The sequence below is a fragment of the Mobula birostris genome, chromosome 3 (assembly GCF_030028105.1).
Source record: "Mobula birostris isolate sMobBir1 chromosome 3, sMobBir1.hap1, whole genome shotgun sequence".
Taxonomy (NCBI): Eukaryota; Metazoa; Chordata; class Chondrichthyes; order Myliobatiformes; family Myliobatidae; genus Mobula; species Mobula birostris.
The window spans coordinates 39,514,685-39,586,773 of record NC_092372.1 but is presented as its reverse complement, the minus strand read 5'-3'; positions in this window follow the sequence as shown (position 1 = coordinate 39,586,773).

The following is a 72,089-nucleotide window of genomic DNA, read 5'->3' as shown; positions in this document are numbered from 1 at the left end:
TCAACATACTAGGGGGCATAGTTCTAATGTAATTGGGAAAATATTTAAGGGAAGTATACAGTATTTTTACATAGGCGGTAGGTGCTTGGAATGTGCTGACAGGGTTAGTGGTGAATGCAGATAGTGAGATTAGAATTTTAATAGTTGGCCACTGGGAAATCCTGTGTTTTGCAGATGGAGTGAAAGTGCTTGACAAAGTGGTCCACCAATCTACGTCGCGCCTAACCAATGTAAAGGAGGCCACATCAGGAGCACCAGATACAGTAGATGACCCCAACAGATTTGCAGGTGAAGTTTTGCCTCATCTGTAAGGACTGTTTGGGGCCATGAACTGAGGTGAAGGAAAAGATAAATGGGCAGGGATAGCTCTTCTTCCGCTTGCAGGGGGCAATGGCTGTGGAAAGCAGAGAGTGGTGGGGCGGAGGTGTTAAAGGCGTGCTTGGTGGTAGTATGCTGTTGACTATGATGGAAGTTGCTTAGATGATGTGGTAGATGCAGAGGCTCAAAATGCTGCTCGATATTGCCATTATTTTTGTTTATAATTTATTAAATCATAAGATGTAGGCATCATGTACACTTAGCAGTTATTATCTAACATTTAAGGAGGCAGTTAAGAATTATCACTTGGACATGTCCAATGACATGAATAAGGCTGACAGATACAGATAGCAGATTCCCTGCTTTGAAGGATATTATTGAACCAAATCTATTTTACACAGCAAACCATTAATTTTCTACTTGTTTAAATTCCAGTTTTATTTAATTTCTTGAATTTATATACTCCAACTACCAGGGTGAAAATCAAGCTGATGTTTCTGGATCAATAGTTCAAAATTTTGGTTGTTAATCCAATAACTAATCACAGGAACATCTCATCTCACATAAGATGCTGGATGTTTCTAATGATAATAGGATGGCGAGAGAAGGAAACCGGTGCCCAAATAAATAAGGGCCTTTCTATAAATGAGATTTAATGTTTGAACAATAGCAGAAAACTGACAGAGAAAAGTCGGATCATTATCATTGTAGATAAAATAATAAAAAGGAGCATTAAATTAACCAGGAGAAAAGAAAACATAAAGGAAATGTCAGAGGGTAAGGGACAATCATTTTACTTTCTCACATTTTTTGAAAAAATCATTTTCTGAAGTATTGAAGTATTAAGGGTCTCGGCCTGAAATGTCGACTGCTCCTCTTCCTAGAGAGGCTGCCTGGCCTGCTGCGTTCACCAGCAACTTTTATATGTGTTGCTTGAAATTCCAGCATCTGCAGATTTCCTCGTGTTAGCAATTCCCATGTTAATGCCAGAGCATATATGCTTTAAATTGTGTAATTAACTTTATGTAGTAGGTTTTAGTATAACCTGATGTGCAAATCCTAAACCTTCTGAAAAATAAAATGGAAACCAAGAGTATAATGCTTCTTGAGCACATTAAATGGTAGAGAGCTGTAAACTAACCTGCAAGTCCTGTAGATACATAACTTATTGTGTATCTCAATCTCTTGCATTTTCTGGCACATTAATAGTGCCATGTATCATTAACATTATTAACATCCATTATTTTTCTATCAGGTTCCATTTTGTAAATTAAAATAAGTAAATTAAGGATAATTAAAATCTGATCTGTGGTCACTTTTTACTAAAAAGTGAATGCAAGCAACTAACAGTGGTGTAACAGTTAAATCAGTACAGGAATTTCTCTGAAAACATGAAAAGTAAATTACACTAAATTATTAAGGTTTGCAAATTAGCATCAAATGACACATCTTCTAGACTCATTGATAGAGTTGATTTTTGTCAAAGGAATAATAAATGTTTTCATATTTAGGAAGTACTTTCTTCATGAGTTGTAAATTATTAATCTGGTCACAGCTAAACCATCAAGTTTGTGCCTAGCTTGCTTTCACAACTTTACACTTCACTCTCTCTGACAAAGACAGTCCATCATCAAATGTATCAATATTAATTCCATCAGGGAGTGGAAATGTGTGAAGGTGCAAAAGGATCAACCTATTAGAACAATACATGGATGTAGTGATTCGCCCGAGGAGTAAAAATCTATTCCTTCAGCTGTCAGTTCATTTTTGATGACCAGACTTTTGTAGATGGGGTCAGGTGACTCATGAGGGCAGTGTGCCTAATGGGCTGGAAGTGGAAACACTTCCTGAACTACTATTATCAGGAGAATTACTAATGGTAATTATCAAAGGCAGATAACGATTCATTTTAATTCTGTTGAAGAAAATCACAAATTAGCCTGCTCAAATGGAATCTTTAAGTGAGAATGTTAGGTGTATCTAACTGGTTACATATTTTACGTAGAGTGGAACTAAGCTCAATATATGACATTTAAGCATGACTGAAGTCATACTTAAAACAAAATATGTCGACATTTGTTCACTCAGACAATTTGTAGCAATTAGGAATTTAATCAACTCACATCTAAGCTAACAATTTTCTGTAGAGAATTACAGATGAAATTGTATTTGAATAGGTTCACTTAGTGGATTTACAGTCTTTTGTGAATATGATTAAACTTTATTATTGAAAGTTTTCAAAGGCATGATCCAATGTTACTTTCTAGTTACCTTATTACCCTTATTATCCAATTAATATCATAAAAGCTAAATGTATTGAAATAAGGTTTGGACTTTTATCCCTTTTCCCAATTCCTTGCTTTTCCATCTCTCCTGCAGATGCAATGTTTGTTGAGTAAAGTGTTGTCAGTCATTCTTCTTGCCATAAAGGACCATTCCTCATATGCGAACCTAAGAATTGAGGTTCTCTCATTTGCCCGCAGTAGATACGGTGGAAAACAACTTGTGTAATAGCATTGATGTGAGACAATATTTCAAAGCCAGATTACCAATAGGGAGAAATCAATGAAACCTTACCCACTTCATGCATGCTGTCTATCCATTTGACTGAAGAGCATTGCAGTTGTGCCCAACCTAAACCAATACTTCTCCAATGAATTTGAAGATTGTGATGTGAACCTATCTACATTGGTGAGAAAAGACATAGACAGATAGAATTATGTACACAATGGCCATCCTGAGCTCCCAGTGGTGTGTCACTCCTATTTGCCTTTCCATTCCCACACTGAACTGTGGGTCCTTGGCTTTCCCTACTGCTACAGTGAGACAAAATGCAAACTACAAAAGCATCACTTCATATTCCAAGTAGGTAGCATATAATTTCAGGTGACACCTCCAACTTCCCCACCTGGTTCCATCTGCCCATCCCCCTTCACCTGTGTGGTTTCACCAATCATCAATCAGCCTCTCTCTCATGCCTCCCTCCCTCTTCTATACTCCAGCTGTCTTCCCTCTGCATTCTCAGTCCTAATGCGGGGTTTCAGCCTGAAATATTCAGCAGCCATTTGCTGGTTGACCCACCGAGTTCTTCCAGCAATATTGTTTTGCCCATTTATGTGATCTTCTTTTATTTTGAGCTTTAATGATTCCATCCTACAGTTGCCTTGCCAAGTATAGTATGTTTAGATCACTAGCAATCACAAACAGGAAGTGGTTTCTCCTTTCACTCCTGCACCTTCAGTTCTGGCATCTCCCTGTCATTTCATTTGTCATCCACATACATTACTTGTTTATTTATTATCATGTTTTGTTTTATTTATTTTTTTTCTCTCTGCTATATTATGTATTGCATTGAACTGCTGCTGCTAAGTTAACAAATTTCACATCACCTGCTGGTGATAATAAACCTGATCCTGATTCTGATTCTGATTTCTGATATTTGCTGAGAACTGAACTGAGGTCAGTGTGTGTTAACATTTAGTTAACTTGACCATTCAATGATTCTGGGCTGACATGAGTGTAGCCCCCCCCCCCCCCAGTAGCCTCAGGCTCGCTCAGCTCACTTTCGTCTAGGGGGAGCAGCCTTTGGCCCCGCCAAACTGGGTAATCAAGTTTGGGTGGATGATGTGTGATGTACCCCACCCCACTAAATAACAGACAATACACAATATGCAATTAAATGATTACACTTTATAGATCTTACTGGAACTATGTAATTAATAGAGATAAAAAAATAATAGAGATAAGGTGCCAAACTTATCAAAGTTCAACCATTTTGTGCACAGTAGTTGGAGCTCGATTAACGGAGGCTTCTTTCCACTATTCGATGCCCTCCAACCCCTTCGACCCGCCGCCTGGGACCAACCACGGTGGTCGACCAGATGCTCCACATGAGTCTGTCTTCGTCTCCTCTCCTTGCCAAAGCCCCTGGGCCTTGGACTCCCGCTCGGGGTCCGTCCCGTTGCGTAGCTTACAGCTTCGCGTCTCCTCACTCTGTCCCCATCCGCCTTCAGCGCCAAAACCCCGCGAAACAATAGCTTACAGACACACAAGAAAGAATAATATCTATTCCAATTGCTTCGTTCCCCCTCTTATCAATAATATAACCCAAACAAGCAGAGAGAGAGAGAGAACTCCTTACATCGCAGTTATTATTACAGAAAAGCCATTTTAGTTATAACATAACAAAGAAGCCATTTCGTTAGCCTTCGTAGTAACATAAAAGAACAAACCCCTTACACTCTCCCCCCACCAAATTGAGTCATGTCCTCATGACTTCTAAATAACTCATGAACCATTCCTGCAGACACAAAAGCCCAATCCAGGTACAGTCACATGGCTCCCCAAACAGTAGACCTTACGCCCTGTTTCATGGGTGCTACAAAGGCCAACCTATCTGGGAGTTTCCTAATTCTCCGAGACCTCCGTACCCCCTCACCTAAACCCTTAAGGCTCGGACACTATTGGGGATACCTCAGGTCTGCTTGCCAACTCCTCTCTCAATCTCTCACTCAAGCCCCCAGTGCAGTTCGAAGCCCCTGTCCTGTGTCCGGAGCCCCGCTTCTTTTCCTTCAGGGTCCTGCAGTAACCCAGGCTGCCCACAGCTAGTCCTCCCCACTGCACCTGACTCAGTGGGAGAAGGGCCAAAAGTCTCTTCCTCAATCAAAGGGAAGTTAGCGAAAGGCAGCATGTACCACACATCCCGCACATCATCCTTCGAAGCCGTATTCTTCCTCATTCCCTCGATCGGTAGCTGCTGTTTGATTTTCTCCAAACTGAAGCACTTAGCCTGGGCTGCCTCTGCAGCCTCTTCAGCCTCCTGCTGTCGAGACGTCAGCTTCTTCTCCAACTCCTCCAACTCTCACCCCTGTCTCAGCAGTTCTGACCCACGCTTCATGTCCATCTCCATCTGGGAGGCAATTACACCACCAGCTTTTTCCAATCTGTTCTGGATCGATTTCTTAAGTTTCTGCTGATCCTTTCGAAGGTTGGTCATTGTTTCGTCTCTCTGGATTAGTTCATCAGTAAATGACCGCAGTTTTGGATCAGAATTACATTTCCCCATCTCTACCTTGACGAGTGTGAACTCCAATTCTTCAATGGTTGTCCCAGGCTCCGGCACTCGCCTCACATCATAGTCCCCCAAGGCGAATCCAAACCCTAGGCGATCATCCACATACGCCAAAACTCCAAACACCTCCACATCCCCCATGGTCTTCCTCATGGCCTGCGGGAAGGTTGCAGGGGCTCCGGATATGCCCTGTGGCACCTTTTCGGATCAGAAGAATCCTAGGGGACTTATAACGGCTGTCTTCTCCTTGTCGGCCTCACTCATCAGGATCTGGCAACATCCACTCCTCAGATCCAGCACATTAAACCATGTCGCACCATACAAACAGACCATAGCATCTTCGGCCCTCAGGACTGTATTCTGGTCAATGACAGTGCGCCTCTTCAGAGTCCTATAATCCACACACACGCTGCTTACGTCTTCCATGGCTATAGGGTCCAGTCGCCGCGACCTCTCTCTCACCGAGGTGTCTTCAGCGGTCAGCTCCCCTCCCTCATGGTATTTTAGAGCGTCTACTAAGAGGGTCTCACCGTCAGATACTTCCCCCAGGCTGTATCACAACCGCCTCTCGTTTAAATTCAGTACTGGCCCAAGGCTGCGACACACGTCCTCACAAGCAGCTCGAAACGCTGGGTGTACAGACAATAACCCCATGAACTCCAGTGTTACTGACCAATAATCGTCTTCTGGATAATCACTGCCACTGGTACCCCAAATCTCCAGTGCCCTTAATGTTATCAAGGGTAAATGCTTCAGAAACCGGTTGTAAAACAAACTGTACAACAATTTGACCTGCGTCCCGGTGTCGAGGATGGCTTTAGCATAGCTTCCATCTATCCGTAACGACACATGGGGGCGTGGTCCCTCTAAGCCTTCAAGAATAGGGTCTTTTCCTTTCGGAAATTCCTCGGTACATTGCTGGGAACGTGCTCCCCCAGAGACCTCAAGCCGTTTCCCAATGGGCCTCCACTTAGCTTCCCGACTCTCTGATCAGCTGAACAACTGAGGGAGGGGCTGATCCCCCTGGCACTGCGATCAATTTAGCTGCCCTCCTAGCCAGAGAAGATACACTGAAAGCTTTTCCCCAATCTCCTGACACAGGTATGGGAAGCCCCCCCAGGCACTGCATTTTACTTCCAGTCGAACCAAACACATTTCCCCCCGCTTTCAGATAACTGGCAGCTGTCACTAAGGGGTAATTGAATCTGACAGTTCTAACACCACCAACAGCCCGCCTACTCAAACTTTCAACCAATCCCTGTTGCTCTCCCTCAACAGAGCACTGCCACTCATCTAACAACTGAGAGATCTGCTCCACCCACATATCGTACACCTCCACCCCTTTAGGAGTGGACAATATCCCAAAAGCCAGGCGGAGCCTGCCATAGCTGGAACATTTATTCGCAGACACTACCTCTGAATCAGACCATTCTTTCCTCTCTCTCCTAACAGTATGGACAGCCCATTGGTCCCGCCTCACCCCTGGGGTACCAATGGACACTGGCAGTCCCACCACCAACTCCTCAGCACTAGTCTGAACTCGAACAAAGACCCCACCCAACACGCATGCAGGAATAACCAGCAATCCCTCAGAGACACACATTATTAACCGCAATCCCATAGAGACACAGCAGCACTGATTTAAACAGGGAAATCACACAGCACACCACTAAATCAAATTTCGGACGCAGCCCTCAAGTGTAGCCCCCTGGTAAGCCTCAGGCTCGCTCAACTCGCTTTCGTCTAGGGGGAGCAGCCTTCGGCCCCGCCAAACTGGGTAATCAAGTTTGTGTGGATGCTGTGTGATGTACCCCACCCCACCAAATAACAGACAATACGCCATATGTGATTAAATGATTACAATTTATAGATCTTACTGGAACTATGTAATTAATAGAGATAAAATATGAAAGGAAAATAAAAGGTGCCAAACTTATCAAAGTTCAACCACTTCGTGCACAGTAGTTGGAGCTCGATTAACGGAGTCTTCTTTCCACCATTCGATCCCCTCCGACCACCTCGACCGACCGCCTGTGACCAACCACGGTGGTTGACCAGATGCTCGACATGAGTCTGCCTTCGTCTCCTCTCCTCGCCGAAGACCCTGGGCCTCGGACTCCCGCTCGGGGTCCATCCCATCGCGTAGCTTACAGCATCACGTCTCCTCTCTCTGTCCCCATTGCGCCTTCTGCCCCAAAGCCCACGAAAAACAATAGCTTACAGACACACAAGAAAGAATAACATCTATCCCAATTGGTTTGTTCCCTCCCTTATCAATAATAGAACCCAAACAAGCAGAAAGAAAGAGAACTCCTTACATCGCAGTTATTATTACAGAAAAGCCATTTTGTTAGCCTTCGCAGTAACATAAAAGAAGAAACTCCTTACATGAGTTTTGTGTGAAGATGTTATTTTCATACAGTCTGCTCAATCTCCTGCCATCTGGTAGGAGGTACAGAAACACCTTAGCCAAGACATTGAGACTGAAAAACAGCATCTTGCCAAGGACTGTTGTGTGGCTGAATAATGTCATGCCCTGCCTTGCCAATGGCGTTTCAGTGTTATGGACTATCAAAGTCACTTGTTGCATGTAGATTTGGGATTTTTAAAAATTAAGCTGTACTGCATGCATTGAAAATATCTGTTTTGCATAGACTGGAGTAGCACTGCAATCTTGTGGTCTTGAGCAATGACAACAAGCTTCTATTCTATTCTATACAGCAGCCACACATCAGTCTTGTTCTAATCTAGACTTCAGGCTCCAATTGAAATTGTCACAAAAGCTTACTGAAACTTAAAGTTTAATGTAACCACTGAATTATCGTTCTAATAAGTTCAGTTCATTAAGGGCCACTGTTACAGTAAGACTAGAGTTCTTATTACTCCATTCTTAAGCAGTTAGGTTGCAGCTAGCTATAATTGTCTGCAGGTAGACACATTGTTGGCCAGAACTCTTGCCAGAACTGCAAGACCATAGAATGCGATGATCAGAGATTTGATTGATTTCCCATGGGAACACAGAAAACAATCATAACAACTTCTTGGTGTACAAGTACTAAATTATATTCTCCACCATCAATTAGTCTGCGCAATAATGGTTGTCCAAATATTTAGCCTGAAGGGCAAGTTCATCTTGCCAGGATATTATTTGTTTTTGCGGCTTAGTTTGAAAGTAGGTAATTTCTAACAGTGATGTGATTTTTGAGCTGCAAATAAAGAAGCAATGATGTCTCATTGCTCTTTAAACTGGAAATGAGTATCAAGTGTACAGAAAAGAGCCAGGTGTGGTTTACAAACATTGACTAAGGATCATGGTTGTTATCACTGGTGAGACCCTTAAAAAAGGAAGTTACACAAAAAAAATTCTATAATAGAGTATTAACTTGGTGAACCTATAAAAATGAAAGTTAAATTGAAACTGGTAGAAGAACAAGAAAGGGATGTATCTCTATTATCTATAATAAGGTTAGCAAGTTTAAAAAAGGAACAACAAATCAGAGTCTTGTCATATATATATTGCTATACTTTGGGTTTTTCTGAATTTCAGTGGTTCTTATTTCCATTGTCTGCCCTGCGTCAAGAATCAGAAAACTGATCTTGTTAATTACACCAAAATGAAAATAAAATTAAAAGTCGAGCTTAGTATGTACATTAGACTGTCTGGCTCAGCAATGCACCAGATCAGATTTAGCATCTAACAATATGTACCTGTTCACATTTCCATTCTCCTAAAATGAGAACTGAGACAGGCATGATTCCACAGATAAATTATTTCATAGAATCCAGACTCAGGCAATGAATTAAATAGATTCACCTTCCTCTTGGTGAAGAAATTCCTCATTTCTTTAAGCAGCTGTGGAGGCCTCGTCAATGGGTCTATTTAAAGTAGAAGATATTAGCATTGTGTTAAGTAAGGAGACAAAATATACTGGGAAGAAGATTAAAGAACAGGGTTGAAAGGGAATATAAATCAGCCATGATCAAGTGTGGAAGCAGATTTGATGGGCTGAGTGGCCTAATTCTGTTCCTCTATCCTATGGTCTTATAGTACAATATGACACTCAGACCCTGGGGAGACATCAAAACTGTGCAAAAAGAGGGTGATTATAATCGTGACTACAGGACATCACCAACCAAAACGACCAATAATAAATTTAAATTGTTTGATGGGAACAATAACTAGAAAAAGGTCTCTTCATATCAGAGTACATCTCCAAGTTTTAAGTTGGATAATTGCAGAATCAGAAAGACAGAGACTAGAAAGAGCCAATTGTTGATTCAGAATCAGAGTCAGGCTTAATATCATTAGTACATATTGTGAAATTTGTTGTTTTGTGGCAGCAGTACATTGCAATGCATAATAAAATGATAAATTACTATATACATATATATATAAAATTAAATTTAGTAGTTAGTACAAAAGGATAGCAAGACTAGATAGTGAGGTAGTGTTCATGGGTTCGTTTTCCATTCAGAAATCTGATGATGGAGGGGAAGAAGCTGTTTCTGAAACATTGTGTGTGTGTCTTAAGGTTCCTGTACTTCTTCCTTGATGGTTGCAATGAGAAGAGGACATGTTCTAGGTGTTGGGGACCTTAATGATACCTTTTTGAGGCATCGTCTTTTGAAGATGTGCTCAATGCTGGGAGGATTCGCGCCCATGATGGAACCGGTTGAACTCGTAATTTTCTGCGGTGTTTTATGATCCTGTGCTATGTCCCCTCAATACCAGATGGTGATGGAAGCAGTTAGAATGCTCTCCATGGTACATCTGTAGAAATTTGGAGTCTTTGTGACATACCTAGTCTCCTCAAACTCCTAATGAAATATAGCCACTGGGGAGACTTGTTTGTAATTGCATTAATACATTGGGCTCAGGATAGATCTTCAGAGGTGTTGACATCCAGGATCTTGAGGCTGCTCAACCTTAACACAGCTGATCCTCTGATGCGGACTGGTGCGTGTTCCCTCAATTTCTCATTCCTGAAGTTCACAATCAATTCCTTGTTCTGAATGACACTAAGTGCAAGGTTGTTGTAGCGATGCCACAAAACCATTGATCTATTTCACTCCTGCACGCCTCCTTGTCACCATCTGTAATTCTGTCAATAATAGTTGTGCCATCGGCAATTGCTTTCTCTCTCCGCACTTTGGGTGTTCATTGGATTTTTTAAAAATGGGTTCTTTAGAGTTTCTTGTTTTGTGGCTGCCTATAAGAAGACAAATCTCAAGGTTGTATAATGTACATATATTTTGATAGTAAATGTACTTTGAACTTTTTGACATTTGACCTGAGCCCAGTCACATAGCCGCAGGTGTAGACACTGGAGCAGTGGGCTAATCATATATCCTTGACACGCGCCAGTGTTAATGTCAGCAAGGAGGAGATGTTACCTCTGATCTGCCCTGACTCTGCTCTCTCAATGAGGAAGTCAAGCATCTATTTGCAAAGGGGAGGTACAGAGACCCAGATTTTGGAGCTTGTTGAATAATACTGACGATATTGAGCTGTAATCAATAAGCAGCAGCTTGTCATATGTATTACTACTGTCCATGTGAACATAGCTACATTCTGCAAGAAATATCCAATAAATAATGGTTTCTTCACATAACAATATACTTATACCTGTCCAACAATCCAATATCTATAAATATCTGATATTTATCAACTACACCCAATTGTACAGCATTTGTGCTCTTTTAAATGAACCATAAAAAAAACTTCTCCTAACTTCTCTGAATGAAACATTACTTATTGTTCTATCCAACAAAAAATACTGTTATTTAGTTAACTCTATTAAAATCAGGTTGACAGCTTATCTTAGCCTTCTGCATTTCAATGTAACCAGTCCACACACTTTCTGAGCAAGTTACCCTCTCAATTATTATCCTCCTGGACCAGGATGATAGAAATGACTCAGTTCCTGCAGATTGTATTGCCTTTTTTCCTGTTTTTATTTCCATTGTTTTTTCCATTAATCCTGCTGCTTGATTCTCAAACTTTTTATAAGGTGTTTTTTATGCTTTATGTTGAAATCAGTTGAAACTGCTTTATTTTGTCCAAAGAAACTGCATGCAATTTCTAAACTTCTCACCGGTATCAAGTTCTATCTGGGCAAAAGGATCAATATGATTATACACTGTAAATAAGTTTATCAGTGTTGCCTGCCTTCAATGCCTGGTAGTGTCGGTAAGATCAAGGAAATGACTGTGAACTTCAGGAAGGGGAAGACTTTGGAACATACAGCAGAATGGTCAGCAATGGAAAGGGTGAGCAGTTTCAAGTTCCTGAGTGTCCACGTTTCTGAAGATCTATCGTGGGCCCAACATATTAATGCAATTATGAAGAAGGCACACCAGCAGCTATATCTCATTAGAAGTTTGAGGAGATTCGATCTGTCACCAAATTCTCTAGCAAATTTCTGCTGATGTACTCTCAGCATCTAGGAGCATTTGAACTGGTTGCCTCACAATCTGGTATGGGGGGGGGGAGGAGGAACTGCACAGGATTGGAGGATGCTGCAGACGGTTGTAAACTCAGCCAACTCCATCATGGCCTCCCCACAATCAAGGATATCTTCAAACGGCAATGCCTCAGAAAGGCGGTATCCATCATTATGACCCCATCACCTAGGACCTGCCCTCTACTCATTACTACCATCAGAGAGGAGGTACAGGAGTCTGAAGAGATGTGCTTATTCAATGTTTTAGGAACAGCTTCTTCCCTTCATGATCAGATTTCTGAACAGACAATGAACCCATGTACACAAGCTCACTATTTTTTATTTTATGCATTGTCTGCACTGCTGCCTCAATACACCAAATTTCATGACATATGTCAATGAAAATAAACTTGATGCTGAATATCTGATGCTGATTTAAATTTCAAAGTACAAAATTAGTTTATTATCAAGGTACACATATGTCACCATATACAACCCTGAGATTAATTTTCTTGCAGATACACTCAATGAATCCATAGAAGAGTAATAACCATAATAGAATCAACACCATCTTCAGTACACCAGCAGGGCCCTGAAGAAATTAATTTATCTGACGGTATCTGAGATCAAGACTTGTCACAGAAGATGTTGTCCACCAGGCAACAATGAACCTGTCCTCCCACGCTTCTTAGATATGGACTGCCTGCAGCTGGCGTGTGGCATGTCAAAGTAATGGAGAGATAACAATGATGTTGTCTGTGCAAATCCCTCTAAATCCATGGGCAGGAAAAGCACACCAGTGTAGATATCTTCTCAAGATTTCACACTACATGTCAATGATTTGGATGATGAAATTGATGGCTTTGTGGCCAAGTCTGCAAGTGATACAAAGGTAGGTGGAGGTGCAAGTAGTGTTGAGGAAGCAGTAAGTCTGCAGAAGGATTGTGAGGAATGGCAAAGAAGTACCAGATGGAACACAGAGCAGGGAAGTGTACAGTCATGCACTTTGGTAGAAGGAATAAAACTGTAGGCTATTTCCTAAAAAGGGAGGAAATTCAGAAATCAAGGGTGCAAAGGAACTTGGAAATCCTCTTGCGGGATTCCCTAAGGATCAACTTGCAGATTGAGTCAGTTGTAAGGAATGCAAATTCAATGTGAGCATTCATTTTGAGGGGATTAGAATATGAAAACAAAGATGTGATGCTGATATTTTATAAAGCATTGGTCATACTGCATTTGAAGTATTTGAGCATCATGGTAGTGTAGCAGTTAGTGTGAAGCTATGACTGCTCGAGGCCTTCCAACGTTCAATTCTGGTGCCATTCTGTGAGAAGTATCTGTACGTTCTCCCCATGGATTTTGGTAGATTTTCCCTGTTGTTTCGGTACTGGGTAGGTTAATCAGTCATTGTAAATTGTCCTGTGATTGGGTTAGGGTTAATTGGGTTTGTTGGGGTGCTGGGATGGTGTATTTAAAGGGTCAGTACAGCTGTATCACTAAAACGAAATAAAAATAAAAAATATTGTGAGCAGTTTTGGGCCCCTTATCTAAGAAAGGATGTGTTGGCATTGGAGATGGTCCAGAGAAGTCATAAGAATGATCTCTGGAATGAAAGGGTTAACATATGAAGGGAGTTTGATGGCTCCAGTCCTGTACTTGCTGGAGTTTAGAAGAATGAAGGAGATCTCATTGAAACCTATTAATTATTGAAAGCCCCAGATAGGTAGGATGTAGAGAGTATGCTTCTTATTGTCATACAGTCATAACAAAGTACAGCACAGAAACAGGCCCTTCAGCCCATCTTGTCCATGCTGAAACTATTTAAGCTGTGGGGATGTCTAGGACCATTTAAACTGTGGGGATGTCTAGGAGCAGAGGCCACAGCCTCAGCATAAAGGACACCCCTTAGAACAGAGATAAGGAGGAATTTCATTAGCCAGAGGATGATAAATCTGTGAAATCATTGCCACAGACAGCTATAGAGGCCAAGTCTTTGGGTATATTTAAAATGAAAGTTGATAAGTTCTTGATTAGTAAGCATGTCGAAAGTTACAGGGAGAAGGTGGGAGAGTAGGGTGGAGAGGGATAATACACCAGCCATAATGGATTGATGGAGTAAACTGGATGGGCCAGATGGCCTAATTCTGCTGATATCTTATGATCTTATGGTCTTATGATCAACATCTCATCGATATCAAACTCTTGAAACAGACACTCCGTTCCAAAAACTGTTACGGTAAGAGATTAGTAGGTAGACAGAAGGGAAGATGTACTTGAAAAAGTGTACCGTCTCCACTGACTTATGGGAGACCCCGACTCCTGAAAATGGAGATTGGGCATTCACCATGGCAGTGAGAATCTCAAACCTGTTTGACAGGAACAAATTGAAGCTCAACATAAATGGTGGAAGAAGCATGGAACCCACACAGACGGTGCTTGCAGGTCCCACATAGGCCTCATCAGACATCTCGCAGCACACTGAAATTGACAGGAAGTTAATTATCCATGATCTGGCATACCTGCCTCAGAAGTTGGAAGATAAATGATCTAACTCTGCTTCATTGCTAACACCAAAAATATCCCTCTTTCAGCCTGTTAATGAATGGTCTATGAATCCTTCCTGCTTTTTCATAACTAAAGCAAAAAAAATTGTATGCTCATTTGTGCAGGCAACAGAAACATAAAGTTGCAATTCTGAAGATTAAAGCAATGATAAATCAATTTTAAATATATTTCATAATAAACAAACGGTATAGAAATAATAATCATTTCATCTTTCTAATTCCTTGTAATTATTTAATGTTTTGATAGTAAATCTATTGTTTGCTTAAGAGTAAAACTGAATTAATATTTAAGTATGAGACAGATTATTAACATTAATTTTTAAATATTGTTTGATATGTTGTTGACAGATGACAGCTGGTGACCGTTTGTTATTTTGCAATGGATTCAAATATAGAAAATAAAATAAAAAAGTCAACTGATTTGAGCTGAAACAGGATCAAAATCACAATCATTTATCTTCATTGACTTATCTTATGAAATTTGTTGTTTTGTGGTAGCAGTACGATGCAAGAATTAAGAGTTACTATAATTTACAAAATAGATAAGTAGTGTAAAAGACAAGTAATGAAGTAGTGCTCATGAGCCATTCAGAAATCTGATGGCAAGGGAGAAGAAGATGTTCCTAAAACATTGAGTGTATGTCATCGGGCTCCTTGATCTCCTCCCCATTGGTAGTAATGTGAAGAAGGCATGATTCTGGATCGTGAAGTTCTGTAATGGTGTATGTCACCTTCTTGAGCCACCGCCTCTTGAAGAAGTCCTTGATGACGGGCAGGATGATGCCTGTAATGGGAGTCATCTGCGGCCTCTTGCAATCCTATGCCTTGGATGATCCATACCAGACTAATGCTGCAACCAGTCAGAATGCTCTTCACTGCACAATTATAGAAATTTGCAGGAATCTTTGGTGAGGTACCAAATCTCCTCAAACCCCCAATAAAATAGGGTTATTGGCATGCTTTTTTTTCTTGATTGTTTCAATGTGTTGGGACCAAAATATATCTGAGATGTTCACACCCTGGAACTTGAAGTTGCTCATCCTTTCTACTGCTGATCCCTCAGTGATGACTGGTGCGTGTGTTTTCTTGACATTCCCTTCCTGAAACATTCAATTCAGTACCAAAATAGAAAGTTTGATACTGTTAGAATACTGATTACAGAGCTCAACAATTCCTTGGACAAATGAGCATGCACAATGATACCCAAGATTATTCAAACTAAGATTTAGAAACATAGAAACATAGAAAACCTACAGCACAATACAGGCCCTTCGGCCCACAAAGCTGTGCCAAACATGTCCTTACCTTAGAAATTACTAAGTGTTACCCATAGCCCCCTATTTTTCTGAGCTCCATGTACCTATCCAGGAGTCTCTTAAAAGATCCTATCATATCTGCCTTTTCCACTGTCGCCGGCAGCCCATTCCACACACTCACCACTCTCTGTGTAAAAAACTTACACCTGACATCTCCTCTGTACCTACTTCCAAGCACCTTAAAACTGTGCCCTGTCAAGCCAGCCATTTCAGCCCAGGGAAAAAGCCTCTGACTATCCACGCGATCAGTGCCTCTCATCATCTTGTACACCTCTATCAGGTCACCTCTCATCTTCCATTGCTCCAAGGAAAAAAGGTCCAGTTCACTTAATCTATTCTCATAAGACTTGCTCCCTAATCCAGGCAACATCCTTGTAAATCTCTGCATCCTATCTGTGGTTTCTGCATCCTTCATATAATGAGGCGATCAGAACTGAGCACAGTCCTCCGAGTAGGGTCTGACCAGAATCTTATATAGCTGCAACATTACCTCACGGCACCTAAACTCAATACCACGATTGATGAAGGCCAATGCACCGTATGCTTTCTTAACCATAGAGACAACCTGCGCAGCAGCTTTGAGTGTTCTATGGACTTGGACCCCAAGATCCCTCTGATCCTCCATACAGCCAAGAGTCTTACCATTAATACTATATTCCACTATCATATTTGACCTACCAAAACGAACCACCTTACACTTATCTGGGTTGAACTCCATCTGCCACTTCTCAGCCCAGTTTTGCATCCTATCACTGTCCCGCTGTAACCTCTGACAGCCCTCCACACTATCCACAACACCTCCAACCATTGTGTCATCAGCAAATTTACTAACCCATCCCTCCACTTCCTCAACCAGGTCATTTATAAAAATCACGAACAGTAGGAGCATGCGGACAGAATGCCGATAGTTGGAAGACAGCATTTATGGCTACTTCCTGACATAGACACCAGGAATGGTGCAGAAGCCACAGAGAAGGAACCAGATCTATATAAAATGAAACACAATAAATTTCCAGTAAGCTCCTGCATGAGAGGCAGTCTTTGATTTCCTTTAAATTCTTTGAGGAAGCTCTTGAAATAAAGTACAATTGTGTTTATTTATTTTAGTAATGAAACTTATGTTGTTTATCTGCAAGCTTCCATTTGGTAACAATCTAACTAATGTTCCTTCTGTCTTCTTTCTATCCCTTTAGTTCTGTCAAGATTCTCTACAAATGATATATGAAAGTGTTCTTTGCTTCCTTTGGCAATACAGTACATTTTGAAAATTCAAAGTTCATATAAATTTATTATCAAAGTACATATTTGTCACCATATACAACCCTGAGATTTATTTTCTTGTGGGTATTTTGCTGAAATTGGCCAGATGAGTAACATCTATACAGTATTTCTTAACTGTCTTAATTGTGCCATTGAGGACATAGGTTGTCATGGGCAATGAGCACTTATCTAACACCCAAACTTGGGCATAAAGTTTCTTATAATTGTTTTTTTAAAAACGAGCCTTCCTTGCCAGTATGTTTATCTTTTACAATTATGAAGTTTAAGCTAATAGTTAGAATAAGTGGTCATCCATTTTAGAAGGAGATGAGGAGAAATTTCTTCTCTCAGAGATACACAGATTCTTGCAATTCTCCAGCCAAAGAGCTGTGGAGTCTGAATCTTTAAATATACAAATTTTTGATCTCGGTTTCTGGGAAAGTGTAGCTTAGGCCAAAATCAGATCAGTCATGATCTTATTTAGTGGTTTTCAATTCTCACATATTGTTGGGGAAATTAGTTTTTTGGGGATAATATCCTTAAGAACAATCTTGAATAAATTTCCTATTTATTTGATCAACATACACAAAATGCTGGAGGAACTCAGCAAGCCAGGCAGCATCTGTGGAAAAGAGTACATAGATGTTGTCTGGTCTGCTGAGGTAATCCTGCATTTTGTATGTGTTGCTTGGATTTCCAGCATCTGCAGATTTTCTCCTATTTATCTGATAATGTCTTGCTATGATGGAGATCAGATTATCATGCCCGTCTGCTATCAGACATGATCGACATATCGAGGTTGACCTAGAGATGCACAGATTCTTGCAAGAGTGCAAATTTTGCCTTGGGAAACAGTATTAATATTAGTTTGTTGTACTGATAATGGATTTGATGTACCATATGTAGTTAGCATTAATATCAAATTAAATTAGCATTAAATTAGTATCTGCAGTATTTTAAGGTGCCTTCTACAAGTACTCCAAGTCTTAGTAGCATAGAGAAAAGCAGGGATCACTGCTTTTCAGTCACACATGAGTTTTGCATGAGGTCTTTGTTTACGACCTTCACTTTCCACCCCTCATATAAGATCCTAAGGGGACTTAACAGGGTACTGGGGCAGGCTTGGGCTCCTGGTGGCCAACTCTGGCCAACTCCGTTTCCTATTTTCTGAGTCGTTATGTTCTAATTTTTAACAACTGGACTTTGTCATAGTTAAGTCGATTTGGTCAAATGAAGGAGTAAGGCAAGATGTGTATTTGAGTTGCCATAGAAGCAGTTGTCGAGGCTAAACGGCAATATATCTGATGGATGAAGGATTGAAAACAACTGTTCAAATGTCAGATGTTATACTACATACTCATGTATGATGGCACATGAACATAATTTAATACTGTTATGTATTTTTGATATTCATATAAAGAATTGTACAATTAATAAATTTACATTAAAGATACTGTGTACTGAACAAAAATAATAGCACAGGTTAAAATGCTGTTTTGCAGCTACAGAGGAGCTGTGTATTAATGGATATATTATTTTTCATAGGAAATATATACTAGCAGATATAACTCGAAAGATTCAGTATTCATCATCTCAAAGTTCATTGACTTGAGGGAACACAAAAGCTTTCTTCAAATGGCCAGTCTTTATTGGGTGTTGATTTATGTAATCAATAATTAATCAGCTTGCTCTATTTCTCTCTGTTGCCAGTCAGATGCTTCTGCCTTCACTCTGCCAGCAAACGTCAGCTGGAAACTAGATTGGCCTCTTGATTCAGAACTAAGACATAAATATTTTAAAGATTGTGGCTGCAAGGGGTCTCCAACAGTTTTCCGTGACTGTCAGAGACGTGCTCCACTGGATTTCCCTGTCAGGTTTATCTGTGGAGGAGACAGATGCAGCACCTGTCTGTGATTGTTATCTCCTAACAAAAAATGATGGCTCAGGACTTTTCACAGAAAATTGCATCCAGTGAGACTTCCCGAGAATGAGCTTGCAGCAGAGTGATCCTCTAACTCCTGTTGATATGGCAACGAGTAGAAGGGGCCATTAACTTCAGTGAGACTGGAGGAATAAAGCCATACATTAAAGCCCACTTGTGTGCTGCTACTTCAGAACTTTACTTTAAAAATATTGGAGTCATAGAGCACAACAGCACAGCCAGAGGACCTTCAGCCCACTTATCCATGCTGACCTGTTTTTCTGTCTAGTCCGATCTACCTGCACCTGGGCCATTATCCACTACACCCCTCTCATCCATCTATCAATCCACACCGGTCTTAAATTTTGCAATGGAACCTGCATTCACTACTTCTGTTGGCAGCTCATTTCAAACTCATGCTTTAGTTCCCCTCAGTTTGCCTTAAATATTTCACTTTTCACTCGAAGCCCTTGACCTCTAGCAACTCACACAGAATGCTGGAGGAGCTCAGCAGGTCAAGCAGCATCTATGAAAGTGAATGCACAGTCAATATTGTGAGCTGAGACCCTTCGTCAGGACCTGAAGAAGGGTCTTGGCCCAAAAGGTCAACTGCTCATTCATTTTCGTAGATGCCGCCTGACCTGCTGAGTTCATTCAGCGTTTCATGCGTGTTGCTCTGGATTCCCAGCATTTGCAGAAGTACTTGTGTCTACAACCTTTAGTTCCAGGCTCACTCACCCTATGTATACCACTTATAATTTTGTATAACTCTGAGATCTCCCCTCATTCTCCTGAGCTCCAGGGAATAAAATTCCAGGCTACTCATAAAACCATAATACCATAAGATTTAAGAGCAGAATTAGGCTATTTGGCCCATTGAGTTTGTTCTGCATTACATTATGGCTGATCCATTTTCACTCTCAGCCCCAGTCTCCTGCCTTCTCCCTATTTCCCTTCATGCCATGATTAATCAAGAATTTGTCAACCTCTGCCTTAAATATACCCAATGACTTGGCTTTCTCAGCTGCCTCTGGCAACGTATTTCACAGATTCACCACTCTCTGTCTAAAGAAATTCCTCCTCATCTCCATACTAAAAGGACCCTTCCATTCTGAGGCTATGGCTTCTGGTCTTAGACTTCTCCCATCACAGGAAACATCCTCTCCACATCCACTCTATCGAGGCCTTTCAACATTTGATAGGTTTCAATGAGGTCATCTCTCATTCTTCTGAATTCCATTGAGTCCAGGCTGAGAGCCATCAAATCTTCCTCACATGACAAGTCTTTCATTCCTAGAATCATTTTTGTGAACGTCTTTTGAACCATCTCCAAAGTCAGTACATCCTTGTTTAGATAAGGTGCCCAAAACTGCTCGCAACCCTCCAAGTGAGGCCATACCAGTGCTTAAAAAAGCCTCAACATTACATCCTTGCTTTTATATTCCAGTCCTCACAAAATGAGTGCTAACATTGCATTTGCTTTCCTCACCACAGATTCAACCTGTTAACTAATCTTTAGGGAATCCTACATGAGGACTCACAAGTCCCTTTGCACCTCAAATTTATGCATTTAGAAAATAGTCTACACTTTTATTTTTTCTACCTAGTGCATGACCATACATTTCCTAACACTGTATTCCATCTGAGGCTTCTTTGCCCATTCATCTAGTCTGTATAGGTCCTTCTGTTGTCTCTCTTCTTCCTCAAAACTACCTGCCCCTCCACCTATTTTCATATCTGCAAATTTGGCTACAAGGCCATCATCAATACCATTGACAATAACATAAAACAAGCAGTCCTTGAGGAACACCACTAGTCACCGGCAGCCAACCAGAAAAGCCTTGCTTTATTCCCACTCTTTACATCCTCTGTACCTCCCTCTCCAATTGGATCCTCAACTTTCTAACCAGAAGATGACAATCTGTGCCAAATGGAAATCATACTTCCACCTTGCTGACAATCAACACTGCAACACTTCGAGGATATGTGCTTAGTCCACTGCTCTACTCTGTCTATACCCACGAATATGTGGCTAGACACAGCTCAAATGCCATCTATAAATTTGCTGGAGATACAGCCATTGTTGGCAGAATCTCAGATGGTGATGAGAGGGCATACAGGAGCAAGATATACCAGCTGGTTGAATGGATTCACAGCAACAACCTTGCACTTCATGTCAGTAAGATCAAAGAACTGATTGTGGACATCAGAAAGGATAAAATGAGGGAACTCACACCAATCCTCACAGAGGGATCAGAAATGGAAAGAGTGAGAATTTTCAAGTTCCTGGGTGTCAATATCTCTGAAAACCTAACCTGGACCCAACACATTAATGCAGCTATAAAGAAGGCAAGACGGTGGCTGTATTTCATTTGGTGTCTGAGGGGATTTGGTATATCACCAAAAACACTTACAGGTTGCTACAGATGTATCATGGAGAGTACTCTAACTGGCTGCACAGGATCAAAGCAAGCTGCAAAAGAGTTGTAAAATAAGTCAGCTCCATCATAGATACTAGCCACCATAGTACCCTAGACATCTTGAAGGAGTGGTGCCTCAAAAAGGCAATGTCCGGCATTATGAACCCCCATCATACCTGTTCTCATTGTTACCATCAGGAAGGAGGTACAGAAGCCTGAAGGCACACACTCATTGATTCGGGAGCAGCTTCTTCCTCTCTGCCATCCGATTTCTGAATGACATTGAACTTATGAACACTACCTCACTACTATTTTATTTCTATTTTTTGCACTACTGATTTAATGTATGTATATATATTTTTTTTTACTTAACTGTGATTCATAATTTTTTTCTCTATTATTATGTATTGTTTTGTACTTCTGCCACAAAGTTAACAAACTTTGCGACATATGCTAGTGATATTAAACCTGATTCAGATTCAGATTCTGCCGCTCAGCCAATGCTCTACCTATGCGAGATCTTTCCTGTAATACCATGGGCTCTTAACTTGTTAAGCAGCCTCATGTGTGGCATCTTGTTAAAGGCCTTCTGAAAATCCAAGTACACAACATCTACCGATTCTCCTTTTTCTACCCTGTTGTTAATTCTTTAAAGAATTCCAACCTGTTTGTCAAGCAAGATGTTCAATTAAGGAAACCATGCTGACTATGGTGTATTTTATCATGTAACTCCAAGTACCCTGAAACCACATCCTTAACAATGTAAACATCTTCCCAACTGCTGAGGCCAGACTAACAAGCCTATAGTTTCCTTTCTTCTGCCTATCTCCCTTCTTGAAGGTCGGAGTGACATGCAATTTTCTATTTCTCTGGTATCTATTAATTCTTGAAAGATCATTATTAATGCCTCCACTTACTCCTCAGCCACCTCTTTCAGAACGATAGTGTCTAAACCATCTGGTCCAGGTGACTGACCTACCTTCAGACTTCTCAGTTCCTCAAGAAGCTTTTCCCTAGTAATGGCAAATTCATACACTTGTGCCCCCTGACATTCTTGAACTATTCAGCCTTCCTTAAAGTTCAAAGCTTAAAAAGTTATTATTAAAGTACATATATGTCACCATATACTATGCTGAGATTCATTTTTTGTGGGCATTTGCAGTAAAAATAAAGATATACAATAGAATCAACAAAAGGTTGCTCACAAATATGGACAAACTGCCAACACTGAAAACACAACAAATTGTGCAAACACAAATAGAAAAAAAAGAAAATGATAATAAATAAGTATGTCCAAGCAACATTGTTGTAAATTTTCTCTGTACTCTTTAAAGCTTATTGATATAGTTCCTGAAGTTAGGTGACAAGAACTACACACAATACTTCAAATGTAGTCTTAGTCTTATACAACTTCAGCATAACACCCTTGTCTTGTTACATACACCTGTTAGGGTGCAATCTCCAGTTACCTTACAAGGTAACCGTAGCCTTCAGCCAGGAGCAGATATCCTCAGGTGGTTCCCAACCTTGCAGAGTGTTTCGACCCTTAACCACGACGTTCTTCAGTTGGTGGGCCGGCAGTGGTGGCCAAATCACTGCCCATCTGCTCCTATCTTCCAGCTTCCCTCCTCTCACCTACGCCAAATCCAACAGGAGGCTCGTTCTGCCTCTTCCCCCATCCTACGAGCTGCTTGTTTTTTCTCCTTTCATCCAGGCCCTGAGCTGACAACAACCACCATGCTGATTTGGCTGGGAAACCTCTGCAGTCGATCTCCACAGGGAACAACTATGCCCGCCATCCCTTGTCTTTACACTCCTGCACTAAGGGCTGGTACTTCAAGGCTCTTCTCTCGTGGGCCTCTTCCCATCCCTCCTCCCATGGCACAGTCAGCTCAACCAGAATTGTTTTCTTGTCTTCAGTTGACCACAGTACAATGTCCGGGCATAGGGTTGTGTGCACCACATCCGGGAACTGCAACCTCCTTCCCACATCAACCCTCATCTCCCAGAACCTGGCTGTTAGCAACAGATTGGGCTTTGGTTGTTTGGTTATGAAAGGCCTAGCTCCCTCTTTGATGAAGGTGATGGCCTTCCTCAAATCTATGCCAGCCGTCCTCTTCTTGCATCTCTCCCGCTCTAGTGTGTCAGCAAGAGCCAGAAGCACCTTATCATGGCGCCACCTATACCGTCCTTGAGTTAGAGCTGTCTTACACCCGGACAGTATATGAGCCAGTGTCCCCTTTTGACCACAGAGCTTACAGTTCGGGTCCTCTCTCATCCTCATGTGTACAGATGTAATGGCGAAGGAAGGGTGTCATACACGGATCTCAAGAGGAAGGAAATATGGAAGGGCTCCAGTCTCCATAATTCTGCCCATGAGATCTTGCGCTTAGGCAGATCCCATTTTGTCCAGGCACCCTGGGACCCTTATTCCACTGCCTTTGAAATCCGCTTCTCTTCCTCACGGGTCCGTACTTCTGCCTGTATCATGTCTCGCCTGTTCCTTATGCTTGTGTTTCCCCACTTCTGGAAGTGAACAGAGCCGAGGCCTTGCTGCCCGATGCACGGGTTGCCGATGATATCTGACAGCTTCAGAGAACACACTGCCTCCTCTACAGCTGCGTTGGCTGCCCACTTGTGCCCAGATCTGGTTGTAACACCTGCTTGATTTACCAAGTACATTGTGTACTTCTTGTACACAATGCTTTGAGTTATGAAGGCCAATATGCCAAAATCCTGATTCTAGAGGTTGCACATCCACTACCATCAAACACTGTGGGATTTCCACAAGATGGAGCTAACAGTTAGAATGCAAGAGTACCTCCATTTAAAGGGTTACATTTAGATCCAACAAAGTCTGTGCTGTGGTCACTTGAATGGGTTTCATTTTGCCAACACCTTGTTTCCACCCAGATGAAAGAAATAGGGGTTGGGATATGCAACAAGTTTTTCTCTTACCTACAATGAGCTGAATAGGAGTATCAGTGCATGGGTTGGGGGAGGGGTAAAATGGGTTGTTGGGAGATGAGGATTAGTGGGAGAGAGTAGAAGATTTATAATCGTTATGGAACTGTGGGCAATTTATTGAGCAGATGCAAAAAAGTCAACGTCAGTTAAAATGAGAGCTAATGAATTTTCTCTTTCCACTTGTTTGCTGAAGGTTAAACATGAAGCTTCAATGAAAAGCTGAAGAAAATGTAGCCTTCAAGAATGAAAGCATTAAAGGTCAATAAATCTTCACTGAAAGTGGTATTAAGTCCTTCCAGGTTCACGTGTTTGTCTTTCAACTTGTACTTAGTTAATTTTTCATAAACCTTAATGCTGCTTGTTGTTATTTGTCTTCTCCCCTGCAGTGAGATGATTGTCCAATAGAGATCTCCTATAAGCTGTCACATTCTGGAGAAGAGGAACTGCAGATAGATTCCTGGCATCACAGTCAATCCTTTTACCAGCACTCTCAACCCCATTTGCAGAGAGAAATGCTTTGGCAAACAATTCCCTCATGTAGAAGTTTAAAAGGCATTCAAGATGAATAAAGTATTTAACATAGTGACACAGAGTCATAGATCATAGAAAAGTACAGAACAGTAACAAGCCCATTTAAGCTGCCTACACTCATTGAACTGCACCAGGACCATAGCCCTCCATAACCCTACCACATACGTACTGTCCAAACTTCTCCTAAAATGCTGAAATCGAGCTCGCATGCACAGCAGTGTGTTTCACACTCTCATAACTTTCTGCTGTGAAGTATCTCCTCATGTTCCCCTGAAACTTTTCACCTTTCACCCTTAACACATGACCTTTGATTGCAGTCCCACCCAACCTCAGTGGAAAAAGCCTGCTTGCATTTACCTTATCTGTACCTCTCATAATTTTGTATACCGTTATCAAATCTCCTCTCAATTTTTGACTTTCTAAGGGATAATGACATAACCTATTCAATCTTTCCTTATAAATCAGGTCCTCAGCACCCAACAACATCCTTGTAAATATTCTCTGTATTCTTTCAACCTTATTTACATACCTCTTGTAGATAGGTGACCAAAACTGCACACAATACTCCAAGTGAGACCTCACCAATGTCTTATACAATTTCAGCATAACATTCTACCTCCTATTTTGATTTTGATTTACAAAGACCAATATGCCAAAAGCTTTCTTCATGACGTTATCTTCCTGTGACACCACTTTCAATGAATTATGGACCTGCATTCTCAGAACCCTCTGTTCTACCACACTCCTCCGTGCCCCACCCTTCACTGTGTAAGACCTACCCTAGTTGGCTCTACTGAAGTGCAACACTTCGCATTCCACCTGCCATTTTCATCCCACTTATCCAGATGGTAGAGATCCTGCTGCAAGCCATGTTAGCCTTTCTTAAAGACCAAAAGACAATAAGATATAGGAGCAGACGTAGGCTCACCTGCCTGCTCCCCATACCCTTTGATGCCTTGGCTAATTAAGAACCTATTTATCTCTGCCTTAAATACACCCAATGACTTACCCTGCACAGCCACACGTGGCAACAAATTCCACAGATTTACCACCCTCTGACTAAAGTAATTTTTTCCACAACTCTGTTCTAAATGGCCATCCTTCAACCCTGAAGTCTTGCCCTCTTGTCCTAGACTCCCCTACCATGGGAAATAACTTTGCTATATCTAATCTGTTCAGGCCTTTTAACATTCAGAATATTTCTATGAGATCTCACCCCTCATTCGCCTGAACTCCAGGGAATACAGCCCAAGAGCTGTCAGATGTTCCTCATACGGTAACCCTTTCATTCCTGGAATCATTCTTGTGAATCTTTTCTGAACCCTCTCCAATGTCAGGACATCCTTTCTAAAATAAGGAGCCCAAAACTGCACGCAATATTCCAAGTGTGGTCTCACAAGTGACTTATAAAGCCTCAAAATTACATCCCTGCTCTTATATTCTATACCTCTAGAAATTAATGCCAACATTGCATTCACCTTCTTCACCACCGACTCAACCTGGAGGTTAACCTTTAGTGTATCCTGCACCAGGACTCCCAAGTCCCTTTGCATCTCTGCATTTTGAATTCTTTCCTCATCCAAATAATAGTCTGCTCGTTTATTTCTTCCACCTAAGTGCATGAACATGCACTTTACAACATTGTATTTCATCTGCCACTTCTTTGCCCATTCCCCTAAACTATCTAAGTCTCTCTGCAGGGTCTCTGTTTACTCAACACTACCCGCTCCTCCACCTATCTTTGTATCATCGCCCGAGTTAGTCACAATTCCGTTAATCTCATAATTCAAATCATTGGCATAGATCCATAGATCATAAAAAGTAACAGTCCCAACACCGACCCCTATCGAACTCCATTGGTAACTGGCAGCCAGACAGAATAGGATCCCTTTATTCCCACTCTCTGTTTTCTGCCGATCAGCCAATGCTTCATCCATTCTAGTACTGCCCTGAAATTCCATGGGCCCTTATATTGCTAAGTAGCCTCATGTGCAGCACTTTGTGAAAGGCTTTTTGAAAATCCAAGTACACCACATCTACTACATCTCCTTTGTCTACCCTGCTTGTAATTTCCTCAAAAAATTGCAGTAGGAATTTGCCGTCTTGCAGTCCACTACACTCCCAAACTTAGTGTCATCCATAAATTTGCTGATCCAGTTAATCATCCAGATTGTTGATATAGATGACAAACAACAATGGACCCAGCATTGATCCCTGCCACACTCCGCTAGTCAGAGGCCTCCAGTCAGAGGGGCAACCATCTACTACCACTGTCTGGCTTCTCCCACAAAGCGAATGACTAATATACTTTGCTATCTCATCTTGAATGCCGAGGGACTGAACCATTTTGACCGACCTCCCATGCAGGACCTTGTCAGATACTTTGCTAAAGTCCATGTAGACAACATCCATTGCCTTGCCTTTATCGACTTTCCTGGTACTTCATTGAAAAAATTGATAAGATTGGTTTGATATGACCTACCACTCATGAAGCATGCTGATAATCCTTACTCAGTCCACGTTTATCCAAATACTTTTATATCATTTCCCTCAGAATACCTTCTCATAACTTTCCCACTACTGATGTCAGGCTCACTGGCCTATAATTTGCTGGTTTACTTTTAGAGCCTTTGTTAAACAGCAGAACAACTTTGGCTATCCTCCAATCCTCTGCTACCTTACCTGTCACTAAGGATGATTTAAATATCTGTGTTAGGGCCCTGGCAATTTCTGCACTTGTCTTCTGCAGCATCCAAGGGAACACAGTGTCAAGCCTTGGGGATTTATTCATCTTAATTTAGCCTCAGGACAGCAAACACATACTTCTCTGTAATCTGTCAGTCAAGAACTGGGGACATATCCCTAAAATTATTGGCTAAACCATTTAGATATGATGTCAGAAAACATTGCTTCACCCAAACAAATGGTGGAAATGCACAGTCAAACAAAAATTTTAAAACTGAGTCTGTTAATTTTTAGTCTGTCAAATTGATTACAGTATACATAATGGAACCATAGCAGAAACAAAGTGCAGATCAGCCATGACGTCAATGAATGGTAGCACACACTTAAAGCTTATTCCTGTTCCCTTGTTCAGCAGCAAACATGTCACTCTAAGTATATATGTTTCTATAAGTTATTCAAAGTAAATTTACTATCAAATTTTACACAGTATCTGTCACTATATAGAAACCTGAGATTTATTTTCCTGTGGACATACTCTGCAAATCTACAGAATGGTAACTATAACAGAAGCAATGAAAGATCAACCAGAAGACATCAAGCAGTGCAAATGAAAATATAAATAAATAATAATAAATAATGAGAACATTAGATAATGAGATAAAAAGTCCTTAAAGTGCATTCATTGATTGTGGGAACATCTCAATGGATGGGCAAGTGTGTGTCATTACCCCATGTTGTACAAGAGCCTGATCATTCAAAGGTAGTAACTGTTCTCATACCTGGTGGTGTGAGTCCTGAAGCTTTTGTGTCTTCTACTTGACGGCAGGGCTGAGAAAAGAGCATGGCCTGGGTGGTGAATGTTGATTTTCTATGACAACGTATCTTATAGATGTGCTCAATGGTTGGCAGGGCTTTACCCATGATGTACTGGGCAGAATCCACTAACATTTGTAGGACTTCCCATTCAAAGGAATTATTGTTTCCATACCAGTCTGTAATGCAGCCAGTCAATACATTCTCCTCTTCACATTTTTCAAAGTTTGAGTAAGTTTCAGATGTTGTGCCAGATTTCCACAGACTCCTAAGGAAGTAGAGACACTGCTGTGCTGTGTCCAAGACAGGTCTGCTGAAATAGAAACAGCTAGGAATTTAAAGTTGCTAACCTTCTCCACCTCTGATCCTCCGATGATGATTGGCTCATGGACATCTAGTTTCCCTCTACAATCAGTTCCTTGGTCTTGCTGACATTGAGCAGTTGTTGTTATGACACCACTCAGCCGAATTTCCAGTCTCCCTCCTGTGTGCTGATCCATCGCCCACCTTTGATTCAGCTCACCACAGTGGTGTCATCAACAGAAGCTGAGTCTAGGAAGTCTGGTGGTAACAATGTCAGAAAAGAGTACTTAATTAACTATTTTTCTTGAAAGATCTTCTGAGGTTTTTAAATCATACCATGGTCTAGAAGATGAAGAATGCTGTGTATTTGTCTACTTCCACTAATGTGTCAGCAAGCTCTTATTCCCATGGCAGCCTGTAATCACAGGATTTTATCTACAGGCTGAGGAAATGAGCACCCTAATTCTCAATTAATTCTACAGTCCACTCCTGAATAGGAAGACTTTATCCCAAGAGATGACAATCTGAGCCGGGATGAGTGGAATGTCTCAGGAGTCCTGATGAAAATGTGGTCTGTCCATTTTCTTCCAGAGATGCTGTCTCAGCAGTTGAGTTCCTCCAGCATTTTGTGTGTTGCTCCAGCTTTCCAGCATCTGCAGTCTCTCCTATGTTGAGCATGTTTTATTAGGAAGATATTCAGGATAATTCAAGCACAATACTAATTGGTTTAGAGAAAAATCAACAAAATAAACTAAAGTGAAGACAGTACTATTGGACCAATGTTAATGAATTAGTAAGAGAGCAGACTGAATTGGCCTGAAATCAAAACTAAACATAAAATGAACAATGTGAAAATGAAATAATTCAGGTGTAGGAATAGTTCTGCAGAGGATGTAAATAAAGAGCATTCAAAATTGCAGCTCCCTGGATATATCCATTAAAGTGAAAGAAAAAAGGACGTTTTAACTTTGGTTGATGCTTGTAACATGTTTGTATTACAATAGAGAATGATTCTGACACAAAAGGTACAAAGGAAAAGCGAGTGAAAAAGAAAGAGAGAAGGAACCATATGGGAAAAAATAGCAGATAAAATAAAAAAGAGCTCTGAGAAAAGAAAATGTAGGATAGTTAAAAGAAGTATAGGGCAGGTAAGGAGTCAGATTGAGCAGCAGTCGAAGGCATAACTGGAGTGCTGTGAAGAAAAAATGTGGATGACATGGCAAAAATAGAAATAATTAAATAAGCACCGACGTCTAAAGAAGAAAGCTCACCTGATATATTTTGTTCAGGGTATTAAGGGCAGACGAAGCAGAGACTATGTATTCATTCTCCTTTCAAAGGAGGGCATGAACAGAGAAAATTGTGCTTCTCTATCACAAGTCTTCAAAGATAGCAGGGTGAATTGATGAACACATTAAAAATATTATGAATCTTTGGCTTTAACAATAGAGAACAAACAAAATGGAAATATAGTAACTTTATATATCACTCCTAAGGCATCAGGGTAGTGTATTGCTGATACTAACACACAAAGATATCAAGGCCTGGAGCGGGTTCAGAATGATACCACATTGGAGGAACTTCAGGCATATGAAGCAATTAGCACAATCACAATTAATAGAATGGCCTCTTTCGCTGCTGTAAAATTTCTGAATTTGCCTTATAGATTGTTTTAATTGACATTGCTGTACAAGGTAAAAATAAACAGTGAAGTAATAATGAACTATTTATATTAAGTTATAAAATGAAATCCTGCAAAGAGTAATGAAGCTTATTTCAACCTTATCCATCCCTTGTAGTGCCTGACTTTTATTGCAGTGGTTAGTGGAGGAATGGCATGACCCTTTTAAATGCTGATTTATCACTCCAAAGTTATAAATTCAAAACTCTAATGATCCTTTAATGCTTAGATCAATACAAGAGTAGTATCTGTGTTTTATCTCGTCAATATTTAATGTGATGCACACCCAACCTGACGGGAATATAACCCCTAAGCTCTTTAATGTTTAAAGGAGTTATTAAGTCCTGAGACTGTTCTTATAGGAGTCTCTTAATGTGAACAATGCTACTTTGAGCAAAATGTTCCCAAATCCAATTGTCTCTTTTAGGCAAACATTATTCCATGCACATGTAGACACTTTCGTTAAGGAGTCCTTTGTGTAAATGCAAAGAAACAAAAACAATGAAGCAATTTTAAAACTCTTTGGCAAGATTTGCATTAAATAAATATAAAGGTAATAAACGAATCTTTCAAATTATTATAACTAATTCTGGTGAACCTATTTAAATCACCTCACTAAGAGGATGTGTCATGGATTAACAATATGGAGTGTTCCTTTGTATTCAGCAATATTAGAGAAGCAACACAAGTATTATGAGTCAAACCAGAAAGCATAGAAAGGGCTATGTACATATTGAGCATATACAAACCTATTCCGTCCATCACAAGATAATATGCTATTCTAGATATTAGTTTAGTAAACCTTCTCTGAACTACGTCGAACATTTAATGTACTTCCTTAACTAAGAATACAAATACTAATATTGTGTTCAAGATGTGTTCTCACCAATGCCCTATGTGATAGTACCATGATCTCCCTATAGTTGTATATTGGTTTTTTGGCACCATATCTAAGGAATTCCTTAGAGGAATAGATAGTAAATTTACTGGAATGATCAGGAAGAGAAGTGAATTAAGCTAGGGATATGGTATAACATTGTTTTATATTGACTGAGGTTCAGAAAATGAGAGATCAGCTCACAGACATATCTAATTCTGACAGGGATTGAAAGAATAGATGATGAGAGGCTGTTTTCTCTGACAAAGGTGTCTATAAACACTGGATAAAGATTATATTGGAAACATTCAGCTGGTCAGACAATAGCTATGGATGAAAAAGTGGAGGTGTCTCTGAATGAAAAGTTAATTCTGTTTCGTTTTCCACATGTGGTGCCTGACCTGCTTAGTAGTTTCATTATTTTCTATTGTTATCTCAGTTTTTCAGTATTTTTACCACATGATAGAGGATGAGCTATTTAGGAACAAAGTAAGGAACCCTTTTGTATTTCAGAGGACAGCTAAAGTTTGGAATGTTTTCTCTGAGAAAAAGAAAATTACTCAAATTATTGAAGGATGAGATTGACATCTCTTGGTCACATACTGCTCACAATGTTCACTACGAAGGATAAACTAGTGCATTTCACCTTTCAATAGGCAATACATATTCTTCTTGACTCAGTAGTGTGTTTAAATTCCAGTCATGAATACTCCCAATTTTTTTTCTCTCAGTCATAACACACCTCCGTACCAATTTGCACATCCACTAGACGTACTTTGTGTTTCTTTCATAAAACTAGCAAATGCTGGAAGTACTTAGAAGATCAGGCATCATCTGTGGAAAGAGAAACAGTTAACGTTTCAGTTTGTTGATGCTTTGAAATAGCAGTTCTGATTAATCATCTCTGACCTGAAACAATAACACTCTCTTTCTACAGATGTTGTCTGATCTGCTGTGTGTTTCCAGATTTATTTCAGATTGTTAGCATTTCCAGATTTTGTTATTAATTTTCATACTTTCATTCCTTTGCATGAACCTTTTCCACCCTCTTTGGCCATCCACCACTATCCCTTTCATTGTACATTTCTTGCCACAACATTACATATTGTCGCAGCCTTTTCTTAAAATCTAACATCTCTATTCTATATCAGGTATGATTTATAATAATCAAATTGAAATGTGAATATTATTTTACTGTCTTCACAGAAGCTGTCTAGCAAAGGAAGTATTTCCAATGTTTACAGGATAAGCAACATTTTAACTTTTCTTTCCATTCCCTTAGCAGCCTTGTTTAACTAAATAAGTTTACTTCTGCCTTCCGGACTGAAAATCATTCCACTTAGCTTGTTCATTATTGCTCCTCCCTATTTTTCTCCCCAGTACTTAAATATTCCAGTTGTTTCTTGGCAATCAAAACTTTATGCAAGGTGCAAAATCACTTAAAAAAAAGTTTGATTGCTTGCATGGTTAGAAAACTTACCTTCTTTAAAATAGAATAGAGGCTTTGTGATTAGTACTCATCTTCTTGAATTAAGACTCTCTTAAATCTTAAGCTGGGCTTCCCCAAGGATTTTGGCACAAATGAATGATCCTAATGTTTATAAGACCATAACACCATAACATGTAGGAGCAGAATTAGGCCATTTGGCGCATCAAGTCTGCTCCACAGATATGCCCTGACAAATCTCATTGTATGCCTCGAAGAGAAGAAATTTCTCCTCATGCCCCTTAATAATATGTAACTTCTTACACACTTCGGATTTATTTATCCTATGTATGTGGAAACATACAGTGAAATGCATCATTTGCGTTAAAAAACAACACACTGAAGGATTCTGGCACCAACCTACAAATGTTACCACACATTCCAGTGCTCAAGTAATGTGCTCACAATGCTCGGCAGAACAATTCAAGCATAAAGCAGAACATAACAATCAACAAAATGACAACAGCAAAACAAGATCCTTTATTCACTCCTGTCCAGGACAGGCCTCCGGTCCTCCAGTCTTCAGACTTTGGCCTTCAGCTTCCAGACTTTTGATCAGCCTTCGGGTTTTGATCTTTAATATTGATCACCGAATTCCAGGCTTGAACTCTGGGCTTGCCAAATGACCGGCACTCATGTCTCTTGCTCGCATGGAAATCCGATGCCAGGACTCACTGACCTAGGACAGACTGACATCCACAGATGATCTTTATCACCCATCTGCATCACTAGCCTCGAATATAGAGCAGAGGCCCAGTCTCCAGATGTCCTTCATCACCCGTCCACATCACTGGTCTTCTAGTGCGGAGTGGTGCAGAGATGCCGGCATTAATGGCCTTCAACAGCGGAGAGGAGGCCTGGATTCCAGTTATTCTAATTCTAATACTAGTCCTATATTCCACTTGTGGAAAATTATCCTGTCAGTATCTGATTTGTCAAGCCTTCTCAAATATCTTACATATTTCAATATGATGACATCTCATGCTATGAAATTCCAATAAGAAAAGACTCTGCCTTCTAAACCATTCCTAATAATTCAATCTCTTCATATCCAGTAGTCTACAGCTATTCACAACACGCTGGAGGAGCTCAGCAGGTCGGGCAGCATTAATGGAAACGATCAGTCAATGTTTCGGGCTGGAACCCTTCATCAGGGCCGACGGGGGAAGGGGCAGAGGCCTTATAAAGAAGGTGGGGGGAGGGTGGGAAGGAGAAGGCTGGTAGGTTCCAGGTGAAAAACCACTAAGGGGAAAGATAAAGGGGAGGGGAAGGGAAGCAGGGAGGGGATAGGCAGGAAAGGTGAAGAAGGAATAGGGGAAAGCACAATGGGTAGTAGAAGGAGGCGGAACCATGAGGGAGGTGATAGGCAGTTGGGGGAGGGGGCAGAGTGAAACTGGGATGGGGGAAGTCTACAACTGTTAATTGTCTACAATTATTTAAGAAGGCTAAAAACGTTTTAAAAATTTGTTCAGCCATTTCCTTGATTCCCATTATTAATTCACAGTCCCATCCTCCACGAGAGCAACATTTAACCTTCTTCTTTTTTATAATCTTATAGTGGGTATTGAAGCAAAAATATTGGAATCATTTTTGAAAGAATTCAGCTAACACAGGGGTTCCCAATCTGGAGTCCATGGATCCTTTGCTTAATGGTATTGGTCCATGGCATAAAAAAGGTAGGGAACCCCTGAGCTAACCCAATGGGAGCACATTGGAATTTCTCTTGATGAAGGTATTAACGTCAACTGAATGGTTTTCCTCATCTACAACTATCATGGGATGCCCTTGAACATTTTGAGTGAATATGTTACTAGGAAATAAGGAAGAAGTGAGATTGTTTTGAGGGTCAGCATAGACTCACAGAGTTATAGAAATGTACATCACAGAAATAGGCTTTTCAGCTCATCTAGACTGTGCTGAACCATTTAAACTGACTACTCCCATTGACCTGCACCAGGATCACAGCCATCCGTATTTCTACCTTGCATGTACCTATCCAAACTCCGGTTAAATACTGAAATCAAGCTCACATGCACCACTTGTGCTGGCAGCTCATTCCACACTCTCACAACCTTCTGGGTGAAACAGTTGCCCCACATGTTCACCTTAAACATTTTACCGTTCACGCTTCAACCATGACATCAGGTTGTGGTCCCACCCAACCTCACTGTAAAAAGCCTGCTTGCATTTACTCTATCTGTACACCTCATAATTTTGTATACCTCTATCAAATCTCCTCTTAATCTTCTACGTTCAAAGGAATGAAATCCTAACCTATTCAGTCATTACTTATCACTCAGGTCCTCCAGTCCTGGCAATGTCCTTGTAAGCCTCCTCTGTATTCTTTCAACCTTATTTACATCTTTCCTGTAAGTAGGTGACCAAAACTTCACACGATGCTCCAAATTAGGCCTCACCAACGTTTTGTACATCTTCAACATAATATCCAATCTCCTGTACTCCTATTTTGATTTATGGCCAAAGTGCCAAAATCTATCTTTATGACCCTATTTACCTTTGATGCCATTTACAATGAATTATGGACCTCTATTCCCAGATCCCTTTGTTCTTCCTTACTCTTCAGCACCCTACCGTTCACTGTGTAAAACTTGCCCTGGTTGGTCTTACCAAAGTGCAACACCTCAGATTTGTTTGCCTTAAATTCCATTTACCATTTTTCAGCCTGCTTTTCTAGCTGGTCCAAATCTTACTGCAAGCCTTCCTTACTGTCTACTACACTCTCAATATCAGTGTCATCTGCAAATTTGCTGATCCAGTTAACCACATTATTCCATCAATGATATGGATGACAAACAATAATGGAACCAGTCCCAGGCCTCCAGGCAGAGAGGCAACCACTCTCTGGCTTCTCCCACAAAACCACTGTCTAATCCAATTTACTACCTCATCTTGAATGCTGAGTGGCTGAAACTTCTTGACAAATCTCCTATGTGGGACCTTGTCAAATGCTTTGCTAAAGTCCATGTAGACAACATCCAATTTCCTGGTAACTTCCTCAAAAACTCCATAAGATTGGTTAGATATGACCTACCACGCACCAAGTTATGCTGAGTATCCTTAATTAGTCCATGTCTATACAAATACTTATATATCCAGTCCATTAAAATACCTTCAAATAAAGTTCCCATTACTGACATCAGGCTCACCAACCTCTAATTTCCTGGTTTATTCTTAGAGCCTTTCTTAAACTGCAGAACAGTATTGGCCAACCTCCAATCCTCTGATTGGAGAGCATGGGCCAGGTGGTGGAAGTTCTTGATGATGGGTGATACTTTCCTGCAACAGTACTCCATGTAGATATACTCAGTGCTGGGGAAGGCTTTACCCAGGATGGACTAGGTCATATCAACAACTTTTTGTAGGTTTTTCCTTCAAGACCATTTTTGTTTCCGTACCAGGCCGTGATGGGACTAGTCAATAAACTCTCCACCACACTGTTTGTCAAAGATTTAGATATCATACTGAATCTTTGCAAACTTCTAATAAAGTAGCGGTGCTGCTGTACTTTCTTCATAATTGCACTTATGTGCTGGGCCCAGAACTGATTCTCTGAAATGATACACTGAGAAATTTAAAGTTTCAGGTCATAAGAAAATATGACTGTCGTAGGAAAAGAAAACAACCTCTATAACATGATAAACTTAATCACAGTCACAATAAATGCAACATAACTGATTTTTTGTAACTATTTATGCATGTATAATCAATTATTTATTAAATGCAGCAGTAAAAAATTTCAGAGTAAACCTTTCATGAACGCACAAAGAACACTATATATACTGTCCTATATAAAACCATATACACCCAATAGCTTGACTATCATACAGTTGCCAAAATGAAACAGAAAGCAATGAAATTACTTGTGTTAATATCTACAATAAAATATAGAACAATGAATATTTACTTCCTTGATTCATAACTTAAAAGTCATTCCAATATATTCATGTTACTTGAGCAGTTTTTGCAAAAGCGTTTACTTGGACAGAACATTAATTAAGGCACAGCTTGTGCTTAAAATATTCTTGTAAAATATTAACTACTGTGTCTATCACTGATGCTGTTTGCCTTCTCTTTAGATAATGTCTAGAAATGCCTACAATCAATTGTAACCGCCTGATGTACTTCAAAGTGTGTTTCTCTGAATATTTTACAATCATTGTAATATGTCGCGCATCTATCAAGACCTAATTTCCAACTTTTAACACCACAATCTACTATTTATTTATCAGACAATTTCAACCCAGATTTAGCAGATTAGCAACAAACAGATGCAATGACTATTATCAATCAGGAAGTGTAATAAAATGTAACATTTATTTTTAGTATGTACCTATGTAAGATTTTTATCCTCCATCAGGTCTCTCTGCCAATTGTAATCACTTTAACTTTTGCTTGGTCAATTTCTGTTCCATATCTTTTACCTTGGGAATTTTGCTTCGGAAGCAAAGGTCTGCTTAGTCCATTAGCTGATCCACTTTTTGGTGATAAATCCCTTGGTGTGCACTCTTGACAGGAATTACTTCGCTCTAATGAGCAATAAATGTGGAAAAGTCATATGTCTCCATGGATTACGTTGCCAGAAATTACATTTAGGAGATGGCTAATTATCTAAAATTTATCCAAATTCAATACAAATTTCATTGCATTAATTGTATTTCCATGTTTCACTGCATTAAAGATATTTAAATGCATTTGTCATAGCACTCTTGTGTAGATATTGTCTTGATATTAACAGTGGTTGCCATCTGATGCAAGTGCCTGAGCAATTAAAAAAAAGAATACAAATACTAAGTCATGTTAACTTTATATACCATACTTGACACGAGACTGTGATTTTAAGAATCACATTTGTATACAAGTTGCATTTCCATATTGCAAATATTTGAGATTTACAAATTTACTTTAATTAATTATGAAGTAAATCAAATGATACACTGACAAACTAAGTGCACAATTTAAAACTGAGTGACCGTGGGCCCAAAAATCCCTTCTTACCCTTACCCTTGCCTGCCTCTGTAGTTTTTCCAGCATTTTAAGTCTTTGAGTACCTGAAGAATTCTGCATTGTGTGCATCTTTAATTAGTAATGATGTAGAATGGAATAATGAAGACTGCCCTGATGTACACTGGAAGAGTCAAGACCAAAACTAACAAGTACATGGATGAGTGTTTTCAGCAGCAACCTGAGGTACAGATGGAATCAGGTGATGCCCAAATGGTGGAATCAGAGTTATTGGTCATGTTTTAAAGATTATCTTGGGATCAAATATGACGTCAAAGTGGGAAAGATCTGGGTCATTCTCAACAAGTTACCAGAAAAAGGGATGGAGTTGGTTTTGAGTGGTTTCCTCCCTCCTACTGATCTGTAATGGGTAGAAATTCCTGTTCATCCCAGAAATAATGTCAGATGAGCAATATAAGTCAGACAAGAAGTGAAGAGGGTTCTTTGTGAAGGAGAGTTGAATCTTTTTACTTAATGTTATCGAAAAGCAAAGAGCATTTAAGGAGTCCAGAAGTATGAATCAACATATGAGATAGAGATTCAAAACCTGGCTGAGTAATGCCACAACAACCTCTCACTCAATGCCAGCAAAATCAAAGAGCTGATTATTGACTACAAGAGGAAACCGGAGGGCTATGAATTAGTCCTCATCAGCGGATCAGAGGTGGAGAGGGTCAGTAACTATAATTCCTCAGTGCTATCATTTCAGAGAATCTGTCTTGGGCCCAAAGAAGGCACAGCAACACCTCTCACAAACAAGAGAGAATCTGCAGATGCTAGAGATCCGAGCAACACACCCAAAATGCTGGAGGAACTCAGCAGGCCAGGCAGCACCTATGGAAAAGAGTACAGTCGACGTTTTGGGCCGAAACCCTTCGGCAGCATTTTGTGTGTGTTACAGCAGCGCCTCTAATTTCTTAGAAGTTTGCAAAGATTCGGCATGTCATTGAAAACTTCGGCAAACTTCTGGTGATGCACGGTGGTAAATATTCTGACTGGTTGCATCATGGTCTGGCATGGAAATGAAAATCAATGTCTTTGAATGGAAAAGCCTACAAAAAGTAGTGGATAGGCCCGCTCCATCGCAGGTAAAGCCCTCCCATTGCGCACATCTATAAGGAGTGCTGTCACAGGAAAACAGTATCGATCATCAAGGACACCCCCCATCCAGGCAATGCTCTCTTTGTTTTCCTGCCACCAGGAAGGACATACCGAAGTCTTGGGACCCACACCAGCAGGTCCAGGAACAGTTATTAACACTCAACCATCAGGCTCCTGAACCAGAGGGATAACTTCACTCACCCCAACACTGAACTGGTTCTACAACCTATGAAATCACTTTCAAGGACCCTGCAACTCGTGTTCTCAATATTTATTATTTATTTATTTATTTATTTTTCGTTTTGTATTTGCACAGTTTGTTGCCTTTTGCACATTGTTCATTTGTTCTTTGTTGTGTGCAGTTTTTCATTGACACTATTGTGTTTTTTTTGTATTTATGGGCACCATGGTAGTGTAGTGTTTAGCACGACGGTATTACATCTGGGGGCGTCAGAGCTCAGAGTTCAATTCTGGTATCCTCTGTAAGGAAATTTGTATATCCGCCCTGTGTGCACATGGGTTTCCTCCCACAGTCCAAAGACATGTTGTAGGTTAATTAGTCAGAGTAAATTAGCCTGGGTTACATTGGTGGATTGTTGGATAGTGTGGCTCGATAGGCTGGAATGGACTGTTCGGCACTGAATGTCTAAGTAAAAATGTCTGAATGTCTGAATGCCTGCAAGAAAATGAATTTCAGGGTATGTAATTTGATAATAAATTGACTTTGACCTTTCAACTTTGAGGCGGCAACATGGAAGTGGGAAGAGAAACATTGCAGGCAATTCTCTGGCTACAGGAAGGGAAAGTAAGTATTGACAGGTACCATTACACTGGCCAAAGGTGAAGATGTACAAAAGGATGATAGCATATTCAAATGTAACAATGTGGATATAACAATGTAGAAGCATAAGCAAAGAGGAGGGAGAAGGTTAGTCAGCCCCTCAAGCCTGCCATGCCATTCAATATGATCATGGCTGATCTGTCCCAGGCCTCATCTCCACCTCTGTATCAGTTTCTCTTGGCCCTCAAGGTAGGGAATTTGAGAGATTCACAACCCTCCACAAGGTAAGGTTCTTTTTGGTTTAAATATCTGCTCTCCAATCCAGTAAAAATGTTCACTCTTTCTCTCTTCGATAAGTACATTTTAACATCTACGCTGTTGTGCCATTTCAGAATCTTATATGCTTCAATAACATCACCGGATATTCATCTGAGCTCGTAGGAGTTTGATCTAATTTCTTTAGCAATTCAACACTTATCGAAGAATGAGGGCACCAATGCCAAATCCAATTAGATTTTATTAGTGTTTTTTTTTCTTTAACTCTAATGAAATCAGAAATCTCGACTGCATGGATTCAAATAAGATTTTGTGAGGATTTATTTTTTTGTGGAAAAGTAGATGGTGTAAGAAAAATGGAGACATATCTAAGGAGAAATAGTTAGTTAGCACCATCAACAAATATGACAGTCAAGAAAAGAAGGTGCGTGAGGAATTGCTTCCTGGAATAGGGTCATGCTCCCTTGACAGACAACATAAGCTTGGGAGAGCATGGTGAGTAGAAGAAAAACGTGCAGAATTAGGTCTAGGATTGGAAGAATCTCCAGAGGAAGCCAGAGCCAGTGAGCCAGGTTGAAATAGAAAGCAGAATAAATAGCCTAACACCAGGAAATCTGCAGATGCTGAGATTTCAAGCGACCCACATCAAAGTTGCTGGTGAACGTAGCAGGCCAGGCAGCATCTCTAGGAAGTGGTACAGTCGAAGTTTCGGAGCGAGACCCTTCGGTCAGGACTAACTGAAAGAAGAGCTAGTAAGAGATTTGAAAGTGGGAGGGGGAAGGAGAGATCTGAAATGATAGGAGAAGACAGGAGGGGGAGGGATGGAGCCAAGAGCTAGACAGTTGATTGGAAAAAGGGATATGAGAGGATCATGGGACAGGAGGCCCAGGGAGAAAGAAAAGGTGGGGGGTGGAAAGCCCAGAGGATGGGCAAGGGGTATAGTGAGAGGGACAGAGGGAGAAAAAGGAGAGAGAGAAAAAGAATGTGTGTATATAAATAAATAATGGATGGGGTATGAGGGGGAGGTGGGGCATTAGCGGAAGTTTGAGAAGTCAGTGTTCATGCCATTAGGTTGGAGGCTACCCAGACGGAATATAAGGTGTTGTTCCTCCAACCTGAGTGTGGCTTCATCTTTACAGTAGAGGAGGCTGTGGATTCTGCCCTTTTTAAGGGCAATTTACATTGGCTGCTTTAGCCAGTAATTGCTGGATCCTGAAAATTAATAACACAAGTTCTTTTGGTATCAAGAGAATTTTTAAACATGTTACTGTCTCTTTACGGTTCCAGCTAGGTGATCATGATTACTATGTACATTTTGGGATAAATAATCCTTAGATTGAGAGCAAGAGATTTCCAACCATAACAAACACTTTCTAGGTGTCATTTTAGATCCGAAATGGTGTCAGGTGAAGTGTGGACATTTTGGGTTAAATCATGGTAGGTAAGGGTGCTGCCAAACACATAGGTAGATACTCCAAAATTACAATTCTGTAAGGTGCGCAGTATTGATTTGATCTATGTGCTAAAATATTGGATTGCACGGTAATGCAGCTAAAACCTGTCTGAAACTTATATGGATGAATAAGTATCAAGCAACACGGAGAGAATCACTGTCAACCCTTGCAGTATTTAAATAGGAAAATCAATTGCTTTCATGTTGATCTCTAGTTGATTTCTATTAGTTAATGCTCTGATTGCACAAGTAGTCAGTGTTTCTTTTAAATAAACTTGACAAGATTAGGAGTTATTTTGAATACTGTATCTCCCTATCCTTAAGCATTGAGCATTCTGTGTATTTTAATCCATTTAATTCCAACTGTTTTTAAATATTTCTAGAATTGTGTTTGACTTGATCATGGAAAGTAACTGCAACTATGGGCATAGTACAAGGAATGACTGTGAAGAGATCAAAAACAACCCTACCTGAAAAATAGTTATGTTCCAACTGAAGGAGGTTGCTTATTAGTGTAAAGCAGACTAAAGTTAAAATGCTTAACAACAAATGTTTTGACTATAAGTAACATCTACAATGTACACAGCATCTTTTCACGTAAAGAAAAGTTGTTTTGTGAAACCAGAATGAAGTTTATCGTTCATTTCTGTAACACTATACTTAAAATATTAAGAAAAAACATAATCTTCAACTTACCCCAAGTAAGGGCAAAATGGAATTGCCTTGTTTAGTGATTGCTGGGGAGTTGCGATGTCAAATTTTATGGCCCCAGCATGAAATAATGATTTGGCACAGAGGCATTTTGCACCACAGCATTCCTTTTCTTGTTAAATAGCATAACCTCTGGCTGTGAGGAACACATGAGATACACTGTTACATCATTATTGTGAACATTTATGATGAATATTATTGAACTATTTATGTTCCAAATTGTGTTGTAGACATATTATTGGTCTTCCGTTCCCAGGAAACACCAGGTGGAGCAGAAAAGCTCCTAATATAATATTAGTATTCTATATAAATGAGTCAATAACACATGACATTTTACGTACTTATACAAAAAAGGCACCAGTCATTACTATTAGTTTATTATTATTCAAACAATAATGGGAAATATTAAGATACTGTACATACATAGAACATGATAAAATATTTTCAGCTGTAACATTGACTCTTTGTCAGAGTTGTTGGCGTAGAATTTGTTTTGGATATGAATTGTGAATTCAAATGATGCTCTATCCATTCACGTGATTGAGGCTGTCATACTGCTTCTTCTTCTTTTGCCCATTATGCCACTGGCATTTAGGGCAGCAATGAAGGTCCTCCATCTCTGGTGGCGTTCACAGTTTTCTTCATCATATCAGTAGCTTCATCTTGGATTACTGCCAATTATGCAAGTCCTGGGTGGAGACTCAGGAACACCATCACACTCAGATGTAGAAGGGCTTTTCATTGCTATTTTCCTAACAGTTTTGTTTGATCAGTCAGAGTTATTAGCCCTGAGCTAAACCCCGAACTGGAGAATCGGTGGACCACTTTAGTCTAGCATCTACCCTTTGACCTGTTTGGCATGGGTGACCCTACCAAGTGCCAAAGCATACAACCCTCACTCCAAACGGCTTAGCTCTCTGAGTCATTGAGGCAATCAAGCCTCCAAATTGCAACAAGGTTGAGGTCCTCTTAGAGGTGTCATACTGCTGAAGGTCTTCAATATCAGGTATGTTTCTGAAGGAGTAACACATACAAAATCCTGGAAGTTGAGTGAATTTGGCCTTTACTCCTTGGAGCGACGGAGGATGAAAGGTGACCTGATAGAGGTGTATAAGATGATGAGAGGCATTGATCATGTGGATAGCTAGAGGCCTTTTTTTCCCAGGGCTGAAATGGCTAACATAAGGGGAGATAGTTTTAAGGTGCTTGGAAGTAGGTAAAGAGGAGATGTCAGGGTCAAGTTTTTCACACAAAGAGTGGTGGGTGCGTAGAATGCACTGCCGGCGACAGTGGTGGATGTGGATACAATAGGGCCTTTTAAGAGACTCTTAGGAAAGTACATGGAGCTTAGAAAAATAGAGGGCTGTGCAGTAGGGAAATTCTAGGCAGTTTCTAGAGTAGGTTACATGGTTGGCACAACACTGTGTGTCGAAGGGCCTGTAATGTGCTGTCGATTTCTATGTTCTAACTCAGCAGGTCAGGCAGCATCTATGGAAAGGAATAAACAGTCAATGTTTTGGGCCAAAACCCTTTAACAAATCTGGAAAGGAAGGGGGAAGAAGCCAGATTAAGAAAGTAGGGGAGTGGAAGGAGTACAAGCTAGAAGATAGGTGAAGCCAGGAGTGTAGTGTCAGAGGGATGAGTAAGAAGCTGGGAGGTGGTAGGCAAAAAATGTAAAGGGCTGAAGAAGAAAGAATCTGATATGAGAGTGGGTCATGTGAGAAAGGGAAGGAGGGCATCAGGGAGGTAATAGGCAGGTAAGGAGAATAGAAGTGGTAAGAGCGGAGCCAGAGTGGGGAATGGAAGAAGAGGGACGGGGAAGGGGAAGGGGGAGGAGGAAAATTACTGAAAGTTAGAAGAATTGATGATTATGCCATCAGGTTGGAGGGTCTCCAAACGGAATATGAAATGATACTCCTCCAACCTGAGAAAGGCCCCATTATGGCAGGAGAGGAGGCCATAAACAAGACATGTGGAATGGGAGTGGGAAGTAGAATCAAAATGGTTCCTCCAGCATCTTGTATGTGTAACTCTGGATTTGCACCATCTGCAGAATCTCTTGTATTTATATCTCATAAGGGCAAGGTACTGGGCATAAATGCACAGGTGGCAAGCGAAGAGTTCAGTGGAGAAGTGTCAACAAATTTCAGTGAGTTCTGCGTGTTGTGGAATCCACTTTTTGCATACAGCAGCTTAGAGAAATGGAACCAGTCAGGAGGCAGGAAAGATAACTACCTGTTCTACCTCTAGACTCATCAATGAGTCCACAAATCATTCCTTGATGTATTGCATTGAGCGCCATGTACACTTTGCACCTGGGTTCTTAGTTTTAGAGTAGGTTTTCTTACCTATCCCATTCCCATTAACTTAAAGGGGGTTGCTAAACTTCACTAAGTGGCTGACTGAAGTTGGAAGTTTTCTCAAGCAGAAAAATACAGTGCTAGTGAAGCTCAGGTGATCAAGCGGCATCTATGGAGGGAAAGAGATAGCTCACATATTGGGTCACTGACACGGAGAGCGTAAGGGGGAAACAGCCAGTATAAAGTGAGAATAAGGGTGGGGTGGACCCAGGTGAGGGAGGATCGATGGGCAGAGGGAACCACTTGTTGGAGGCAAGGGCGGAGTTAGTGACAAAGACGAGGAGGTGAGAAGTGGGGACAAGTGAAGGCCGTAATTTATATAATCTGATACTAAAGGAAGGTGATGAACGAATTGGATAAGAAAATGATGGTGGGCAGATAGGAATGATTGGGTGTGGGGAGGGATGGGTTGAATGTTTGAGTGTGTGAGTGACAGGAAGATAGAACTCAGTGGAGAAGGTTGGAGAAATAGGGAAACATGGTCTGGAATGGAGGGGTGGGGTGCTTGGATAAATAAAGCAGGTGTGAGAGCACCTGGATTGGTCAGAAGGAGAGAGGAGAAAAAGAGGGAGTGCAGATTACCTGTGATTCAAGAATGTAGTTGACAGGCAGATTACCCAAAGAGAATATGAGGTGCTGTTCCCTCGAAAGAGAGAAAACCAAGGACGGACAATTGCTGTACAAATGGGGACAAGAACTGAAGTAGCTTGCAACTGGAAATTCAAGACGGTCGAAGCAGACAGAGTGCACGTCCTCATTAAAGCCATCACCTAGACTACACTTGGTCTCTCTGATGTAGAGGAGGACACACCGAGAACAACAAGTGCAGTAGATAAGACTGAAGGAGGTGTCTGCATCTCTGACTCATCTGGAAGGACTGTTTTGCTCGCTGGATGCTGGTGAGGGAGGTGATCTAGGGACAGGCATTGCAGCTGCACTAGGGCTGAGAGAGTAAAGGGGAGATGGCCATTATAAAGAGGTGATGAGGAAGGGCGTGGCAGGAGCTAGTAGGTGACAGGGGAGGATTCAGGGAACAAGTGTCGATGAGCAGATGGAGGCTGGTGGAGCAGAGGACCAGATAAAGGAAGGATAATAGGAAGATGAGAATAGTTTAGAGTTGTGACGAGGGACACAGTGTGTTGTATGTATGGATGATAGGCAAATGGAACCAGGTGAGCCAAGGGAAAACATCTTGAAAGATAAACAATAATTATTAGCTTTATTTGCAAATATGCATTGAAACATTGAGTGAAATGTGCTGTTTTCGTCAGAAGAAATCAGCAAGAATTATATTGAGCAGCCAGAAGTATGGCCACGCTTCTTGTGCAAGCATAGCATGGCCACAGCACATAAAAACACTAACCACACTTTTCTGGTATATGGAAGCAATGCACAGCACCCAGAGGAAACACATGCAGTCACAGGGAGAGAGTACAATCTCCTTGCAGACAGTGATGGGAATCGAACCCCGATGCTGTAAAGAATTGTGCTATCTGCAATGCTACAGTACTGTCCCTTACAATACCATATGACCTCCTGTACTACTGTCACGTAAAGAGTAGACTGGGGTGTGTTGTTGGAAAGTCGGGTGTGTGAAGGTACCTGGGTGGATGAGAAGGAGAAGGGTTGCAGGTTATCAGATATTTGGAGAATTAAATTTCCATGCCTTTAAGCTGTAGTCCACCCAGGGAGTTTTCGAGGTGCTGTTCCTCTTGACCTCACCCTGGTTGTGGGGGAGGCCAAGGACAGAGGGGTTGGTGTGGGAATGGGGATTGGAGTTTAAATTGCTTGCGACCGAGTGTTCAAAATGGTCCTTGCATCTGAAATGTCCCTCTTAATCAGGAAATCTCATAACCCTTCTAATGTGGTTGATAGTATCCCCACCCACATCTCCTCCATTTCTCACACCAGCAACCATTCTTGTCCTTGAGACAGCAAATTCTCTGTTAAGGCTATTACATCATAGCTCCATGGTACTGATCTATACTCTAAGTTCATCACCTTTGTTCCTGATACTTCTCGCATTAAAGACATTTCAATCCATCCAACTGACTGCATATCCTTCCTCACAGTCTCTCTCAACACATTGCATCTACTGTTACGCCAATTGCTCCAGCATCTGACCTTATGTTCTGGTTCACATCACCCTGCTAGCGTAATTTACACCCTCTCCGACAGCACTCGCAAATCTGCCCACAAGGATATCGGTCCCCCTCAAGTTCAGGTGTAACCCATCCCGTTTGTACAGGTCATACCTTTCCCCAGAAGAGATTCCATTGAACCACAAACCTGAAACCCAGCTCCCTGCACCAGTTCTTCAGCCACATACTCATCTGTTGTATCATCTAACTCTTACCCTCACTGGTGTGTGGCACCGGAAGCAAGGCCAAGATTACTACTCCTGAGGCCCTCCTTTTTAGCTTCCATCCTAGCTCCGTATGCTCACTCTTCAGGACCTCATCTCTTTTCCTCGCTGTGATGTTGGCACCATGGCTTCTGCAGCTCTCCTTCCTTTAATATTCCTGTGGACGTGGTCTGATACATCCCTGATCCTGGCACTGGAAGGCAAGTTCCGAGAGTCTCTTTCATATCTCCAGAATCTCCTGTCTGCTCACTTACCTTCTGAGTACTCTATCAGCACTGCACTCATTTTCACCCCACACCATTCACTCTGAGCAACAGAGCCAGACTCAGTGCCAGAGACCAAGTCACAGCAGCCTTCCCCTTCTAGGTTCCCTTCACCCCCACCCAATAGGATCCAAATCGGTATACTTGTTATTGAGGGGAATGGCCACAAGGGTGCTCTGCACTATCTGCTTATTCTCTTTCTGTCTCCTGACAGTCACCCAGATTCCTGCCTCCTACATCTTATGGTCACTGTTTCCCTTAGTTCCTATCTATCAACTCTTCATTCTCTCAAACAATCCATAGGTCATCTTGCTCCTTTCCAGTTCCCCAACACAGTCTCTGAAGAGCTACAGCCATATACATGAGATAATAAGAGATAGGAGCAGAATTAGGCCATTCAGCCCATTGAGTCCCTTCTGCTATTCAGACATGGCTGATATACTTTCCCTTTCAACTTCATTCTTCTGTGTTCTCCCCACAACCTTTCAAGCACTTAATAATCAAGAAGCTATCAACCTCCACTTTAAATATACTCAATGACTTGGCCTTCCCAGCCATCTGTGGCAATGAATTCCACAGATTCACCACCCTCTGGCTGAAAAAAAATCCTCCTCATCTCCGTTCCATAGGGACATCCTTATATGCTGAGTCAGTCTTCAGGGCCTAGAATTTCCCATTTTAAGAAACATCCTTTCCATGTCCATTCTGTCTTTCAATATTTTAAAGGCTTCAGTGAACACCTCCTCCATTCTTCTAATCTCCAGCAAGTACAGGCCCAGAGTCATCAAATGATAGCCATATATTAATCCTTTCATTGCTGGGCACCATGGTAATGTAGCTGTTAGTGTGACACTATTACAGCTTGGGGCTTCAGAGTTTGGAGTTCAATCCCGACACCCTCTGTAAGATGTTTGTGCGTTCTCCTGGTGGAATGCGTAGGTTTTCTCAGGGTGCTCCAGTTTCCTCCCACAGACTAAAAATATGTCCATTAATAGGTTAATTGGTCATTGTAAATTGTCCCATAATTTGGTTAGGGTTAAATCGGGGGTTGCTGGATCGTGCAGCTTGAAGAGCCAGAAGGTCCTAATCCAGAATGTGTCTATAAATACATAAAAAATAAATAAACCTCCTCTGGGCCCTCTCTGATGGCAACACATCCTTTCTCAGATTTGGGTCCCAAATGCACTTTTTGCAGGTTTAATTATCAAGGACACATGAGGTCTCTCTGACTTCCCACATCACTGCTCTGGGTTCTATTGTCGCTGATCGTGCAATATTAAAGGAAGAAACGGAAACTTGCTGGAAAATTACCCTGCCTCTTTTCTGCTGCCTCTTGAGTCAAACTTTCAGTTCCTCACTCTAACCCTATCCGCTCCCACAATGGCTGCTCCGCTTAAACCTAAGCCTTCTTTTCATTGGCCCAAGTGAAACTCACATGCAACAAGACTTGCTCTTTTCAATGGTATTCGCTCTTGCACAAATCCCACTCTCGCTCTCGCTCAAGATCCTCCAAAGAAAAATATATCAATTCATTAGGACAGTAACATCACAGAAAAAATATATAATGCATGATATTTCTGCTAAAGTGCAGCCCTTAGTGCTTCAATATAATGCATAGTATGCGATACTCTTTTTCTTTTGATCAGACTCCCAGTTAGTAGGGGCAGTGAGCCAGCTTTTGGTATCCTGAAGCTCCTTAAAAGTCACATATAACTGCACAGACCTGTCTGAGTATGTGCACTTTTATATTCAAGGCTTCCACTTCATCAGGCTGATCATTGCCTGTATTAGAAAAAAACGTATTGTGTCGTTCTGCAGTTCCAAATTGAGTACATTTTTCAAGTTTTAATAAATGGGGGAAAAGAATAAAGCTCTGAATACAGAAAGTGATCCTAGTGCAATCATATTAAACAGGAGATTAATTTTGGTCTTCGTTTCAATAGCAGGACCAATATTAGTTAAAATTAATTATGCTTGATGCTGAAGGTAACATTTTATTGTTATAATGTATTTGAATGCAAAATAAGCAACTTAACTTAGGAAGCGATCTTTCCTCCCAACAAGCAAGGCTCTGGGTCTGCGAGGCTTTCTTTTCTCTGTTGCTGAATACACCTACAGTATGGATTCTTTCGTAGACTTGATTATTCAGACAAGCCGCCAGGTATAGTAAATATATCCCATATCTACTTTCATCGTTCCATTGTATTTGAAAACATTAATTTTCAGCAGTGAGGTGGAAAAGAACAGTTGAGTGAACAGACGTCGTCACATCACACAACTGTCAGGCAAAATTAATGCAATCAGAAACAATACAGTAATATGAGTATAGCTTCAGAACAAACGTCCTCATAACAAACTGTTGAAAGATCTTTTTTATGGGGTTTTCTGAAAGCAAAGGAATTCTGGCTTTGTAGCGCTGAAGAAAATTTTGGTCCCCACCCCATTATGGTTAATTCCCTCATGCAAAAGCCACTTGATATAGTGGAAAATATTGTTTGCCTAGTCTGCTGTGAAGTGAGACTTTGTCCCCATGCCCATTTATAAAGCACTATGCCTAATACCACAATCTATGCAGAAGGCCAGTGTTGCTTACCTTCTTGTTTACACTTGACTCATGTGGTGAACAATCTGAGATTTGTCATCATCACATGGTGTATCTAAGTCTATCTTCTGTGACAGTGCTAACTACTTTCCATCTGCTGTTGACATTCAGCAGCTACTGATCAAGTTCATTTTTCTATTTTTGCCTCAGCTGGCTTTGTATCCAAGGCCTCTGTGCTTATTAGGTCCCATTTATTTTGCTACACATGACCCATTCCTCTCAGCTGCATTTTCTCCAATTTGTTGATATTTTGCAGTGCTAAGCCACTGGAAAAAAAGGCATCTTAAGATGTTATTTAATGCCTGCTCGGTTCAAGTTCCATACCCTGATCATAAAATGCATTAAGCACTAGCCATGCTAATGATACTCACAGCTTGTAAATAATTTTTTTTTCAAAAAAGCAGTGCTTTTCCTTTGTTGTTCCTGAAGACAGGAAGTCGCCCTTGTTATAAAACATGTTAATTCTCCTATGAGAAATGTCTATTCATGATCTTAACAAAGTCTTATATTATAATGTAAGATGAAAGGCCATTATGATAGCAGCTGTGAATTGTTTGTACTTTAAAGTGACTAATCATGTTGCATGAATAACATTAATGTATCATGAACTATTCTCTCTCATAATTATTGAGTTCTCCTTACATAATTAGCTAATACCACAGTTGAATTACTAAAACAGTATTTACACAGTATTCATTTCCTAACTTGCTGAGCAATATGATAGGTTAAAAATAATTTCATTGAATATTGGCTGAAATGACACGGATTGCCTTCCTACTATTCTTCTCCCAAATTTTGCCATGAGCCGCACAATGGGGCAAATTGTGGAGTTGTTCCCCATGGCACCAGCAATGCAGTTCAATATTGATGGTTGATACTGTCTAAGTGGAGTTTGCATATTCTCCATGTGACCCGATGGACTTCCTCCAGGTAGTCTGCTCTCCTTCTACATCCCAAAGGCCTGAAGGTCCAACTGTTCTCCTTTTATGCCAGAAGTCAATATGGTCTTTTATTTAGATCCTATTTTAATGTGAAGAAAATAGGGCAAAGCTTGTTCATGCGCTGAAATGTCAGTCTTGATATTTCTAACCGAATTGTACAGTAGAAGTTGATCTGCAGGTATTCTAATTGTGGATAGTTTAGTTTGATAACAGACACTGTGATGCCCAATACTGTAAATTTACTATGCTTATGCCAAGTTCAAAGTTCAAAGTACATTTATTATCAAATTATGTATAACTTTGAGATTTGGCTCCTCAAGGGCAGCTACAAAAGAAAGAAACCCAATAGAACCCATAAACAAAAGAAAACTGTCAAACACCCAGAGATAAAAAAAAATCATGCAAACAATTAAAGTAAACAAATAGCATTCAGAACTGAAGTTCATGATAGTGAATCCACAGTCAGGCAGATTCAGTTGTAGGCCACAGCCTTAGTTCAGAACAGAGACAAGTAAACCTTGTGGAGCAGTGAGCTGAACCAGCCTGGTCCTTCCCTCCACACCTGACACCCTGATCTTTTCAATCTATTACTGTCTTTGGAAAAATGGGATATTGGTGTCTAGACACTAGAGATAAAATGCTGAACTTTTTTGTTTCTCCATCACAGCTAATAGAATCCTTGTCTTATGAGGTTTATTATGGTTAGTGTTGGGGTTGATACCAACATGGATTGTTTGGGGCAAATGGCTTTTTTCCTTGTGGTAACTCAGTAAAAAGTACTGAGATGTTCTGCAGATATATTTCAAAATAAATGGACAATTTTCCTTTCTTCAGTTATGACACACACTTGAAGCATCTTACAGTAAAGATGCTGGAATCTCTTTTGTTTTATCATGTGCTGCTTTTCTTCCTCCATGCATTAAGGTTGGGGTTAGCTGCATGTACTGCTGAAATTGAAATACCTGTTCCTTAAAACCATGAGTCTGTATAAAGAGTAAGCCTAACACTGTGTAATTTAAGGTCTGAAGGCAAAAAGGAAATTTAAAAAAAAACTGAGGTATTTCCAAGCTATAAAATTGCTATGACTTTTGTGTCATCATTGCTGTTTTGAAGGGTCTTCTTTAAAATTGCTTTCCTGTTGACAGTGGGGAAGTCTGGATCTCTGCCAGCTTCGGATGGGTGAGGCAGCTGCTGCATGTTAATCAGGGTCAGTCAAAAATACAAATCCCACAAACTGGCAACAACTATGGCACAGGTACTCATTCTGAGTCACACAGAAACTCAGAACGTGACTTGCAGCAAGGGTAAAACTAGTTGCAGGAAAACTTGTTGGAAAGAGCATTCTGACAGGCTGCAGCACTGTCTGGTTTGGGGGGGGGGGGGGGGGCGGGTGGCTACTGCACAGGACCGAAAGAAGCTGCAGAGGGTTGTAAGTTTAGTCAGCTCCATCTTGGGTACTAGCCTGCAAAGTACCCAGGACATCTTCAAGCAGTAGTGTCTCAGAAAGGTAGTGTCCATCATTAAGGACCTGCTGCGCCCAGAGCATGCCCTTTTCTCACTGTTACCATCAGGTAGGAGATACAGAAGCCTGAAGGCACACACTCAGCAATTCAGGAACAGCTTCTTCCCCTCTGCCATCTGATTCCTAAATGGACTTTGAACCCTTGAACACTAACTCACTATTTTAATATATATTATTTCTGTTTTTTTGCACGATTTTTTATCCATTCAACATACGTATTCAGTAATTGACTTACTTACTTATTTTTTATTATTATTATTTTATTTTTTTTTTCTTCTATATTATGTATCGCATTGAACTGCTGCTGCTAAGTTAACAAATTTCATGACACGTGCCGGTGATAATAGACGTAATTCTGAAGTGTTTTAAAAATAAAAATAAATTGCAGTAAGAACTTCCACTTTCTCTTTTGCACTAAATAAAATAGATAGATAGACATACTTTATTGATCCCGAGGGAAATTGGGTTTCGTTACAGTTGCACCAACCAAGAATAGAGTATAAATATAATATAAAACCATAAATAATTAAATAATAATATGTAAATTATGCCAGGAAATAAGTCCAGGACCAGCATATTGGCTTAGGGTGTCTGACCCTCCAAGGGAGGAGTTGTAAAGTTTAATGGCCACAGGCAGGAATGACTTCCTATGATGCTCTGTGTTGCATCTCGGTGGAATGAGTCTCTGGCTGAATGTACTCCTGTGCCCAACCAGTACATTATGTAGTGGATGGGAGACATTGTCCAATATGACATGCAACTTGGACAGCATCCTCTTTTCAGACACCACCGTCAGAGAGTCCAGTTCCATCCCCACAACATCACTGGCCTTATGAATGAGTTTGTTGATTCTGTTGGTGCCTGCTACCCACAGCCTGCTGCCCCTGCACACAACAGCAAACAGGATAGCACTGGCCACCACAGACTCGTAGAATATCCTCAGCATCGTCCGACAGATGTTAAAGGACCTCAGTCTCCTCAGGAAATAGAGACGGCTCTGACCCTTCTTATAGACAGCCTCAGTGTTCTTTGACCAGTCCAGTTTATTGTCAATTCGTATTCCCAGGTATTTGTAATCCTCCACCAAGTCCACACTGACCCCCTGGATGGAAACAGGGGTCACCGGTGCTTTAGCTCTCCTCAGGTCTACCACCAGCTCCTTAGTCTTTTTCACATTAAGCTGCAGATAATTCTGCTCACGCCATGTGACAAAGTTTCCCACCGTAGCCCTGTACTCAGCCTCATCTTCCTTGCCAATGCATCTGACTATGGCAGAGTAAATCTTGCACAGTGATTTACTATCAGGGTATGACTAGAGAATTCACACTTAGCAAAATACTTCATCTTCTAAGGTTGCTCTGAGGAAGCGTTGGAATGAGTAAAAATGCACTTAGATCTTGATTCACATTTTACATCTTCACCCAATCAGTATCTAAATAAAGCTATGGTTTTCCATACCGAAATGCAACACCAATATTGATAGTGACCTTTACAATACCAAATGATTTAGAGGAAACTATAACATTCCTGGTCACTAAGAGTTAATACCTGAGCTACTTACTATTTTACTTTTGTTATGGCAAGACTTGCAAATACATCTGCTTTTTGCAAAACTTGACCCAGGTGAGTATAAAATGTTTCATCCATGTTTCATGGATGATGAAGATTTTTCTTGGAAGAGCCACATTTTAAATACAATGGAGATAGTATTTTTCTTAGACATGCCTGGTATGGAAACACCAATGCAAGGAATGGGAAAGTCTACAGAAAATGGTGGATACAGTGAGGAGGCAAAGCTCTCCTCACCACTGAGCACATTTAAGGATCCTCACCACTTATGCCATGCTCTCTTTTCACTACTATCAATGGGAAGGAAATACAGGAGCCTTAAACTCCATTCCACCAGGTTCAGTACGTTATTACGCTACAACCATCAGGCTCCTGAACTACTGCGGACAACTTAACTCCCCTCAACACTAAAATGATTTCACTACAACTCATGTTCTCAGTATTAATTTTTTTATTTGCACTATGCCTTCCACACTGGTTGTCAATCTTTGTTTATGTGCAGCTTTTTTTTTTAATAATTTCTATTATATTTCTTTATTCTCCTGTACATGACTGCAAGAAAATGAATCTCAAGGTGCACACTATAATAATAAATTTACTTTGATGTTGATTTTGATTAGACGATGGGCCAAAGGTGTCAATATTAGCAATACAAAATGCTTTTCCTGAACCAAATATTATGAGAGGCTTTGAGAGGTTTTTTGGATATGTGTGTTATATTGTCACACAAATTCAAAATCACACCTTTGAGTGAAACATAATTCTATGCTGCTGATGATCTGTACTGCCCAGTGAGATGAAGGTTTTCTACGAACCTTTGGTTTACACTAAAGAATAGTGCAGAAATTGTCAGACGTGTTCTAGAAATTGAACAAAAGCACCATGGCTCTTCACAAAGGCAGAGGTAGAGAACAATATTGTTGGACTGTGATAGGCACAAACTCCAACTGCACTTCAGTAACTTACACTTCATTGTGAGAAGTGAGCAGTGTTGTGAACAATATCGTGATGCCCCTGCAGTAGGTCAGAAGGGGACTCTGATGAATTGAAAACCAGAAATTATTTGAAAGCACATTAAGAAGAATGCTACGGTAACTTTGAGAAACCTGAATGTAAAAGGATAGCTTCAGTAAGTGTAAAAATTGAAGCATATTTCTGTTAAAGTATAACTGATTTACCACCATGGGCTGGATATCTGCTATAGTTATTTTAGTATTTTGTGATATTTGTGAAAATGTGAGATAAAAATGGAAATGTAGAGAACTGCTAAGTGATAAGAAGCTAAATATTATTGTTGCTCAGAGGGATAGGAATATCCGTTTACATAAATCAAAAGCAAAGGTAAATGGAATTTGGTATTTATTGCAATATAATTTCAAAATAACTTGAGTACAGAGTTAAAATTGTCTCATGGTGGGGCTGCTTCCAGAATATTGTGTACAGGTCTCTTGTCTCTGGTGGGGCTGCTTCCAGAATATTGTGTACAGGTTTGGTCTCATATCAATATACATATAACAGGAGCAGCAAAGGTTCACTAGACTCTTTACTAGAATAGGAGGGGCTATCATTGACTGAGGAGAGATTAAGGAGATGAAGCACACAATCTCCAGAATTTAGAAGAATAATAAGGGATCTCATTAAAAGGCACAAATTTCTACAGAGCTTGGTAGAGTAAATCCGGGGATGATGCTTTCCTAGGTACCTCTATCGTGGCATCACAGTCTTCACGCATAGGACAGCTTATCTATTGAAATTTCTCCTGAAGAAGTCTGTGCAGTTCATTAACTCTGTATAGGTGAGAGTGATCAATAGATTTTAAGATATGGATTTAGTGTAGTAAGTGATGCTGAAACAAAAGGAAAGCCATGATTTTAGTGAGTGATAGAGCACCAACAGGAAGCCAAACTTCTCATTCTACTCACAAACAAGAGAAAATCTGCAGATGCTGGAAATCCAAGCAAACACACACACAATGCTGGAGGAACTCAGCAGGCCAGGCAACATCTATGGAAAAGAGTACAGTTGATGTTTCAGGCCAAGGCCCTTCAGCAGGACTTGCCAAAGGTCCTGCTGAAGGGTCCTCCTCCACTGTAATCTGTATAGGTCCATGACTTCACATCTATAGACCCTGTGCCCAGCTTCCGAGTATATACAGATGCAAAAAATCCATTTGGGACCTCCCCCATCACTTTTGGTTCCACACATAAATTACCATTCTGAACTTTCATTGGACCAATTTTGTTTGTTATAATCCTTTTGCTCTTAACATATCTATAGGATCTCTTAGGATTCTCCTTTGCCTTGTCTGCTATCACAGCCATAAGCTGTCAAATGTGTTGTTTTGGAGCCGCTGTACAGCGCAGTAAATAAAATATTATAAATTACAATAAGAAATATATAAAAAATATTTATAATATATTGCATGTTCCTTTACTCTAAATTAATTATTGTCACAAAGATTGAGGTCTTTTGCCAACTGCTGAGTATCATATCTCCTGAACTTTAATTACTTTGTCACTTGGAATTAAAATTGCCTGTTGCATGTCAATATGCATGCAAGTGATACAGTGAAATATGCATAGCTGACAAATATAAATGTGAAATGAAAACAGGAGTCACTATATCAATCTTTGACAAGGTTGTACAGGAGCAATGGAATATTAAATAGAATTGCTGAACCAAGAATGGACCAGTGTATTGATTGACTTAGTCCATGCTTTTCCATTTTAATCAGTTGGCTCCGTCTTGGTTTTCTGAAAATCTCACACCTACACTATGTTTTTAAACAATTAGGTTAAAATAATTTACATTTCCATGCATGGGTATAATAACAAAAAAATCTCTCATATTTTTCAAAGCCAGATGAGAATATTTGTTACATTAATCTTGCAGAAAGTTTGCTTAAGCATGATGTAATATCATTCTGTGACTAACAACCCAGAAGCAGAAAATGAAGACTGGGGTTCAAATCTGCTGTTGCCAGCTGCAGTATTTAAATTCCATTAACTAAATTAGGATACCCCCAATTTAGCAACCCCTAACAACCTTGATTTAACCCTAACCCACTTATGGGACAATTTACAATGACCAATTAACCTACTCAGTACACCTTTGGACTGTGGAAGGACACTGGAGAACTCAGGAAAAACCCATGCATTCCATGAGGAGGACGTACAGAGAATCCTCACAGAGGATGCCAGTATTGAACTCTGATCTCCGATGCCCCAAGCAGTAATAGTGCTGCGCTACTGTGGTGAAAAATGTGTTAATTGTATCAAATCAAATCAGCAAGGGTTGCGATAGGGGCACTACACTGCCAGCACCAACACAGCATGCCCACAATTTACCAAACTTAACCATATGTCTTTGAAATTTGGCAGGAAACTGGAGAGGAAACTTACATGGTTACGGGGAGAACATACAAGTTCCTTACAGAGACTGGCAGGAATCGAAACCTGATCAGAGATATCTGCTGCTGTTAAGTTACCTTATTCCATGGATCTACTGATCTATCCTATCTGATTCCTTCTTTTGTCAGCCCTTTGCATTTTTTACCCATCACATACTCATTTCTTACATTTTCCCCTTTTCCCACCATTCCTACCTTCCCCCCTTACCTTAACTACTTATCACCCACCAGCTTGTACTTCCCCACCCTCTTAAACTGGCTTCTGGCCCCTTTCTCTCCAGTCCTGATTAAGGGTCTCAGCCTGAAATGGCAACAGTACATTTCCCCTCCATAGGTACTGCCTGACCAGCTGAGTTCCTCCAGCAGTTTGTGTAAGTTGTGCTTATTCTCTGATATTTATGTAGCTAGAATTCTCATGTAACTGGAAAAATACAGGCTGTGGTAAGATATGTAAAAATGCTGTACCAGTGTAACATTATCAGAAGGCTGACACACTACAAAGGGAAAATCCTGGATATTCAGACAAAATATTCCATCAAAAGAGCAAGTTTTAATGTTTTGTGTGCATGGAGGCAGGTGAAGAGTGATATATAATGTGAAGATGTTCATGAAAATGATGGCCCCTTGTCAGATTTGAAGAAGGCCATCTGATCAAGAACTTTTGCAGGATTTCAGGTTTGTAAAGGAGAGCAGGTGGTGACTGTGTGTGTGCTGAAATCATAGAATCAATGTGCTGTGCAAGTGCTGAAAATACTGTGTAAAAACTTTCAAGTAGTGAACTAGATGAGTGGCTGGAAATTGACAAGGATGCTCCTGAAACATTAAATATTGATGAAGTCATAGAAAGTAATTTGAGTTGTAACAAACCTAAAGTCCAAGAAGAAGATAATAATGATGAAGTATTGGAGAAAAGAAATCTTGGAATATTGTTGCTGAAGCATTCAAATTTGAGAAATGGTTGAATATTGAAATTACTTTTAAGCTCAAACTATAATGAAGTTTCTTCTACATCGTTCACACATTCTGCATTAGAGAAGATAGGCATGCAAATAAGTGGACACTGAAACTCTGTTGTACCTGATTAAATGCCAATATACTACCCAGAACACTGCAAGCAGATTGCATTGTCCTTTCAACATTTAGAATTAAAGGATTTTAACTTATGTAGTAGCCTAGCCCAGGCAAAACTATACATAAAAATCTACACCTAGACTAATTAACATAATTCTGATTTTTAAAAAATAAACTCAGCAGTGAATTTTATTTCAAGGGTTATGTAAAATAAGTGTGAAAAGATATTTTTATTTATTTCTTAAGTTCATACATAAAGGCAGTGCAGTTGTAGATCAATGAAGCAGCCGCATTTTCTTTGAAGATTTGACACCTCAGTAAGGTGAGCAAAGTTATTCTTCTGAGTTATTTTCATTGTATTCTGCATTAATATTGTTTAGCCTTAAAATATAGAAATGCAGTGCAAAATGTTGTTATTTTAAAGGACACAGACACCAGTATTCTATGAATTATATTAGCAATTTATTCAAAGATTTATGCATAGAATACAAGTGTGTGATGTGCAGTAATTTTGTAGTGTGAGCAGTTCTCATACAAATGCATACCCATTTCACCAAGGATGTCAGATGGTTGAGAGCTTGTTGTATACTACATCATTTCTGAAACATTTTCTCTGGCAATAAAAAAGACAGTAGTTACCAAAATTCTGGTGCTTCTGTTACTCAACTGATGAAATGGTTGGGTAGGGGCTCCTAAGGACCAGTAGCTACAATCCTGGGAATGGACAGGTCATGACAAAGACAAGTGGTCTGCTGCAGAAATAAACCACAGACAACTAGAACTCTACAATGACTACAGAATCTGAGAAACCCATCTTCAGGAAATTAGTCTTTGATAAATATTCCATGAAAAAGAAAAGTCAGGAAGCAATGCCAGCCATTCACACAACATGCTATTTTTAAACATGTTTCTGCATTGGACCTTCCACATTTGATTTGAAACCAGCAATAACAAATCTTAATAGCCGCCATGTTTAATTTGCCAAAGGGTATTTAATAAGTTGTTGCATCAAAACTTCATTGCAGAAAATAAGAGTTGTAGAAAAGTGTTAGAAATTTGGCTGGCTAAAAGGCATACTTGGCTCCTTTTCTAGTTGGCAATATGTGATGTGATACAAGGATTAGTGCTGGGACTTCAATTTTTTTTACAATTTATATAAACTACTTGGATGTAGGAATTAGGTAGGAAAGTAAGCTCCGAAGGGGACCTAAGGAGGCTATCAAGACATATAGCTAGGTCAAGTGCAATAGCCTAAGATTTTGACAGTATGGGAAACTGAAATGATTCACTTTGACAGGGGGTAAAAAACACATTATCCAAATGCTGAAAGACTTTAGAACTCTGAGATGCAGAGTGATCTGGTATACCAGTGCATCATTCACAAGAAACTAGTATTCAGTTACCGCAAGTAAAAGCTCCTCCTGGTTCCCTTTCTTCTTCCCTTTCTCCTGTGGTCCACTCTCCTCTCCAATCAGACTCCTTCTTGGCCAGCCCTTTATCTTTCCCATCCACCTGGCTTCACTTATCACCTCCTAGCTTGTCCTCCTTTACCTCCCCCACATTTTTATTCGAGTGTTTCTCCCTTCCTTTCCAGTCCTGATGAAAGGTCTTGGCCCAAAATGTCAACTGTTCATTCCTTTCCATAGGTGCTGTCTCCATGGAGCCAGCATTTTGTATGTGTTACAAAAGAGAAAGTTCACAAAAAACCGTTGTGTATTGTTGGGGTATTATATGCAAAAAATGAGGAGGTTATGCTTCCTTTAAAAGGATATTCATACCACATTGAATGTAGTGTGCACAGTACTTGTTTCCTTATTGAAGAAAGTTTGCCAATGTATTGGAATGGATCCTTTGCCTTATCAAGAAAGGTTAGACAGACTGGTGTGTATCTGTTGGAGTTCAGAGGAGTGAAAAGGAAATTCCTTGAAACAATTAAGATCCATTGGAGTGTTGATAGGATTATAGGATTGATGTCGGCTGTGGTAGAATGAATGATTATCTACCCAGTTACACCAAAATACTATCATTGATTGCATAATTAGTAAAGAAACAAATTAATTATGCACATTGAACTACTTTATTTACTGTTAGTGCAAAGCCCAAACAAAATACTTAATTCAAAAATCAAAGCAGTGCATTTCACTAATTTACTAATAACTGACTAATGTGCTAGATATTCATGACAGGATAAAAACAGGAAGAACACTTAGCACACGTTCAGTGATGGGGCCTCCTAACCTGGTCTTTCGAATCATGTACTGCTGACACTCAATATTTTCAACAATGGCACTATTCAATAGTATTAGAAACTCAAAAACTATGCTGATGACAGTAGTTTGCCCTAGACAGGCAATGTTGCTTTAGGCAAAGAAAAAACAGCTGGGTTATGAATCTCATCCTTGGCTTACATATTATATTCTCTTAAAGGTATTTAAACTTGGTTTGGACATGCCTGAGAGATTGTCTTGTGGAATTTATTGTTTATGGTAGTGCTAGGTATGTTGCTCCTGAATTTCCTCAAGCACTTGACCAAACCCCAAAAGCCCACAGACAAAAGGGAGACTCTGATGAATTCTTTGTTCATTTTTGTTAAGGTCAGAAGCCTTCATCCTCAGTTTTCCCTCCTGACAGGGTCTATGACTAGGAAAATCTGATAGGTATCATACATCAGTAATGACATATGTATGTTTTATAAATGAAGAGTCATTTTCTTCATTTTCCTTTCTTATTTCTCACTAGAGATATCAGAATGCTTTTTGATCAACCCTTCAATTGTGTCACTGATCTCAGATGATTAGCCTCCAGCAGCTTTACCAACATCCTCTTATACTCCTGGTATGACTCCAACTAGCAAGGCATATTTTCCCGGATCCACAGATTTCAACTTTAGAGGCTCCTTGGTACAATACTTGAGCAAATACTCCTTTGATCTCAAGGACTACTGCTTACTACTTACTACTTCATAACATGGTGGAATTCTTCATTAAGATGGAGAGTGACATAGTTAATTCAGAAACAAAGGTTCTGAACTTAAAGAGGGGTAACTTTGAAGGTATGAGACGTGAATTAGCTAAGATAGACTGGCAAATGACACTTAAAGGATTGACGGTGGATATGCAATGGCAAGCATTTAAAGGTTGCATCGATGAACTACAACAATTGTTCATCCCAGTTTGGCAAAAGAATAAATCAAGGAAGGTAGTGCACCTGTGGCTGACAAGAGAAATTAGGGATAGTATCAATTCCAAAGAAGAAGCATACAAATTAGCTAGAGAAAGTGGCTCACCTGAGGACTGGGCGAAATTCAGAGTTCAGCAGAGGAGGACAAAGGGCTTAATTAGGAAGGGGAAAAAAGATTATGAGAGAAAACTGGCAGGGAACATAAAAACTGACTGTAAAAGCTTTTATAGATATGTAAAAAGGAAAAGACTGATAAAGACAAATGTAGGTCCCCTACAGACAGAAACAGGTGAATTGATTATGGGGAGCAAGGACATGGCAGACCAATTGAATAATTACTTTGGTTCTGTCTTCACTAAGGAGGACATAAATAATCTTCCAGAAATAGTAGGGGACAGAGGGTCCAGTGAGATGGAGGAACTGAGCGAAATACATGTTAGTAGGGAAGTGGTGTTAGGTAAATTGAAGGGATTGAAGGCAGATAAATCCCCAGGGCCAGATGGTCTGCATCCTAGAGTGCTTAAGGAAGTAGCCCAAGAAATAGTGGATGCATTAGTGATAATTTTTCAAAACTCGTTAGATTCTGGACTAGTTCCTGAGGATTGGAGGGTGGCTAATGTAACCCCACTTTTTAAAAAAGGAGGGAGAGAGAAACCAGGGAATTATAGACCGGTTAGCCTAACGTCGGTGGTGGGGAAACTGCTGGAGTCAGTTATCAAAGATGTGATAACAGCACATTTGGAAAGCGGTGAAATCATCGGACAAAGTCAGCATGGATTTGTGAAAGGAAAATCATGTCTGACGAATCTCATTGAATTTTTTGAGGATGTAACTAGTAGAGTGGATAGGGGAGAACCAGTGGATGTGGTATATTTGGATTTTCAAAAGGCTTTTGACAAGGTCCCACACAGGAGATTAGTGTGCAAACTTAAAGCACACGGTATTGGGGGTAAGGTATTGATGTGGATGGAGAATTGGTTAGCAGACAGGAAGCAAAGAGTGGGAATAAACGGGACCTTTTCAGAATGGCAGGCGGTGACTAGTGGGGTACCGCAAGGCTCAGTGCTGGGACCCCAGTTGTTTACAATATATATTAATGACTTATATGAGGGAATTAAATGCAGCATCTCCAAGTTTGCGGATGACACGAAGCTGGGTGGCAGTGTTAGCTGTGAGGAGGATGCTAAGAGGATGCAGAGTGACTTGGATAGGTTGGGTGAGTGGGCAAATTCATGGCAGATGCAATTTAATGTGGATAAATGTGAAGTTATCCACTTTGGTGGCAAAAATAGGAAAACAGATTATTATCTGAATTGTGGCCGATTAGGAAAAGGGGAGGTGTAACGAGACCTGGGTGTCATTATACACCAGTCATTGAAAGTGGGCATGCAGGTACAGCAGGCTGTGAACAAGGCAAATGGTATGCTGGCATTCATAGCAAGAGGATTCGAGTACAGGAGCAGGGAGGTACTACTGCAGTTGTACAAGGCCTTGGTGAGACCACACCTGGAGTATTGTGTGCAGTTTTGGTCCCCTAATCTGAGGAAAGACATCCTTGCCATAGAGGGAGTACAAAGAAGGTTCACCAGATTGATTCCTGGGATGGCAGGACTTTCATATGAAGAAAGACTGGATGAACTGGGCTTGTACTCGTTGGAATTTAGAAGATTGAGGGGGGATCTAATTGAAATGTATAAAATCCTAAAGGGATTGGACAGGCTAGATGCAGGAAGATTGTTCCCGATGTTGGGGAAGTCCAGAACGAGGGGTCACAGTTTGAGGATAAAGGGGAAGCCTTTCAGGACCGAGATTAGGAAAAACTTCTTCACACAGAGAGTGGTGAATCTGTGGAATTCTCTGCCACAGGAAACAGTTGAGGCCAGTTCATTGGCTATATTTAAGAGGGAGTTAGATATGGCCCTTGTGGCTATGGGGATCAGGGGGTATGGAGGGAAGGCTGGGGCGGGGTTCTGAGTTGGATGATCAGCCATGATCATAATAAATGGCGGTGCAGGCTCGAAGGGCCGAATGGCCTACTCCTGCACCTATTTTCTATGTTTCTATGTTTCTATATTTACCTCTGAAATTAGATTCTCGGGTCTATATTTGAAGTAAAGCTGTGATGATGTCTGGTGTGAAGTGGTTCCAGAGGTACTAAGATGAGCACTGGTCTGCTAGTTATTGATGAGTAAGTGCAGTTTGATAATGCTGTTGGCAACTCTTGCTATCACCTTACTAATGATAGGGAACAGATTGATGAGATGGTACAAATCAAAATGATGCAAGTGCTGGAAATGTGAAATAAAATCTGAAAATTATGGAAATATTCAAAATTACATTAAGTCGATGAACTTCAAACAAGAAATCTGGAGAAAAAATAGTAGGTTCAGCAGCATCTGGGGAAAGGGAATTAGAGTTAATGTTTCAGGGTGAAGGCCCTTCTTCAAAATTTCATCTTCAGTGTTGTAATGTTGGTAACTGCTGCCCCAGATGTATCCTTAATGAATGAATGAGACATGCTTGAACATTTTTTCATGTTTTATTGTAAATACTGTACAATTTTCTACATGTTATCAATATTGCAGCTAGTCAGGAACAACCAGTTGCGGAGGATAGAACCTCTGATACTGCGGGCAGTATTGAGGTCCGATGGTTTGCTATCTCCATTGCTCTCACTACTTTCCTTTGTCCTTTGAAATTGATCAATTTGTTTTTAACTGATTGTTGTGATTCTGGTGATTATAAGACCAGTCACCCAAAAAAAAATCACAGTGGGCACCTATTATTTTGTGCACATGTACTGAACCTCACCTGGTTTGAGACTGGTGTTACCCATGGTGTCTCCCTCTCCAGATAGCTGTGTAATTTTCCAGCAGCACTCAATTACGTTGAACTTGATTGTTTGGTTCTGGTGCCTTTTGGCTTCTGCCTGGCCAATGAAGAGTTGGATCAAGTCTGGTTCTAACAAGCAGCCAGCAAAATCAACCTGCTTCCATAAATTTGGTTAAAATTAACCCCAATGTAACTGCAAAACATGGGCAACCACGTCATAATGCAGACTTCGAAACTTACACGCACAATTACATATATAAACAGGTGCAACAAAAATTACTTGCTGCAGATCACAAGCACAAAGCACCATATAAGCAGCATTCACAAGGAAATAATAAATTAGACATAAATTGTACAGAATATTTACAAGAATGAATACTAATAGAACAAAAAATGCCCATTTTAATAATTACTGTACATAGCTGACTCAGATTCAGCTAGTTGAATAGAAGTAGCTCTTCAAAGTGGTGGTATTGGACATCAGGCTTCCATACCTCCTGCTTGATGGTAGCAGCAAGAAGATGGCATAGCTCAGATTATAGGAATCTAGAGAATGCTCATTGCTTCTTGAGCCAGCACCTTCTCTAGATACTACCAATGGTGGGGATGGATGTGCCCACAATATTTTGGGCTGAATAATACTGACTCCCTAGAGCATCTTAAGTTCAAGTTCAAATTTATGGTCTGACTTTACATACATACAACCAAGCAAGACTATATTCCTCCAAACTGCAGTGCACCCAAAACATATATCACAAACAGCATGTTAACAAAATATTACTGTGAATAAGTTCATAAATACCCATCAGATGCTGAGGGATGATTATGTTAAACACTGAGCTGAAGTCAATGAATAACATGCTGCCATATGAGGCATCATTTTCTAGGTAGGACAGGACAGAGGTGTTAAAGTGCCTGTGCATTCAAGTTACCATCCCAAACCATGATGTAACCTGTCAGGGTATTTTCAATGATACATATGTAGAAGTTTGTTGAAAAGTGTTAGTTCTTTACAAATATGTCACAATATACTGTACATAAATGTACTTATGTTAATTTAGACCTTCCTCCTTTATAACAACTGGCTATAATTAATTTAACTTTGTAAGGTTGAAATACATTGAATGAAATTTTGCACACCTTATAACATAATGTTTAACCTTTCCTCCTGAACTATATCCTGACAAGGAGAATTAACCTTCCATTGCCGAACCCTTCTGGTACTCTCCCAAACTGCAAGGTTCAAAAATGATTCCTTTTGACCTTTTGGCCTTATGTAATGTTCTGTAGCTTCAATGCATTGAACTAATTCATAGGACGATACAGCAGTCCAAAATGTGGGTCTAACTTTGTCTTTAAGTAAGGTGCACATGTACAGAGTAGATTCTGATTCTTTATGCTCACAAAAGCTGAATGCTTGCAACTTCCCCGAAGGTCCTTGAACTCTCTTCCAGCTTAAAACTAAGACACATTTCACAGGTAACAGCCTGATTAACATATTAGAGGCTTTAAAAGATACATTGCCTAATGTGATAGCGTGATGATACTGTATATGCAATTAAAATATTTTTACATATAAACCATAATTAATTATGTAAGCAAACATGACTGCTTAACCAAGCAATATATATATGTGTGTGTGTGTGTATATATATATATATAACCATTATTGAAATATTAAATACTCAATACTCCTCCCAGCTTAGCTATAAATTCCAACTCAGTAGAGAATGCATCTCAACTATATACACAGTATATTCTATAATACAACATCCATACAGACAACGACAGAATAGTTTATTTTTAAATTGTCCCATTCAGGCTTAAAGATTTAATTCCTGTGGCAGATTTCTTATTCTTGTGAGACTATGTCTTTCTTGACAAGGGCATTCACTCTGCCTGGCAGGTGAAACTTGTGCCTGTAAAAGAATTTCAGATTTTGGGGCCTCCTCTGTGGTGGTTATAGGAGTTGACTTGGAGATTGCAGGAAGTGGTTCTGAAAGCAGTGTCCACTTTTCTTTTTCCTTTTTCTTCTAGTTTGTGCACCTTGATCTTAAATTCACTCGAATATTTTCTTATTAATCCTCCTATTGCTCCCTTTATGATCTGATCTCTCCTCTGGTTTCCTCCTTCACAACATTATGTGACAGATCCTTTGTTTTCATATCTGCATTGACTCCTTTGTTCTTGGCCTTCCATTCACCCAGCTGGGCATTGGTTGGTGCATCTACTTTTGCAGGCAGATTTTTATCTCCCACTTGAAGTTCTTGCATTAACCTCAATACACACAGAGTAGATTCTGGTTCTTGAGACTCACAAAAGCTGAATGCTTCCAACTTTCCTGAAGCTCCTTAAACTCTCTTCCAGTTTAAAATTAAGCTGCATTTTGCAAGTAAATGCCTGATTAACATTTCAGAGGCTTTCTCAGATACATTGCCTCAAAAAATTGTTGGAGTCGGACCACCGCTTTCGTCACTTCCACACTTTCTCTGAGCAGCATGGTCCTTCCTTAGTCCAATATGCATTCTAACCTGAGGCACAGGGGTTGGCATCAACGCCAATTTATCCTCTGTTGGGCAATGGTTCATGGTGTTTGGCAAGATGACAGATGTGGCATCATCCAGAATCTTCCTTAATTCACTTTCATATGGCTTCATTGCAGGGGATGTAGCATGCAAACTGTGGGTGGAAAGTGTTTTGAGAGGAAGTTTGAGAGGTTACTTGCAATTTCCTTCAACATTTATATGGCTGGCTGTTTTCTGTGTCTATTGTACGGTATAATTCCAATTAGTGAAGAAGAATATTCAGACCAAATTAGTAGATATGAAATAGATGTTGAGTTGAATGGAATGGAAATGCAAGATTTTGCCTCTGGAAACAAAATGCATGCCCATACAATTTCTTCCTTTTGAATTTCCATGTTATCTTGTGGCTCTGGTTCTTTAGGTACTTGTGAGAGATCCAAAATTACATAAATATATCACAGAATACATGTCTTGACTAATGCCATTATAACCTGTCCACCATAGTGTGTAATCAAATTTCCACCTTGATTTGAAGTAAAGTGCAGAGCAGGTTAAATCTATTCCAGTCAGAGTCTGTGAGCCCTGGAGTTTCAAAGTTATTTGCTGTACAGATCCCTGTACCAGCCTTCCCTCCATACCCCCAATCCCTTTAGCCACAAGGGCCATATCTAACTCCCTCTTAAATATAGCCAATGAACTGGCCTCAACTGTTTCCTGTGGCAGAGAATTCCACAGATTCTCCACTCTCTGTGTGAAGAAGTTTTTCCTAACCTTGGTCCTAAAAGGCTTCCCTTTTATCCTTAAACTGTGATCCCTCGTTCTGGACTTCCCCAACATTGGGAACAATCTTCCTGCATCTAGCCTGTCCAATCCCTTTAGGATTTTATACGTTTCAATAAGATCCCCCCTCAATCTTCTAAATTCCAACGAATATAAGCCTAGTCGATCCAGTCTTTCATCATGTGAAAGTCCTGCCATCCCAGGAATCAATCTGGTGAACCTTGTTTGTACTCCATCTATGGCAAGGATGTCTTTCCTCAGATTAGGGGACCAAAACTGCACACAATACTCCAGGTGTGGTCTCACCAAGGCCTTGTACAACTGCAGTAGTACCTCCCTGCTCCTGTACCCGAATTCTCTTGCTATGAATTCCAGCATACCATGCCAGCAAGCAGCTAGTGAGAGGAGTTGTGGTGATGGTGACCTGCAGGGAGGGTGGCATCAGCTTGAAGCATTGACAGACTGATGTTCTGGTTCTAGGACAAATAGAAGAAGGAATGAATCCGGAGTCAAATTGAATTTTTAAAAATAGCTATGTGTTGTTCACTGGTGAAAGAGGGCTGTGGAGGGCTGAACACATACCAGGAGATCTGACTGAAGAGTTTGGCAGAGGAACAAGTGCAGCCCAGTTATTGGTTATGCACATCATCAGATTAGATATATCAACAGTGGAGCAAGAAACAGTGAGACTGAACACAGCAGCCAATCGCAGTGAAATCTTGAAAAGTAAGTCCACTTTATCTGAGTAGTCATTAAAGGATCCTCTCAGGCCACTGAGCTGTGCCTGTGTGGAGCTGGGTGTGGCATGGCGGGGGGGGGGGCTTTCAAAGCTATAAAACAATCTCACTTACCAAAGGCAGAAGCTCACAATGTTCTTGAGCATAGTTTCCACTGTAGACTCCTGCACCATGTATACCCCCAGCTATCACTGGCCAGTTGTGTGTAATGAACACTAGCAAACCAACAGCTGATTTGCTTCCCCATTAAAGTCAGATGTGCATTGCAGTGTACTTTGCAGATCCTATTTCCCCAAGAATCCTGCTTTGCTTAGATCATCCTTTATGAAGCTAAGGCTGAACTCCTGCTGTAGGTTTATTTAAATATTGGGATGTTCCTACTGCTTGGCTTTGCAAAACCATATATAACCTTATAACGATTACAGCACGGAAACAGGCCATCTTGGCCCTTCTAGTCCGTGCCGAATGTTTACTCTCACCTAGTCCCATCTACTTGCACTCAGCCCATAACCCTCCATTCCTTTCCTGTCCACATAGCTATCCAATTTATTTTTTAAATGACAAAATCGAACCTGCTTCTGCCACTTCTGCTGGAAGCTCGTTCCACACAGCTACCACTCTCTGAGTAAAGAAGTCCCCCCTCGTGTTACCCCTAAACTTTGCCCTTTAACTCTCAACTCATGTCCTCTTATTTGAATCTCTCCTACTCTCAATGGAAAAAGTCTTTCCACGTCAACTCTATGTATCCTCCTCATAATTTTAAATACCTCTATCAAGTTCTCCCTCAACCTTCTACACACCAAAGAATAAAGACCCAACTTGTTCAACCTCTCTCTGTACCTTAGGTGCTGGAACCCAGGTAACATTCTAGTAAATCTCCTCTGTACTCTCTCTATTTTGTTGACATCTTTCCTGTAATTCAGTGACCAGAACTGTACACAATACTCCAAATTTGGCCTTGTACAATTTTAACATTACATCACAACTCCTATACTCAATGCTTTGGTTTATAAAGGCCAGCATACCAAAAGCTTTCTTCACCACCCTATCCACATGAGATTCCACCTTCACGGAACTATGGACCATTATTCCTAGATCACTCTGTTCTACTGCATTCCTCAATGCCCTACCAATTACCATGTATGTCCTATTTTGATTCCTCCTACCAAAATGTAGCACCTCACACTTATCAGCATTAAACTCCATCCGCCATCTTTCAGCCCATTCTTCTAACTGGCCTAAATCACTCTGCAAGCTTTGAAAACCTACTTCATTATCCACAACACCACCTATCTTAGTATCATCTGCATACTTACTAATCCAATTTACCACCCCATCATCCAGATCATTAATGTACATGTCAAACACCATTGGACCCAGTACAGATCCCTAAGGCACACCACTAGTCACCGGCCTCCAACGAGACAAACAGTTATCCACCACTACTTTCTGGCGTCTCCCATCCAGCCACTGCTGAATCCATTTTACTACTTCAATATTAATTCCTAACGATTGAACCTTCCTAACTAACCTTCCATGTGGAAACTTGTCAAAGGCCTTACTGAAGTCCATATAGACAACGTCCACCACTCTACCCTTGTCAATTTTTCTAGTAACCTCTTCAAAAAATTCAATAAGATTGGTCAAACATGACCTTCCATGCACAAATCCATGTTGACTGTTCCTAATCAGACCCTGTCTATCCAGATAATTATCTATACCATCTCTAAGAATAGTTTCTATTTATTTACCCACCACTTATTCCTTTCCCTCTATGCCAGTCAGAAAGCCTCATGCCCCATAATATCCTTGACTGGTAAAACATCTGAGCTAGGTCAAGATACAGGACAAATTCGAGGTTTCTTTAACCCACATTTCTCTGTGTCTCATCTGTTTGCCAAATAGCAAATTGCTTCATTAACCTGACATTTTTTCCTTAATAGCACCAAAAAAATATTCAAAACTGTTTTGTAGAATGCAAACTCGCAAATAAGTTGCAAACTCATAGAAAGTGGAACGTTCCACAAAAATCATGTACGAAGAGGAAAACTTAATCTCTTAACTAAATTTTTGCTTCTGTAAATCTTCAATCAGTTACCAGGACAATTCTTCCAACAAAGTCCATGAAGCAACATTACAGTTATTCATTCAGAATGTTTTTTCATACAGCAGGGTGATGAAAAAATAGTATGGAGAAGATTCCCACAAAGCAGAGACATTAGATAGCATTACGGAGTCGAATAGTTGGCATGAGTCCAATGAGTCCAGTCCAACTGTCAGACACTCAACTCATTTCATTCTTCTAACATTACTTTTCCTGGATTAAACACTCATCTACACATTGAGGGCAATTTTGTAATGGCCAATTAACTTAACTGCATGCCTTCAGCCACCAGAGCATCCAGAGGAAATCCAAACTGTCACAGGGAGAATGTGCAAACACCACACAAATAACAATGGAGGTCAGGGTTAAACTCAAGTTGATGAAGCGATGAGGTATGGCTCTTCCAGTTGCCGTAGCTATGATGCACCTTAATTTCAGCACTCCCATAAAACCATGAATTATCTTTCCAAATTAATCCATTGAATCTTATTAATATTTATATGTGGACTGAAACGCATGAATTATCCTTCTCTCTCCTAGCAGACAATCAGACCATGTTGGAAAAAGTTTTCTGATAAAAGTTCCAAATGAATGCCTCATGCACCACAAAATACCTAATTTATTTTTGCCTATATCAGATAATCGTTGTTTTAGTAGAAGGAGGCATTCAACTGATTATGCAAATTTCAAGGTGCATGTTTACAAATGTTTTGCTATGTGTCTCTTTCATCATTTACATTCTAGTGCTTTCTTTATTCATGTTTCCATGGCAGCATCCTTTTTGCCTGTTTAGGAGAGTAGAGTTCTGTTTAATTGATTTTCTAATGTACAGCTTAATGATAACTGTTGAGCAATCTTTTGTTTCCAGGTCACATTCTGAGTCCGTGAACATAAATAAAAGCAACGTGGTTGCTAAAACCAGCCATTAGCGGCAATTTACTTCCAGTAGTGAGGACTAAGCGGAAATCAAAATCTACAATTCCTGAGGCGTCAGTGTAATGAAATTATTAAATCAGTTCTACAATGAACTTATTCACACTGTGTATTAGCAGTAAAACTCAGAGAACATTTAAAATCAGGTTTCATTTCAAGTAACAGCAGTTTATTACTTTTAAAATTCAGTACTGAGTTTTGTGGATTATTCTCAAGGTCAACAACTACTGGCCACACACTGTATCGGGCTAAGAGGTTGTTTGTAAGACAGTGTTGGGCCTAATCTCAAAGGTGTCATTACATGATCTACTACTGCCAACTTCACACTTATAGTGGCATATTCCTATCATTAGTCAGTCAGCACCTTCATCTTATTGGTTCTTAATGATTAACAGACTTTGTTTCCCTCCGTATCCAATATATATTTTTAACCAGGAAGAAAGCACGTACAACTGTGAAAAAATATAAGCCAGCCTGCACTGATGATTCCTTCTCCCATCTTCAATCCTTCTCTTCCTGGACACCCCACTCTTGTCTTCTGCCTGCTCTGGATCTTTTCATTCTTTTCATTGCTAACTGCCAATGAGACATCAAACATCTCAACTTCACCACTCCTCTCTCCAATTCCAACCTCACTCCTTCCGAACACACTGCACTTCACTCTCTCTGCAATAATCCTAACCTCACTGACAAACCTGCAGAAAAGTGGGGTGCTGTAGTAATCTGGTGGACTGACCTCTACCTTGCTGAGGCCAGGCGACAACTGTCAGACACCTTCTCTAACTTACGCCTCAAACAGGACCCCCCTAAGGAGTACCAGGCCATTGTCTCCCACACCATCACCAATCTTATTAACTCTGGGGAACTGCCATCCACTGTCACCAACTTTATAGATC